Source organism: Pelodiscus sinensis, unplaced genomic scaffold (assembly GCF_049634645.1).
Source record: "Pelodiscus sinensis isolate JC-2024 unplaced genomic scaffold, ASM4963464v1 ctg38, whole genome shotgun sequence".
Classification (NCBI taxonomy): domain Eukaryota; kingdom Metazoa; phylum Chordata; order Testudines; family Trionychidae; genus Pelodiscus; species Pelodiscus sinensis.
This window is the reverse complement of record NW_027465857.1, coordinates 605,541-676,909: the sequence shown is the minus strand read 5'-3', so window position 1 is coordinate 676,909 and position 71,369 is coordinate 605,541. Positions and strand designations below refer to the sequence as shown.

Genomic DNA, 71,369 nt, shown 5'->3' with positions numbered 1-71,369 from the left:
CGCCCCCCACCGCCAAACCCCTTTCCACCGCCTCCTGGGCGGCGGCCTTGGACGCCAGGAAGAATACCACCTTCCTGAACATCCTAGAGGCCGCCACCACGGCCACGGGCCCCACCACGCATGCCAATGCCCGCACGTAGGTCTCCACGTGGGGCGAGGCCGCCACCAAGAGACAACGGACCCCGTGCCTCCTGGTCAGGGTGGGAAAGGGGCTGCGGCCGCCGGGGATGGTATTCCGGGAGGCGACTTGGGAGGTGGCAGGTGGGGGGGTGGCGGCTACCTGGGCGTACGCCCTGGGGCCCGGGACACCGTTGCCCCCAGAGCTGGTGGAAGGAACAGGGGAGCGGGAAGGAGGGGGGGCCGCGGCCAGCAGATGGGTCGCGGCCGGGGAGTGAGCCCTCCCCTCAGGAGGTTTTGCCTTCCGGGCAGGGCTTTTGCCCTTTTTGGTCCCCCGGCCCTTCCTACCCTTCAGGGGAAGTTCTTCAGAGGTGACTGGAGGTGCCACGGCAGAAGCGGTCGAGGCCCCGGGGTCCTCGTCCATTTTCGCCCCCTCTACCACAGTGACAGGGGGCCCGGCAGCCTCAGAGGGGTTGTTTTTAGGGAGGGGAGGGGAAGGTTTTGCAGGGGTGTCATCGGACAACCCCTTCATTGGGGTCATGGGTAGGGAGGAAAAGACCAAAAAAAAAAAAAAAAAAAAACAGTTAGGGGAGGACCAAAAACACCAGGGGAGGGAACAGGGAGGGGAGGAAGGAGATTTAACACTCCCCCCCCCCCACTAGGCTGGAAGTGGGGTGGAGGGTGATAATTCAGAAAAGGGAAGGGGGAAAAGGTGCAAGGAATACAGCTCCCAGCACAGGATGGAAAGATCGGCTCCTCCGGCTGCACTGGGGAGATGAGGGGTAAGTTATCATTGAAAGGACATGGGGACAAGTGAAGCTGTGTGTGTGGGAAGAGTAACTAAAAGGAGGGGAAGTTCAAGCACCTAACAAAGGAAAGGGGGGGGGGGCGCAGCACATTGGCACCCAAAAGGGTGGATGGGACAAGCAGTGGAGTGGGAAGGCAGGCAGTGAAAAGATGCCTGTTCAAGGGCAAGAAGAGGGAGGAGACACTGCTGAGGGAATGGAAAACAGCGTACCCACACGCACCTGAGCAGCAGGCCCACAGTACCTGCTGCAAGGTCCAGAAGAGCAGAGAAGGGCAAAGAGACAAGCAGTGGGGCTGAGAGTGGAAAGGCCCCTACAGCAACTAGGGCTTGGAGAGGGAGCAGCAGGAGAAGTGTGAGGGCCGAGGAACCATGGGGAGGTAAACTGCCCCCTGCCTTCAGCACCCCAAAGGAGCTGCACCAGCCCCCGCCCAGGAGCCCTGGTGGAAAGGGCCCCTAATCGCCCCTCCCCTGCACCAGGCAGGCTGCGGGGAGAAAGAAACCCCAGGGGTTGCTTTAAAGCAACCCCCTTACCGTCTCTTCTTCGGGGAGAGCAGCAGCAGCAGGAAAGGTGAAGGTCAAGCCTGCTGAGGTGGAGAAAAAGGGGGTCAAAATAGACCCCCAAGAAAATGTGAGGGGGGCTCCCCCACCTAAAGGCAGGGCAGCAGAGACCCCCCCTACACCCAGCACCCTCAGCAAATAGCTGAGATGAAGTGGGGAAAAGCAGCCTGTAAAAAGGCAGGTGGAAAAAGGGGCCTGGCCCAGAACGTAGAGGTGACTAGGGTCCAGTTGCCACAACAGCAGCAGTCTCCTCCACAGACACCCCCCCCCAAAAGGAAGAAGGGTGCAGGAGAAAGTGCAGCACCCTGAGAACAGAGTGCTGTAGATATATAGGGAGCTGGGTATGTGGTTTTATGTTCCTGAATAGACTGCCCGAGACTGTGGCCCATCTAGGGCAACACCTGAAGCCCATATGGCATCAGCCTGAAGGGAAAGCTAATTGAAACACCTGCTGCCAGTTAAGGCTGATGGGCCCACCATAAAAACCCTCCCTCAGGCAAGGTGGGGTGGGGTAGGAGAAAAGGGATGGATTAGAGGAGACTGAGCAACTCAGCAGACAGACCCAAGGCAGTCAGCAATCAAGGACTGTTCCAAGGCATTGGAGAGGAGGTCTCTAGGAAGGGTTGGGGAAGTGGCCCAGGGAGGGGCTACTGTTCAGTGGGGCAAGGGCCAAGCCTCACAGCTCACTTGAGATTATACCCCATAGGGCCCTGGGACAGAACTTGGAGCAAGTGGGTGGGAACAAGTTCCCAACCCTTCTCCCACCTGGTGGGCTGCCAGGATGAAACAGACCCTGTAGACTAGTCAGAGGGACTGATCTCCAAAAACCCTGAACTGGCTGATGATGAGAAGGGCTCTGGTCGTGGGGTACCCTTGCCTTACTTGGCAGTGATAGGGACACCGTGAGCCTCTGAGGCACACAAAGACCTGCCAGGAAGTGCAGGACCTGGGGGTTTAGCCCAAACTGGCCGCACTTGAATGCATGCATTTTAACATCCCTAGAAGGCAGCCCAATACTGTTGTGATGTGTGGTATGACAAAGTTCTAAGGCCTAGTCTATACTGGACCAGGCAGATTGGTTTAAGGTACACATCTCCAGCTACATAAAACATGTAGCTAGAGTTGGCTTACCTTAAGCTGAGCTTTGGCAACATCCACACAGCGGGAGGATGCTGCCACAGCTTTCTTTACTCCTCTCAGAATGAGGAGTACCAGACACTGCGGGGGGGCTGGACTCAACATTTGATTTATGGTTCTACATTAGACTTGGTAAATTGAACGCTAGAAGATTGAGCTCTGGAGGGTTGATCTTCTCACTAGTGTTGACATGCGCCAAGATAGATCAATAAGAATAACACTGCATGTGGCCACTGCCCAACTGCTGGGCCTCCAGCTTAAACAAAACGTCTGATAACTTGACATTTTTATTTTTTAAAAATAGTTTGATAATAAGTCACTGTTGCGGGGCAGTCCTTCCTTCCCCCTCCCCAGGGGGAAGGGACCTGTGTCCCAGGACTATCGGAGTCCACAGCCCACCCCGCGTGCCCAGTTCGATCTGTAGTCTGGCCCCTTCCCTCGGGACTGAATGGCCTGATTGCCAGAGACAATAAAAAAACTGCTTGCTGGCCCAGGGCTGGATGGCCTGAGGTTCAGAGTCACTATCCAAGTCAGTCACTGGCCCTTTAAGGCAGGTCCGGGTGGCCCACTGGCCAGAGTCAGTACACAAAGTCAAAGACAGGGTCAGTAACACACAGTCAATTACCAGCCCTTTAAGGCAGGGCTGGACAGATCAATGAGCCAAGTCACAGGTAGGGGCTACCCCCCGGTAGGGGGACCCAGGCCCACCCTACTCCACTGGGTCCCGGCCCAGGGCCCTGTGAGTGGCAGAATGGTCCACCACTCCCTCAGTGGGGAATCCAACTGAAATGCACCGAGGATCTCTGGGTGGGAAACGCTGCTCCTGCACCCCCCTGGGCCACCACCTCCTACCTGCTCCAATGGGCCTTCTTCCCATGTGGTCGCAGGGTCCTATGGCTCCTCAGGGGCTGCACCTCCCTGGTAGTCTGTGGTGGTTACGTCCCATGCAATGTTGGGGCCTCCGCTGTTCTCCCGGCGGGCGGGCGGGCGGCTGGCTGCTGCTGCTGCTGATCAGGAGCTCTAGCCAGAGGTCCTTCTCCTCCGGCAGCCAGCCCAGACTGAGCATCTCCCCAGGCTTTTATACCTGGGCTGCAGTCTGAGGATGCCTGGCAGGGCTGCGGGGGCAGGGCTCCTTCAGCCAGGGTTACCTGGCTAAACTCTGTTAATTCAGTGCGGGCCTGGAACCCCGTCACAGTCATGTAGAAAAGAATCAAACAGGAAGTTTATAAGGCTATGTCTACACTGGAAAGGTTTGGTGACAGAAGTGCTGTCAACATGCAAATGTGAAAACCAGTCAAACTGTTTTTTCTGCCTCCCATTGTTGACATTTCATGGCCACATTGCTAGCTCCCCTGTCAACAGATAGAGCAAAGCAATATGGGTAAGCATTCCACAGTGCAGTGTTGTAGGAAGGCAAAGCTGATCCCTGCGCTTCATGGGATTCCCTCCGAGTTCTCCCACAGCATTCTCAGCTGCTGGGAGCAGCATCATAGAATCATAGAATACTAGGACTGGAAGGGACCTCGAGAGTCATAGAGTCCAGTCCCCTGCCCTCGTGGCAGGACCAAATACTGTCTAGACCATCCCTGATAGACATTTATCTAACCTACTCTTAAATATCTCCAGAGATGGGGATTCCACAACCTCCCTGGGCAATCATGAGTAGTTCTGTGCATGGTCTCTTCTGGATGGCCAGTGAGGGACTGGAGGTGCACGGTGGCGGGGGGGGGCGCGTGGCTGAGGGTGGCATGCAGAGGGCTGACAGACAAAGCAGGGAAGCCTGCAGGCGGCATGTGGCAAAAGGTGGTGGTGGGGACACTGGTAGGGCAGCATTTTTTAGCAGCCTGGGCCTGCTGGATTTTGGCCGGGGGGGGGGGGGGGGGGCAGTTTTTGACAACAAAACGTGCCAGTGTAGACAAGGCCTAAGCATCTCTGCATTGCTACAAAATCTGAAAATATCCACTTCAGTTTCCCAAATCAAATTAAAGTTTTCTAAACAGACTCCTATTGGGCCATCTCAAAACGTGCAAGCCTTTTCTTCAGCATCTGCAGCCTTTACAGCTCATGCATTCCAACACAAATGCTGCTAACTCTCCCAACAGATATTTTAGAAGAGAAGTCTTATGGCCACCATATAATGAAATAGCTCAAAACATTGGGAAATTCAAGCTATGCACCCTCTGAGTTTTAAGGGGGGTGGTTTTGATTGGCTTTTCCTAAACATATATGGCAATATTTGTAAAACTTTTTCTTCATTTCATTTCTTGTTGCCTCGAAAAATGAAGCTCGTAATTATGATATAACTTGAATCGTACTCAATAAACTTTGCTGTCTTTCATTACATTTTACACTGGTAAGTGAAAACCAGTATACACAGCCCCAGGTAATACTTTAAAATAGCTAACTTTGTTAAAAATATCTGTTTTTCAAATTCCTTATACTAAAATGTAAGTGCATTATCTGTTGTATGTGAGTGTAGAATCTGGCCACATAAAATACACTGGAGGAAAGTTTTTAAAGCAAAGTTAGCTCTTAAGACACCCAGCATACACACTATGGCTGTGTCTAGACTGGCCAGTTTTTCCGGAAAATCAGCTGCTTTTCCGGAAAAACTTGCCAGCTGTCTACACTGCCCACTTGAATTTCCGCAAAAGCACTGACTTCCCACTGTAAGAAATCAGTGCTTCTTGCGGAAATACTATGCTGCTCCCGTTCAGGCAAAAATTCCCTTTTGCGCAAAGCTTTTGCACAAAAGGGCCAGTGTAGACAGCTCAGATTTGTTTTCCACAAAAAAGCCCCGATCGCAAAAATGGCGATCGGGGCTTTTTTTGCGGAAAAGCGCGTCTAGATTGGCATGGATGCTTTTCTGCAAAAAGTGCTTTTGCAGAAAAGCGTCCGTGCCAATCTAGACGCTCTGTTCCGAAAATGCTTTTAACAGAAAACTTTTCTGTCAAAAGCATTTCCGGAAAATCATGCCAATCTAGACGCAGCCTATCAGAAATTGAAATATTATTTATTTAGTTTAAAAAATGTTGTAGGTTCAATAATGACAAATATGAAGACAACTCCCAGTCACAGTTGCATGTGTTATATAGTTGCATGTGTAGAGTGGGAGGGGAGTATTTATAGGTGCACGTGCAGAGAATGAGACAGAAATAACACAAGATGGGGGGAGCAAGTGAACTGTGATACGGTTTAGCATATGTCTCCATGTTATTTTCAGATTTATTTTAATACAATTGCTGGGACTATGGGCTACTTTTTCACAAGTGCTGAGCACTACTTGATTTCAACTGTAGTGGCACCTCTGGAAAGAGACCTGTTATGTCTTGTAGAAGCAGTGTCTGAAATGGCAATGCTGAGGTTTCAGTAATATATGTACTTGAATTTAAACAGAAAAATGAGAATGATAATTGGGAGTTGTTTAAGAACATGTTATTAAATGTCCCAAAAAGCAGTGGTTGAGAGAGAAGACTACTGAAGGGTATGCATGTGCTCATTTTAAACAAAATGTGGTTTGGAAAGTAGATATGCATAAAGAAGCATGTGGTGGCTCACCACCCTAGGAACAGCCTAGAAAAGGCCAAGGGGAGGGGGGTGAACTCAACATGTGGAGTGGAGAAGTACAAGCATGTGACAGACAAAGCCATACAGGCAGTCCCCGGGTTACGTACAAGATAGGGACTGTAGGTTTGTTCTTAAGTTGAATTTGTATGTAAGTCGGAACTGGTACATATTGTAGGGGAAACTCTAGCCAAACATTTTTTTTAGTTTTGGATAGCATAGGGAAAGGTTAACTCCCCTCTAATGTTTGTTTTGCTGTCTGTTCCCCTGTTCAGAAGATTTCACATCTATTTCTGTCCCTGTGACAAACTCAGGACTAAAGGAGTAACTCATCAAATACCAAACAGCTCTGCACCATGCTTTGAGCTAATAGCTTTATTTCCACACACCACCCAGGGTTCTAGGAGGAGGGTCCTTTTTTTGCTAACACAATGAGGCCAGCACTTTGTTTGTTTTGGTGGAGTCTTTGTTTGCCCAGGGAGCCCAGCATGTATAGGGGGAGGAGGGGCGGAGAGGCTGCTTTTGTCTGCTGTTCGGCAGCCTGTTGCTCAGGGGAGGGGGCAGCCTGTTGCTGGCAGGGGGGGAGGGGGGAGGGGTGCAGGATGCGAGGCCGCGGAGGGGGGGCAGCGGGCGTGGGGAGGCACTTTTCCTCTGCCCGGCAGCTCTGCGGGACCCCAGTTGGAGCCGGCCCGAGGAGGAGGAGGATCCTAGGACCCAGGTGAGCGAGCCCCGGGAATGCTGCTGCGCATGTGCGGGAGTTGCCTCACCCCGTTCGTATCTAGGGATCCAACGTAAGTCGGATCCACGTAAGTCGGGGACTGCCTGTATATGGAAAGGTTGAATCTGATTGGTTTAGAAGTTTGTGTTATGTAACCTGTTATGTAACCTGTTATGTAACTGCCATGTGCTATGAAACAGCAAGGGGAGGGGCTCTTTGCTCGAGGGGCTCTGGCTGATTTTAGTACCAGGGGCTCTCCCTTTGTGCACATTGAATAAAGTCTTGTTGAATTGAATTGAAGTATGGAAGACCCTTGATTCTGCCCAGCTCCCGACTCTCTGGGAACCACAAAATCCCAACACTACATTAGTTCTTAAAAAATAGAATAAAAGGGAAATTTGATCATAATTAATATAAATCATAAGTTAGGAATTGTAAAAAATTGAGAAAGGAAGCAAAAGGACATAAGGTGAGCGCTATGAGTGCGTCTAGACAGCACCCTTCTGTCAGAATAAGCTACACAATTTGCACTACGCAAATTGCATAGCTTATTCTGAGTCTAGGTCGAAAAAGCTTATTTTGAAATTTGGTGCTTTGTAAACAGCACCAAATTTCAAAATAAAGCACTGTTCCAACAAATCCGTTAACCCTTGTGGAACGAGGGTTACAGGGATGCCAGAATAGCGCTCCTGCTACTTTGGGAAATAGCGGGTGCGTTTAAAGATACTTCCGGTATCCCAAAATAGCGACACGGTCTAGACGTACCCTATGGCCAACAGAGTTCAGCAAAATAAGTGTGGGTTTTTTTAATTAAAGTATACTTGGAACAAAAATAATCCTGCCACAAGTATTGTTAGAGAGAAATGGTAGAATTATCAATAGTAATGCAGGAAAAGCAGAATTGTTAAATAAATATTTGTTCTATATCTTGGAAAAGGGCAGATGATGTAATCATATTATAAGGTGGTTATGATGATCAAGAAACACTTTCCATTCCAATAGTAACTCAGGAGGATGTTAAAAAGCAATTGCCAGAGCCTCCCAGGCCAGAGAAAAGACGGTCGAGCTCACCCACACTGAAAGTGGCGCTGAAAAGGAGAGTCTCTCCAACATGCTCCTTACTGGCCTCTTTGTCGCACATTTGCACCGGTGACAAACTGGGCACTTCTGGCACCGTGACCACCTGTTCCGCAAAGTCTGCAGCACTGAAGCCCCGGCACGGGACATCACCGGCACTGGGAGCTGCAACACTGGTACCGGTGCCACTTACTATCCAGGCACTGGCAAAGCCATGAGAAAAGGGCAAGTCCTCCACCCCGTCTGCACTGCCACCCCTGGTTCCAACGAAAGTGCAGTCTAAATCCAACCACAGGCCTGCCACACCGGAGAGCCTGGAACCGACTTTCTCCCCGACGTTATCACTAGCATTGGCATGGCGCTTGCTGGCACCAATAGAGCATTCATCATTTGATCATCACACATGCTCACAACACGACTCCTCGCAGAGGGCTGCACCACGCCCCAGGCAAGCAAGGCATATTTCTCCTTCGCCACCTCCTTCATCTCGGGGCTCTGCCAGATCTCAGAGGTCTCTGGTGCCATTGGTGCAGAGTGTTTTTGAAAAGGACCATTGGGAGTGTCTTCTCTTCGAGACACTCCTTGCCAGACAGATTGTGCTGTGACAAGTACAGGCACAGCTGACCCTATGATCACCATCCTCCGTGGATGATGGAGTGGCGGTATCCACCTCAATACTACAGACACTGGTCACCCTGCTGCCAGAGGTCAGTTTCCAGGCATCATTCCAGTGCCCCACCTATGCCCTCTTCCAGACCACCACCTCCCTCACCCCAAGGACGCACCCCAGTGACAGTGGATCAGCGGGACACAGAGTAGGGTCAGATAAAGCAGTCATCCCAGGGGATGTTTCCCCTGTTGACGACCTTAAACAGTTTAAAGAATTGTTCAAAAGTGGCTGCACGTCAACAGGTGCAGCTCACGGAGGTCCAGGAAAAACAGCACCACCTCCTGAAGAAACTCCAACCTACTCAGAAAGCAAAAATCGTGCTCCCCCATAGATGAGGCAATTATGGAGGCAGCAGATGAGATCTGGCAAATGCCTGTCTGCCCCTCCCACTAACAAACATGTGGACAAAAAGTATTTCATCCCTCCCAAGGGGCTAGACTTTTTATTTACCCATCCACAACCCAATTCACTAGTGGTTGATGTTGCCCAACAGAGATCAAAGTTGCCTCAATACTGGAATACGTCCCAAGACAAATGTTTGGACCTCTTTGGAAGGTGTATTCATCTTCCACACTCCAACTACGCATAGTAAATTATACCACCCTCCTGGCTAATCATGATTTTGATAACTATTCCAGGTTAACCGACCTGATGGAGCACCTGCCAGACAACAACAAAAGACCGGTGCTCAAGTCAGTTGTCCAGGAGGCATGTTCCATGGCTCATACAGCCTTTATAAATGGCTTTGGACGTGGGAGATGCCATGGCAAGATCCACCACAACATCTATTGTTATGCAGAGAGCCTCCTGGCTTCATTCTGCAGGAGTCCCCAAAGAGCTCCAAGGGAAAGTAGAGGACTTTCCTTTTGACAGGGAAAAACTTTTTGCCACAAAAACAGATGAGGTCCTTCATACTAGTAAGGATTCTCAGACGACACTCCAAACTCTAGGGATGTATACTCCTCCCTACAGACGAAAGAGGTTCACGCCTTACCAATGCCAGAGTTAATCATCATACTGGAGAAATCAACACAGACCCTTTGACCAGTCTCATCCCAGACCTTGCACTGAGAGGAAGCGCCAGAACAACCACTCCTCTACTTCTCAGTCCACCAAGCAGCAGATCTGAAACATTGGTCGAGGGCCTGCACGACCTCTCCCACTTCCATCTTCAGGAACACACCACTGTATTTCACCATCTCTTGTGCCCATTCTACCATCACTGGGCTGCCATCACAACAGATTTCTGGGTCTTGGAAATAGTTGCATTCAACTACTCCATCCCATTCACTTCACTTGCACCCCCTCCCCCTCCACGCTTCCCCATCCCTCTTCAGGGACCCCCTCCCACGAGGAGCTTCTAAGGCGGGAGGTTCACCATAGGAGCAATAGAGAGAGTTCCCGATCAGTTCAGGGGCAAGGGGTTCTAACTCCAACTACTTCTTCACAGAGAAGCATATGGGAGGATGGCAACCCATCCTAGAGCTACGAAAGCTCAACAAACATCTACAAAAACAGTGGTTCAAGATGGTAACTCTAGTGTCCATAATTCCAGCACTAGACAAGGGAGACCGGTTTGCAGCCCTTGACCTACAAGATGCCTACTTCCGTGTCACTATCCACCTGTATGACAGGGCGAGCCCGTCCCCTCTTGGCAGCGCGGAGATACCGGACGGAGCATGGAGGATGGGGAGAGAGGAGCAAGAGGGCTAGGCGGGCAGAAGAAGGCCCAGGAGCCAGCAGCCCCAGGGGAAGCAGAACCACAGCGCCGGGGGAAGAAGACCCCAGGGCAGACGGCAGAGGAGGCAGCCCCAACCCCAGTGGACCCAGAGGAGCAGGCGGAGGAAGCCCAGAAGGACGACCCCGGGGAGAGGGTGTGGGAGACCGGGCTTGAGCCTATGCAGCTGCTGGAGGACCTCTTGGTGTCGGCGATACCACCACCCTTGCCCCAGGAACCCCTGCACCAGCCACGTTGGGTGAATGCCCGGACGGGGCCGACAGGTGACCGACATCGACACAGCATCTAACCTCGGTAGGAAGAAGCCCAGGACAGGGAAATCGCCTCGGACGAACCCCCCGAGAGGGGTGGTGAGTGTATCTGTTCGGCTCACCATTCGGGTATGACCCTGTAGTCGTACCCTTTAGGGTTCTGGGTTGGAACTTGGTTGTGAGGGAGGGCCCGAGTTCCCCTACCCCATTAATGACTGGACTGGGGGGCAGAAATAGGCGTAAGCCAACACCTGCTATAAATACTGATAGGGCTACGGCCCAGCCAACCTCGCGTAGGGGAGAGGTGACAGACACGAAGGCGCGTGCTAAGGGGAGGAGGTGCTGGATCGGAACTTTTTATTGAGCCAGCTGCCATAAGCTTAGATGGCTCCCCAGGTGTTGGGTTGGGTCCAGACGGGCTTAGCCCCAGGGGTCAGCAAACCCCCACCCGACGCAAAGGGAACCAAGATTAAACTCGGGACAGGTCCCTACTATCTAGTGGGAGGAAGACCCCATCCCACATAGACCACAGGGAGGGTGAGATGGTGACAGATGGTGGAGAATGTGGGTACTGAGTCCCATCCCCTGGTGATTCGGGGGATCCTGAGCTCATGAGGGAAGAGCGTAATAATAGGTCAGGCCCCGAAGGGAAGGATGGAGTCTGCCAAGCTGATAGAGTGGCTGGCAGAAAGCCAGCGCCAGCAATGCCAGCAGCAGACACAGATGATACAGCAGTTGGCTGCTCAGCAACAGGAGCAGCAAAGACAATTGCTCCGGGAATTGTCCGAACAACATCAGGCCCAACAGGAATGGTGGTTCCAACAGTGGGCCTCACGAGGTAGCATAGGGCCTAATGGGGCCTTGGGAGGAGAAAGGGAAGAAGGGGAGGTAGCACAGTTGCCGGTCAGGTTGGCCAAAATGGGCCTGGGGGACGACCTGGAGGCCTTCTTAATCACTTTCGAAAGGGTAGCAACGGCCGCACGTTGGCCGGATGAGCAAAGGGCTACCCTGCTGGACCCCTATCTGACAGGGCCAGCACAAGCAGCCTACTGGAGCCTTTCAGACAAAGAGGCTCTTAATTACCACAAAGTTAAGGAAGCTATCCTTGACCAAGAGAGCCAAGATTAAACTCGGGACGGGTCCCTATTATCTAGTGGGAGGGAGACCCTGTCCCACATAGACCACGGGGAGGGTGGGATGGTGACAGCCTGTCTCTCAGACGATTCCTCTGTTTTTCTGTAGCATCAGAACATTTTCAGTACTGAGTCCTACCTTTTGGCCTCTCTCCAACCCCCAGGCTGTGTCTAGACTGGCCACTTTTTCCGGAAAAACTTGCCAGCTGTCTACACTGGCTGCTTGAATTTCCGCAAAAGCACTGACGATCTCATGTAAGATTGTCAGTGCTTTTGCGGAAATACTATGCTGCTCCCGTTCGGGCAAAAGTCTTTTTCCGAAAAATTTTTGCGCAAAAGGGCCAGTGTAGAGAGCAGAGATTTGTTTTCCGCAAAAAAGCCCCGATGGCGAAAATGACGATCGGGGCTTTTTTGCGGAAAAGTGCGTCTAGATTGGCCACGGACGCTTTTCCGCAAAAAGTGCTTTTGTGGAAAAGCGTCCTGCCAATCTAGACGCGATTTTCCGAAAATGCTTTTAACGGAAAACTTTTCTGTTAAAAGTATTTCCGGAAAATCATGCCAGTGTAGACGTAGCCCCAGGGTATTTTCAAATACCCAGGAAGTCGTGGCTGAATACCTATGTCATCAGGGAGTGATAATCTTCCCCTATCTCGATGACTGCCCTTTAAAAGGTTCATCCTGAGCAGAGACTCTTCACATGATATCTACTACCAGAAACTTGTTTGGTTCCCCGGGTCTCATTGTCAATGACCAAAAGTACACTTTTCAGCCGACTCAGTCTTTAGAATTTTTATAGGCTCTCACCTCGATTTGCTTACTGCTCGGGTCTACCTGCCAACACACAGATTATAGACAATACAGGACTTGGTCACCATAATCACTGGAAGTCCTTCCGTGACAGTTATGACATGTTTACAACTGAGCCACATGGCCACTACGACATATGTAGTGCAGCATGCTCATCTACATCTCCGCTGCCTCCAGCACTGGCTAGTGTCGGTCTACGCTCCTTCGAAACATCACATTCATGAACAAGTCTCTCCCCCTCCGTGCATCATAACCTCCCTCAAATGGTGGACCATCCCAACCAATCTGATGAGGGTTCTGTTCCAGAGCAAGCAACCATTGGTGCAGATCACAACCAACGCCTTCATGATTGGGTGAGGAGCGCACCTCGATGGTCTTTTTACCCAGGGTCGATGGTCTGACCACGAAACATCTCTGCACATAAATCTCCTAGAGCTCCGCACTGTTGCCAATGCCTGCAAACACTTTCGATCATACATAGCCAATTCTACTGTCAGGATACTGACAGACAACATAACAACTATGTACTACATCAACCGCCAAGGTGGGGGCTCAATTCCATTCGTTATGCATCGAAGCAATCTGTCTTGAATTGGTGCATCGCCAACTATACAACCCTGACCGGTGTCGTACCTGCCCAGAATCAACAACACCGTGGCAGACACCTTAAGCAGGGTTTTCAACATAGACCACAAATGGGAAATAGATCAACAGATACTCAGGCCCGTATTTCAAGTTTGGGGGTCTCCCCAGATTGATCTTTTTGCCTCTTGTATCAACGCCATATGTCCGGAGTACTGTTCCAGAGTGGGTCTAGGGAATGGTTCTCTAGGAGATAGTTTCCTGATATCTTGGAAGGCTCACCTGTTTTACGCCCCCTCCCCAATCCCACTTCTCCCGAGAGTCATTGACAAGATCAAGATGGACCAGGCCCAAGTAATTCTCATAGCTCCCTCCTGGTCCAGACAGACCTGGTTTCCCTATCTCTCTCAGATGACTCTTCAACCCCCTGTCCCCTCCTCTGCCAACCAGACCTACTGACCCAGAACTGGGGGACCCTGCTACACCCCCATCTCCAAATGCTGCATCTCAAGCTTGGCTCCTCAATGGTTCCAGGACTCAGAAATGCCCTGCTCAGACAGAGTAAAACATGTTCTCTTGCACAGCAGACGCAGTACCACACGTGCTACCTGCCTCCACAAACGGACAAGATTTTCAGTGGTGCATGCAGAAATCTGCTGATGTACACACAGTTCCACTCCACATGATCCTGGACTACATCTGTCATGAATAGGAGCTGCTAAGGAGAGTCAGACTTACTTGAAGAGTGAGGAAAGGGTTAAGCAACTGGAGATGCACCTAGGGAGGGGGTTGGGGCAGTCAGCCAATAAAAATGTAGATAGGAATTTCAAACTGGGAAAGGGGGTTTTTTCTCTCTTTCTCTTCTTTGTTTGAGATCAGAGCAGTTTTTCCCAGGTATTGAGGGAGATGGGAGACGCTTTCTTTCTCCAAGAATGGACTTCTTGAAATGTGTAAGTAGGGAAAAGTTTAGATCAGTGTTTCTTAAACTTTTTAAGACCGAGGAACACCAAACAATATTTTTTTTATGGGGAACACCAAGGATTTTTTTGTTGAGAAGAGAAAAAAAAAAGGTGTGTGTGTGGCGGGGGGGAAGGGTCGGGGGGAAAGTTATTGAGGAAAAAACAAAAAAGGTCGCCTGCCCCTTTAAGGGTGGCCATTTTGAATTCTGTTCTCCGCAGCACACCTCTGACTACCTCACGGCACACCGGTGTGCCACGGAACACAGTTTAAGAAACACTGGTTTAGATAGTCCATCAGGGTTTATTGTTTTCCTTGTCTGGGGGTTTGGAAATCATGTCTGAGCTGGCTAATTGTTTTTCTCTTTTGTAACTAAGGATTACAGCCCAGGGACTTTCCCTGAGTCTATGTCACTTCATGGCTATTTACCACCTAGTCAATTTACTATGCTTGCAACAGTAGTTTTGTTTTGATAGTAAAAGAGTTTTCCTTTTGTTCTGATTAAGCGGTATTGGTTGATTGTTGTGTCCTTAGGATTACATGCCTAGTTACCCAGCCAGAGTCCATTGTTCTCTGCGGATTCCCTCTGTCTGTTTTCTCAACTCCAAGCAAAATGGAGGCTGGGGCACGGGAGAGAGCTTTACCTTAGGGAGGGGATTCCCAAGTGATCTCTTCCCTGGAAAAGGGTTTATTTTATATCTTTTTAAGTACACTTGGGTGGTGGCAGCAAATTTGTATTTATCTTTTTTTCTTGGATCCCAGGAGACTGAGACAGGATAAACTTGTCTCTGGGAGTGACAGATACAGGTTGTATAGAACTTATTCTGCTAGCTGGCCCCCCCATCTCTGCACTTGGAGTGTCAGGTTGGGGGATTGAGCCATGACAACATCCTTGATCTAAACCAATCAAACCTATCCTTTCCTTCCCTTCGAATCCACCTTGCTGTCATCACTGAATTTCATCCCCCGGATGATGGGCATTCCGTATTCGCACACCTCATCACTAGATGGTTTCTAAAGGGCCTCCAGAACCTAAGTTCACCTTGTAGCCTTCCACCACCATTATGAAGAACAGGGACTGAAAACAGGGGCTACGTCTAGACTGGCATGATTTTCCGCAAATGCTTTTAACAGAAAAGTTTTTTCGTTAAAAGCATTTGCTGAAAAGAGTGTCTAGATTGGCACGGACGCTTATCCGCAAAAGCACTTTTTGCGGAAAAGCATCCGTGCCAATCTAGACGCGGTTTTGCGCAAGAAAGCCCCGGTCGCCATTTTCGCCATTGGGGCTTTTTTGCGCAAAACAGTTTTGAGCTGTCTACACTGGCCCTCTTGTGCAAAAACATTTCTGGAAAAGGGCTTTTGCCCGAACGGGAACATCAAAGCATTTGCGCAAGAAGCACTGATTTCGGACAGTAGAACGTCAGTGCTTTTGCGAAAATTCAAGCGGCCAGTGTAGACAGCTGGCAAGTTTTTGCGCAAAAGCATTTGCTTTTGCGGAAAAACTTGCCAGTCTAGACGCAGTCAGGGAGTTCTGAGAGGGAGTTCTCCAGGTGATGGAGAAGCAAATAGAGGACCCTTGAGGGAAGTGGCTGTCTGTAGTGTGTTTGTGTTTGGGGCTTTCTTGCTGTGTGCTGAGCTTGTGTTTGTGGTGTTTTTTTTCCTCTTTCCATTCCCCCCGCCCCGCCCCCACGGAGTGTATGCCGTGGCTGGCAGTTGGGAGCTGTGAGCTTCTAATCAAGGTTTGAAATCTAGAAACCTCTGCTGATTGGTTGCGCCTTAATCAGGGGGAGGGGCTATCAGGCAGTCCAGGGCTTTATAAAGCAGTGAGTCAGCGACCAGGGACTGCAAACAGGGAGTTTTGAGAGGGAGTTGGGAAGGGGGCACGATACACTTGCCATTCTTTAAAATCTTTTAATAACATCTGAGGAATCGCTCAGAAGGAAGGCAGGTATGGATAGTGCTAGGTCTGCTGTTGTTACCTGCACAGCATGTGCCATGTTTGTCTTCCTCACAGAAGAAAGAAGGGATTTCATCTGCACTAAGTGCAAGCTGGTCACCATTTTGGAAGAAAATATTAGAGGACTTGAGGCCCAAGTATCAACCCTACGTTCCATCAGAGAGGATAAAGACTTCCTTGATAGAAGGCAGCATTTAATCCTGCAGGCACAGCAGGCTGAACTGCCAGTGAGGGCAGTACAGGACAAGGAAGAGAACTGGCAGCATGTAACATCTAGATCTAGAAGAAGAAGAAGGCCAACTCAGGTATCCCCCATTCATGTAGGGGTAAGTAACTGCTTTCAGGCTCTCTCCACAGGCACTGTGATGGAGAATGCTTTGACAGGGACCTCTCAGGGAAGAAATCAGAAGGGAACACCATCTACTGGGAAGCATGGGATGTGTAGTCCTAGGGATGCGGTTCCAAAACCACCACCCCGAAAAGAAGAAGACAGGTGGTGGTGGTCGGGGACTCCCTCCTAAGAGGGACTGAGTCATCCATCTGCCATCCAGACCTGGAATCATAGAATCATAGAACACTAGCACTGGAAGGGACCTCTGAGAGGTCATCGAGTCCAGTCCCCTGCCCCCATGGCAGGACCAAATACTGTCTAGACCATCCCTGATAGACATTTATCTAACCTACTCTTAAATATCTCCGCAGATGGAGATTCCACAACCTCCCTGGGCAATTTATTCCAGTGTTTGACCACCCTGACAGTTAGGAACTTTTTCCTAATGTCCAACCTAAACCTCCCTTGCTGCAGTTTAAGCCTATTGCTTCTTGTTCTATCCTCAGAGGCCAAGATGAACAAGTTTTCTCCCTCCTCCTTGTGACACCCTTTTAGATACCTGAAAACGGCTATCATGTCCCCCCTCAATCTTCTCTTTTCTAAACTAAACAAAACCAATTCTTTCAGCCTTCCTTCATAGGTCATGTTCGCTAGACCTTTAATCATTCTTGTTGCTCTTCTCTGGACCCTCTCCAATTTCTCCACATCTTTCTTGAAAGGCGGTGCCCAGAACTGGACACAATACTCCAACTGAGGCCTAATCAGCGCAGAGTAGAGTGGAAGAATGACCTCTCGTGTCTGGCTCACAACACACCTGTTAATGCATCCCAGAATCATGTTTGCTTTTTTTGCAACAGCATCACACTGCTGACTCATATTCAGCTTGTGGTCCACTATAACCCCTAGATCCCTTTCTGCCGTACTCCTTCCTAGACAGTCGCTTCCCATTCTGTATGTATGAAACTGATTGTTCCTTCCTAAGTGGAACACTTGGCATTTGTCTTTATTAAACTTCATCCTGTTTACCTCAGACCATTTCTCCAATTTGTCCAGATCATTTTGAATTATGACCCTATCCCCCAGAGCAGTCGCAACCCCTCCCAGCTTGGTATCATCTGCAAACTTAATAAGCGTACTTTCTATGCCAATATCTAAATCGTTGATGAAGATATTGAACAGAGCCAGTCCCAAAACAGACCCCTGCGGAACCCCACTTGTTATGCCTTTCCAGCATGATTGTGAACCATTAATAACTACTCTCTGAGTACGGTTATACAGCCAGTTATGCACCCACCTTATAGTAGCCCCATCTAAATTGTATTTACCTAGTTTATTGATAAGAATATCATGCGAGACAGTATCAAACTCCTTACTAAAGTCTAAGTATACCACATCCACTGCTTCTCCCTTATCCACAAGACTCGTTATCCTATCAAAGAAAGCTATCAGATTGGTTTGACATGATTTGTTCTTTACAAATCCATGCTGGCTGTTCCCTATCACCTTGCCACCTTCCACGTGTTTACAGAGGATTTCCTTAATTACTTGCTCCATTATCTTCCCTGGCACAGAAGTTAAACTAACTGGTCTGTAGTTTCCTGGGTTGTTCTCATTTCCCTTTTTATAAATGGGCACTAGATTTGCCCTTTTCCAGTCTTCTGGAATCTCTCCTGTCTCCCATGATTTTCCTGAATCTCAAGAAGTGTGCTGCTTACCAGGAGCTCAAATTCAGGATGTGACTGAGAGTCTTCCAAAACTGATCAAACCTTCGGATCGCTGCCCCTTCCTGCTTCTCCATGTGGGAACTAATGATATCGCCAAGAATGACCTTGAGCGGGTCACAGCAGATTATGTAGCGCTGAAAAGAAGGATCAAGGAGTTTGAAGCGCAAGTGGTGTTCTCGTCCATCCTCCCTTTTGAAGGAAAAGGTCCAGGTAGGGATTGTCGAATTGAGGAAATAAATGCGTGGTTGCACAGGTGGTGTCGGAGAGAGGGCTTTGGTTTCTTCGACCATGGGACTCTGTTCCAGGCACAAGGATTGTTAGGAAGAGATGGGATCCACCTAAGCAAGAGAGGAAAGAGCATCTTCATGGGCAGGCTTGCAAACCTAGTGAGGAGGGCTTTAAACTAGGTTCGCTGGGGGACGGTGACCAAAGCCCTGAGGTAAGTGAGGAAGTCGGACGCCGGGAAGAAACACAAGGAGGAACGAGCAACAAAAGAGGACCCCTGGTTCGAATGGAGAGGGTAGGGCTATCAACTGGCTATCTAAGGTGTTCGCACACAAATGCAAGAAGCCTGGGAAACAAACAGGAAGAATTTTCTGACTGGTAAGCCCTGGCCCAGTCAAAGAACTATGATTTGATTGGAATAACGGAGACTTGGTGGGATGACTCGCATGAGTGGAGCACTGTCATGGAAGGGTATAAACTATTCAGGAAGAACAGGCAGGGGAGAAAAGGAGGAGAAGTTGGATTGTATGTAAGAGAGCAGTATGATTGCTTGGAGCTCCAGTACTTAGAGGGGAAAAAAAGATGGTTGAGAGTCTATGGGTTAAATTTAGAGGTGGAAGCAACAGGGGTGATGCTGTGGTTGGTGTCTGCTATAGACCACTGGATCAGGTGGATGAGGTAGACGAGGCTTTCTTCAGACAACTGAGAGAAGCTGCCAGATCCCAGGCCCTGGTTCTCATGGGGGCCTTTTATCACCCTGACATCTGTTGGGAGACGAATACGGCAGTACACAGACAATCCAGGAAGTTTTTGGAGAATGTTGGGGATAACTTCTTGGTAAAAGTGCTGAAGAAACCGACCAGGGGCCATGCGCAGCTTGACCTGCTGCTCACAAACAGGGAGGAACTAGTAGGGGAAGTAGAGGTGGGTGACAACCTGGGAAGCAGCGATCATGAGATGGTAGATTTCAGGATCCTGACTGAAGGAAGGAGAGTAGCAAAATACACACACTGGACTTCAGAAAAGCAGACTTTGACTCCCTCAGAGACCTGATGGGCAGGATTCCCTGGGATGCTAACATGAAGGGGAAAGGAGTCCAGGAGAACTGACAGTATTTTAAAGAAGACTGATTGAAGGCACAGGAAGAAACCATCCTGATGCGCAGCAAGAAAAGCAAATATGGTAGGTGACTAGACTGGCTTACCGGGGAAATCCTTGGTGAGCTTAAACACAAAAAGGAAGCTTACAAGAAGGGGAAACTTGGACAGATGACTAGGGAGGAGTATAAATATATTGCTCGAGAATGCCGGGGAGTTATCAGGAAGGCGAAAGCGCAATTGGAATTGCAGCTCGCAAGGGATGTGAAGGGGAACATCTTGGGGTCTTTGAACCATCATTTCAAGGACTTCAATATCTGAGCTGTAGGTGAAAGGATTATTCTAGCAGTGGGTGGGTGAGATTTTGTGGCCTGCACTGTGCAGGGGGTCAGACTAGATGATCATAATGGTCCCTTCTGACCTTAAAGTCTGTGAGTCTATGCAGGGGCGGATATAGGGCAGGGCGAGCGGGGCGGCCACCCCGGGCTCCACGCTTCAAAAAGCTCCGCGCATGCACCGTGGCAAAGGGGGGCCCCGCAAGATTATGCTGCCCTGGGCCCCGCAAAACAGTTATATGCCCCTGAGTCTATGAGTAAGGAGAAAGGCTTCAGCAGGCATGTTAGCAATAAGAGTGATCAGAGAGGGTGTGGGGCCCTTACTGGATGAGGGAGGTAACCTAGTGACAGATGATGTGGGAAAAGCTGAAGTACTCAATGTTTCTTTGCCTCTGTCTTCACGGACAAGGTCGGCTCCCAGACTAATGCACTAGACAACGCAGTATGGGATATAAGAACATAACATAAGAACGGCCATACTGGGTCAGACCAAAGGTCCATCTAGCCCAGTATCCTGTCTGCCGACAGTGGCCAGCACCAGATGCCCCAGAGAGGGTGGACCAAAGACAATGATCAAGCAATTTGTCTCCTGCCATCCCTCTCCAGCCTCTGACAAACAGAGGCCAGGGACACCATTTTATCCCCTGGCTAATAGCCTTTTATGGACCTAACCTCCATGAAATTATCTAGCTTCTCTTTAAACTCTGTTATAGTCCTAGCCTTCACAGCCTCCACAGGTTGACTACATGCTGTGTGAAGAATGTTGTAAAGCAGGCTTTTTCTGTCCATGGCCTTCGCGTATAGCCCATCATGCCACACAAGGGCCCCCTCACAGAAAACCCAGACTATGAGATACTCAGAGGAGCATGGGAAGCACAATGCAGTTGTTTGTGAACGGAATTTGACCTTACAGGCATCCTGAGACTCACAGGCACCAGAAAACAGGGCATGACTAGATAACGCCTAGCTGCATTTACAGATAAGCCTCGTTTGACCATAGTTTGACCGGTCTTAGAGGCAAGAGAAAAAGAAAACATAAGGTGATAAAACACAACTGTCTCATACTAACCATGCCCCATCTAGTCCTGTCCACGAGGGGATCACGCATACATCACGAAAACTCCTATAGGGCAGTATTGTCATACTACCTCATCACTAGCCCATCAGGCCCTGCCAAATGCAGACCCTAGTATGGCATCAGACACCGAATTTTTGTATAAAAGACTCTCAACCCCTTTGTTTGATGGAGGTTCCGTGTATTGAGGGCACGTGTCTTTTTTTTGCCCGGCTAAAGGATTAATTGCCCTGAGGCTGCCTTCCCACCCGTCGAGTCAAAGATAGGGGTGTGCAAGTCCTGAGCATGCTCCGAGTTCTAGTGTGTCTTTGTGTTGTTATCGTTTCTGGATTTGTAAGTATTGCTTAAATGTATTAGTTATTGGTTTAATTAATAGTTAAATTGTGTTAATTTCGCTGTGTAATTCTGTAAAGCGTATCTAAGTTCTGTTAACCACACTGTGTAAATTGTATAATCTTGTGTTGTGTAGTAGTGTTGTATTTAGGCTAAGTATAAGTGTTAGAAATAGAAGCCCAGGAGTTGTTAAGTTGTAAAAGTAGATTTATGACTAACTCCACCAGCTGCCCTAAAATAACCATAGAGGGGCTGGCTTTGGACAGAGTTTTTATTATCATTATATTGGCTTTGTTTTTGTATTTTTCATTTGCATGCTGCGCTGCCTTAAGCAAATAAGACAGTGATTTGGTACAGTTGAATTGTAATAAAAGAAGTTTGTAATTAGTTAAGTACAGCTAAGTTTAGGGTTTTCTACCCTGTAAAAGCATTGGGCAATTGCTAGTTTAAAAAACCATTTGCTAATTGTTAGTTTTGATAAAAAAAATCATTCCACTTAATAAAAATAATTTGTTTCACCATCATCCAGTAGTTTTCACTGGGTAGTCGGCTTTAACCCTTGAGGCTCCCATCACATCACCGAACCAAAGTGCAACAAAGAAGAACTTTCTTTTATTAGTTTTAAACCTGCTACCCATTAACCTCATTTGGTGTCCTCTAGTTCTTCTATTATGGGAACTAACAAATAACTTTTCTTTATTCACCCTCTCCACACCACTCATGATTTTATAGACCTCTATCATATCCCCCCCTCAGTCTCCTCTTTTCTAAGCTGAAAAGTCCCAGTCGCTTTAACCTCTCCTCATATGGGACCCGTTCCAAACCCCTAATCATTTTAGTTGCCCTTTTCTGAACCCTTTCCAAGGCCAAAATATCTTTTTTGAGGTGAGGAGACCACATCTGTACACAGTATTCAAGATGTGGGCGTACCATAGTTTTATACAGGGGCAGTAAGTTATTCTGGGTCTTATTTTCTATCCCTTTCTTAATAATTCCTAGCATCCTATTTGCCTTTTTGACCGCCGCTGCACACTGCGTGGAAGTTTTCAGGGAACTATACACGATAACTCCAAGGTCTCTTTCCTGATTTGTCGTAGCCAAATTAGCCCCCATCATAGTTGGGGTTATTTTCCCCGATGTGCATTACTTTACACTTATCCACATTAAATTTCATTTGCCATTTCGTTGCCCAATCACTCAGTTTGGTGAGATCTTCTTGGAGTCCCTCAAAGTCTGCTTCTGTCTTGACTATCCTAAACAGTTTGGTATCATCTGCAAACTTTACTACCTCACTGCTTACCCCTTTCTCCAGATCATTTATGAATAAGTTGAAAAGGATTGGTCCCAGGACTGACCCTTGGGGGACACCACTAGTTACCCCTCTCCATTCTGAAAGTTTACCATTTATTCCTCCCCTTCGTTTCCTGTCTTTTAACCAGTTCTCAATCCATGAAAGGACCTTCCCTCTTATCCCATGGCCATGTAATTTACACAAGAGCCTTTGGTGAGGGACCTTGTCAAAGGCTTTCTGAAAATCTAAGTATACTATATCTACTGGATCCCCCTTGTCCGCATGTTTGTTAACCCCTTCAAAGAACTCTAATAGATTAGTAAGACATGATTTCCCTTTACAGAAACCATGTTGACTTTTGTCCAACAAATTATGTTCTTCTACGTGCCTCAATTTTATTCTTTACTATTGTTTCGACTAATTTGCCCGGTACTGAAGTTAGACTTACCGGTCTGTAATTGCCAGGATCGCCTCTACAGCCCTTTTTAAATATTGGTGTCACATTAGCTATCTTCCAGTCATTAGGTACAGAAGCCGATTTAAAGGATAGGTTACAAACCACAGATAATAGCTCAGCAATTTCCCATTTGAGTTCTTTTAGAACCCTTGGATGAATGCCATCCGGTCCCGGAGATTTGTTAACATTAAGTTTTTCTATTTGTTCCAAAACCTCCTCTGACGACACTTCAATCCGGGACAGTTCCTCAGATTCATCACCCACAAAGGACGGTGCAGATTCGGGAATCTCCCTAACATCCTCAGCCGTGAAGACTGAAGCAAAGAAATCATTTAGTTTCTCCGCAATGGCTTTATCGTCCTTGATTGCTCCTTTTATATCTCGATCATCTAGGGGACCCACAGGTTTTTTAGCAGGCTTCTTGCTTCTAATGTACTTAAACATTGTGTTACTTCTTTTTGAATTTTTGGCTAGCTGTTCCTCAATCTTTTTTTGCTTTTCTTATTACATTTTTACACTTGATTTGACAGTGTTTATGTTCCTTTCTATTTATCACACTAGGATTGGACTTCAATTCTTAAAAGATGCCTTTTTGTCCCTCACTGCTTCTTTTACATGGTGGTTAAGCCACGGTGACTCCTTTTTAGGTCTCTTGCTATGTTTTTTATTTTGGGGTATACATTTAAGTTGGGCCTCTATTATGGTGTCTTTAAAATGGGATGGAGGTGGACAGCCCTTGGTGGGGAAAGAACAAGTTAGGAGCTATTTAGAAAAGCTAAACATACACAAATCCATGGGTCCAGATTTAATGCATCCAAGGGTACTGAAGGAGTTGGCAAATGTCATTGCAGAGCCTTTGGCCATTATCTTTGGAAACTCGTGGAGAGCGGGAGAGATCCCGGATGATTGGAAAAAGGCAAATGTAGTGCCCATCTTTAAAAAAGGGAAGAAGGACAATTCAGGGAACTACAGACCAGTCAGCCTTACCTCAGTCCCCGGTAAAATCATGGAGGGTATCCTCAAGGAATCCATTTTGAAACACTTGGAAGAGGGGAAGTGATCAGGAATATTCAACATGGATTCACGAAGGGCAAGTCATGCCTGACCAATCTCATTAGCTTCTATGATGAGGTAACTGACTCTGTGGATATGGGAAAGTCAGTGGATGTGATATACCTTGACTTTAGCAAAGCTTTCGATACGGTTTCCCACAATATTCTTGCCACCAAGTTAAGGGATTGTGGATTGGATAAATGGACTGTAAGGTGGATAGAAAGCTGGCTAGACTGTCAGGCCCAAAGGGTAGTGATCAACAGCTTGATGTCAGGTTGGCGGTCTGTTTCTAGCGGAGAGCCCCAAGGATTAGTTCTAGGACCGGTTTTGTTCAACATCTTTATTAATGACCTGGTGTAGCGGCTTCCCGCTCGCCACCGCGCCACCTGCCGTCGAGTTGGGGAATTTGCACTGCTGGCAGGTGGCCGGATCCCCTTCAGGACACTGCCCTCTGGCAATGTCCACCACAGCCTGAGCTTTTCCCCCCTTCCGGGGGGGGGGGGGGGGGGACGACAGTTAGTTGTCGGTCGGCAGGCCTTTAGGAGGTGGTTCCTCCGCCCTGGTGCAATGGGTGGCTAGTCCGCCCTATGGCCCTGCCATGCCTTAAGATAGTCCGAGTCTGTGCGTCCATCTCCGGCCTTATTTCAGGTCGGGGTGTGAGACAATAGTTCGGGGGCCCGGCCTTGCTTCAGGCCCGGGCCATGGGGGAAGAAATTCTCCCATCTATTCAAGTCTCTTAACTCCGTTATGGGCGGGAAACAGTCCCAGTCCTGGCCCTTTAAAAGGTCCGGTCCGGATCCTGGCCGGGTACCAAAACCCCATACTGAAGCCCGGGCCCTCGATCCGGGCGGGGCAGGAGAACACAGCAAGCTGCGCCGGCCCTAACTCAGGGCAGGGCAGCAAATGGCGGCCAGGGCCTGACGCAAGGCGTGGCCACAAACAAACACACCACTTTGTAGCAGCTCCTAGGTCAAGAGCTGGGTAGGTAGTGCACCTGCAGCAGTGGCAAGGGGGAGACTGCCACCTGGTTAGTGGGTGGCAGGGGGGACGCAGGCCCACCCACTCCACTGCGCCCCGGCCCAGGGGCCCTGGATGCAGCAGTTCAGCTGCTATGGGCTCAGCAGGGGCTCCAGCCCGCAACTTGCTGGCCTAGGGCTGTTCTCCGCCCATGCTACCCCCTGGGCCACTTCTTGTCTCCCCCTTCGCTGGTACCTGTACCTCCAGCAGGTCTGTCAGGGAGTCGAGGCGCTGTCGTCCCAGCAGGGTCCGGCTGGCCCAATTCAGGGGTCAAGGGGTTGGAACCCCGCAGCCTCCCGCGGGCTCACCCAGCCCCGGCGTTCCAGTACCCATCAGGGTTCCAGCTGGTCCAGTGGCTCGGTCCAGTCCTCAGGGTCCCCGGGAGGTTTGGCTGGCTGCCTTAGCCAGGCCTCAGTAGCCCTGGCAGGGAAGCCTTAGCTGGCTTCCGAGAAGACCGCTAAGGGCGGTCTAGCCCGGGTCTTAGCCTCCCCAGACAGGAGCTCCGGACAGGCCACCCGCTCCTTCAGAGGCTGGGCCCTGACTGAGCTCCCCGGCAGCCTTCTTATAGTCCTAGCCCCGCCCTTTGACTTCCGGTCAGGTGACTGGGCAGGGCTAGGCTGTGCCCAAAATGGCTCCCAGAGGGGTATTATCTCCCTTCCGGTAGTGGGGGAGGTCTCTTCCCTTTGTCCCACTTTAGAGAAGGAGGAGAGGCAGCAGGGTGCAGGGGCTGCCCTCTTCCTTCTCCCCCACCCTGGTTCCTGCTCCTGCACCAGCCGGAGCCCTCCCCACCCACCCACCTGTCTGCCCGTCTGCTGAGGCCTGCTCCCCGGACGTCGCTCCAGCCGCCGCACTCCACCACCGCCACCACCACTGCTACCACCACCTGCTGCTGCTGTTGCCTGAGAAGAGATGGGGGGCCTGCCGGCTGCCCTCCCTCTCCCCTCCACCGCTCCAGAGGAGGAGGACCACCCCACCAGCACCCAGCACCGGGAGACCTTCCCCTGCTGCCTGCCCACTGCTGCTGCTGCACCTCGCTGAGGGGGAGAAGAGGAAACCACCGAGAACTGTGGAGGGGGTTTGTTTACAGACTGAGCTTTTCCCCATCTGCTCCAGGGGTGGTGGTGAACTGAACTGTTGAAAGGGGGGCTGGGGGAGAGGCTCAGAGCCCTCCCCCTAGTCCAGCTGCCCCCCCCCCTCCTCTGCTACAGCCTCAGCGGGGAGGAGAGGCTGCCAAACGCCCCCCACATCCTCAGTCGCCCCTCCCGAAACCAGTGCCCTCCCCTTTTCCCACCCTTTCCCTCGCGGACACCCTCCTCCCTTGCCTGTTGTCTGGTGGGGAGGAGTGGTTAACCCTCGTCCCCCCCCTTGTCATTTGTGTCTCCTTCCTCCCCCCTTCTACGATGGAGGAAGTCCCCGCCCCCGTCAATAGCACGGTCCCCTCTTTACCACCGGGCCCAACAAATGCTGCGGCTGACCTCCCGACCCCAGGCCCGAGCTCCGCCGCCGCCACGGCCGCTGCTCCCTCAGAGTCGGGAGCAACTATCACCTCGGCCGGAAAAAAGGGCGGGGGGAAGAAAAAGGGCAAAGGCCCGGCCCGGAAGGCCAAATCCACCACGGCCAAAGTTGCCCCGCCCCCCCGCAGCCCTATCATCTACCGCAGCCCCTCCTTCCCCTGCTGTTCCCTCCACCAGCTTTGGGGGTGATGTAACCAAGCCCCCCAGAGCGTACGCCTAGGTGGCCACTGCCGCCCCCTCACCTGCCTCATCATCCGCCCCGACTGCCACCTCCAGCTCCATCCCTGGTGGCCGGGGCCCCTTTCCCACCATGACCAGGAGGCACGGCGTTCGCTGCCTCCTGGTCACCGCCTCGCCCCACGTGGAAACCTACGTGCGGGCGTTGGCGAGGGTGGTGGGGGCCTCGGCCGTGGTGGCGGCCTCAAAGATGTATGGCAAGGCGGTGTTCTTCCTTGCCTCGGAAGCCGCCGCCCAGGAGGCTGTGGAGAGGGGCGTGGTGGTGGGGGGGCGTGCACGTGCCCCTCGAACCACTGGAGGACCTGGGCGTACGGGTGGTCCTCACCTCCGTCCCGCCCTTCCTCCCTAATGCGGCCCTGTTGCCCTCCCTCTCCACTCTGGGGAAACCCATTTCAACTATCAGCCCTCTCCCGTTGGGCTGCAAGGACCCCGACCTCCGCCACGTTTTATCCTTCCGCCGGCAGGTACAGCTTCAGCTGCTGCCGGCGTCGCGTGGCGGGGAGGCGCTCGAGGGGTCCTTCCTGGTGCCCTACCAGGGGGCCCACTATCGAATTCACTATTCCTCGGGGGAGACCCGGTGCTTCCTCTGCCGGGCGATGGGGCACATCCGGAGGGACTGTCCCTTGGCCCGGTCGGAGGAGGCATCTGGGCCCCCCGGGGCCCGTAAGGGCGCCGTCCCCACCACCGCCGGCCCCCCTGGTAGTCCAGGCTCCGTGGCCGCCCCTCCTCCAACTGACGGCCCTGCTCGGGAGCCAGAGGCGCCCCCTCTGGCGTGCCCGAGCGGGCAGGCGGGCCCCACCTTTATTCGATCAGTCACTGCGGGGCCCGAGGAGGAGAGGGTGGTGCGGTTGCCGCCGGGCGAGGAAGAGGGCCCTCCCCGGGTGGAGGTATCCCCTTCTTTCCCACCCTTGCCACAAGGCCGTCCCCGAACACCGAAAGCGCCCCCCGGCCTTGCCCTTGCTGACCAGCCCTCCACTTCCACCTCGGAGGGCTGGATGCTCGTCGGGGGCAAGCGCAAAGCCCGCCGGTTGCGGGCTCAATCTCCCCCCTCCGATGAGGAGGGCGGGAAGGCCCCCCTCCGAAAGATCCCGAGGGGGGCCGGCGCTGCCCAGAGCGCCCCCGACGAGCATCAGCGGGAGGCGCCGGCCGAGGAAGCCGTGGCGGCGAGGGGGGGCGACGATGCCCCCCCGCGGAGCTTCTCCACGAGGAGGCCTCGGGTGGAGCCCCCCCGGCCCCGGCTCCAACTGAGCCCCCCTCCGTCCCCGCTGAGGTAATTGTTGCCTCGGCGGCCGGAGGGGAAGGCTCAGGGGCCGAGGGGATGGAGCTTAGCTCCATCTTCGAGGAGATCGAGGCCCTGGGTCTGACCCCGCTCACCCAAGGGGAGGACGACCCTCCGCCAGCGGGCCTCGGTCTGGGCGGCGACTCTGTGGTGCCGCCCCCTCCTCTCCCCGATCCCGTGTCCCAGGTGGCTGACCCCGTCCTCACACTCGGGGCGCCCCTGATACTGCCCACTGGCCCGGCCGACTCGAGCGCCGGAACGGATGCCGCCGAGCCCTCCGGGGCGACGGCTGGCGCCGAGCGGCCGGGTCCCGGGGTTGGGGGTGCCCCCTCTCCAGCAATTGAGGCGGGGCAGTCATCCCCCTTTCCCGTTGGGGGCCCAGCAGAAAATGCCATCCAGGCCGACGCCGAGGCATTAACACCTGCCCCTCCACCTGAGCTCGGCATCGGCGCGGGCCCCCTTCCTGGTTCCGACCCCCAATTTCCCATTCGGGAGGCGCTGCAGCCCAGTGGGATTGCCACAGGGGACCCCTTCCCAGACCCCGTCCAGGATCCCGATTCCCTCCCATGTCCCGATCCTCCCCCTACTCCCGCTTCCGCCCTTTACGAACCCATCTCCAGCCCCGAAGCCTCCCCTGTTCCCGATCCCTCTCCTACCCCCATCTCTGTCCCATTCCCTGACCCCGACCCACTGTCCGGCCCTGAACCCACCCCTCCCCCCACCCCTGCTGTGGAAGAGACCCCTCCCCTGCCGTCCCCCCTTTCCTTTCCCATCCTGGTCCCCGTCGTGTTGCCCGATCCGTCCCCACCGCCCTCCCAAACATCCGCCAGTGCCACCCCCGTGAGGGCCATTTCGTTCCCGCTAGACGTGGGCAGCCCTCCGGGGGTCGTTTTTGTATCCCCAGTCCCCAACCCGTTAGGGGCTGCCTTGTTCCCTCCGCCGCCTCCTTCCCTGCCGGGGTCGGGGGCGGGCAGCGCGGTGCCAGCAGTAACGGCGCCGCGTTGGGGATCGGATCCCTGCTTGTCCGTCTCCGTGGCCCGTGAGCTTTATCCGGGGGCCCGGACGGAGGAGAATTCTGGCTCCCCCTCGGTGCTGAGGGGCGAGCTGCGCCAATTCCTCACGGATAACCGTGGGGCGAAAGGAAAGGTGCAGCTCGCCCTCCAGCGCTGGGGGGACTTCCACTCCATCCTCCAGGCTACTAGAGCCCTGTTGCAGGAGGGGAGAGGGACCAGTAGGCAGGACGACGTGGCCTACCCTCAGACCCGCAGGTTTCGGGACGCTCTCCTGACCTTCGGGTCGGGGAGCGGTCTGCTGCGGGGCCTGCGTGAGGCCGCCGATTCACCTGCCCGTGAGGATCCACCCCAGCCCTCGTTATGAATTATACCATCATCGCAACATTGAACGCCCGGGGCTGTAGGGCGGGTCTCCGCAGGAGCCGAGTGCTCTCCTTCCTTCGGGAGGGGGGGTACTCGGTGGCTTTCCTGCAGGAGACCCACACGACTCCAGCTGTCGAGGCTGGCTGGCGGCTGGAGTGGGGGGACGGGGTGTATTTTAGCCACCTCGGCGCTCGCTCGGCCGGGGTGGCCACCCTGTTCTCCCCTGCCCTACGGCCCAAGGTGCTGGGGACCGCCGAGGTTGTCCCGGGCCGCCTGCTGCACGTCCGGGCCCGCGTGAAGGGGCGGAGGTTGAACTTGGACAACGTCTATGCCCTGAACGCGGGCCCGGACCAGGTCACCTTTTATCGGCAGGCGGCCACCTTCCTCGGCACTCTGGATCCTCGCGAGTGCCTGGTCCTGGGCGGGGACTTCAACACCACCCTCAATGACCGGGACCGTGTAGGACTCGCGAACTACCAGGCCGCGGCAGACGTCCTCAGGGAGATCGTGGAACATCACTCCCTGGTGGACGTCTAGCGGGACCACCACCCGGACGACAGTACCACCTTTACTTACGTCCGGGTGGGGAAAGAGCGGTCGAGCCACTCCCGGTTGGATCGCATCTACCTTTCGCGATTCCATCTGGCGCGAGCCCACTCCTCCAGCGTCCGGCCGGCCCCGTTCACGGACCACCATCTGGTGGCCGTGAAAGTCTCTCTAACTTCGGAGAGGCTGGGGCCGGCCTACTGGCACTTTAATAATAGCTTGCTGGAGGACATGGGCTTCATGGCGTCCTTCCGGGAGTTCTGGCAGGCCTGGCGGGGGCAGCGGCCCGCCTTTCCCTCGGCGCGGCAATGGTGGGATGTGGGGAAGGTGCGTGCCCGGCTCTACTGCCGTGACTACTCTCGGGGCGCCAGCCGGCGGAGCGATGCGGCGATAGGGCAGTTGGAACGGGAGGTTTTGAAGCTTGGGAGGCGCCTGGCGTCCGCCCCCGAGGATCCACTCCCCCGTGAGGCGTACCGGGAGAAGCGGGAGGAGCTCCGGGCCCTGGAAGATCACAGGGCCCGGGGCGCCATTGTTCGATCTCGCATCCAGCTCCTCTGGGAGATGGATCGCGGCTCCCGCTTCTTCTATGCCCTGGAGAAAAGGAGGGGGGCTAAAAAGCACGTCACCTGCCTTTTGGCGAAGGACGGCGCCCCCCTCACGGATCCGGCGGAGATGCGTGGAAGGGCCAGGGCCTTCTACGCCAGTTTGTTCTCCCCGGATCCGACCGAAGCCGACGCCTGCAGGGCGCTCTGGACCGAGCTCCCGACGGTCAGCGCGGGCAACCGAGACCGGCTGGAGCTGCCTCTCACTCTGGCCGAGTTCTCGGAAGCCCTCCATCTCATGCCCAACAATAAAACGCCGGGCATGGACGGGCTGACCGTGGAGTTCTACCGCGTGTTCTGGGACGTCCTCGGCCCAGACCTCGTCACCGTCTGGGCCGAGTCCTTGGAGAGCGGGGTCCTCCCTCTGTCGTGCAGGCGAGCGGTGCTCGCCCTGCTGCCGAAGAAGGGGGACCTCCGCGACCTACGGAACTGGCGTCCCGTCTCGCTCCTCAGCACAGACTACAAGGTCGTAGCAAAAGCCATCTCGCTGCGACTGCGGTCCGTGCTGGCGGCCGTGATCCATCCCGACCAGACCTACACCGTCCCGGGCCGTAGTATATTTGACAAATTGTATCTGGTCCGGGATCTCTTAGAGCTTGGGCGTAGGGATGGCTTGTCGTTCGCCCTCCTGTCCCTGGACCAGGAGAAGGCGTTCGACAGGATGGACCACGGGTATCTCCTGGGCACCCTGCAGGCCTTCGGCTTCGGGCCCCGGTTTGTGGGTTTTCTCCGGGTGCTGTACGCCCTCGCGGAGTGTTTGGTCAGGCTCAACTGGACCCTGACTGAGCCGGTCAGCTTCGGGCGGGGGGTACGTCAGGGGTGTCCGCTGTCGGGCCAGCTGTACGCTCTGGCGATCGAGCGCTTCCTCGGTCTCCTCCATAGGAGGTTGACGGGGTTGGCGCTTCGGGAGCCGGAGCTGCGGCTGGTCCTGTCGGCGTACGCCGATGACGTGCTCCTCGTGGTCCAGGACCCGGGAGACCTGGCGCGGGTGGAGGCCTGCCAAGCCGTCTACTCGGCAGCCTCCTCCGCCCGGGTCAACTGGGTCAAGAACTCTGGCCTGGTGGTCGGGGACGGGTGGCGGGCCGGCTCCCTCCCACCCATGCTTCAGGTGGAGCGCGGGTCCGCTGCTCTAACTGGGCGTCTATTTATCTGCCACGCACCCTTCTCCGCCGGAAAACTGGCAAGGTTTGGAGGCCGGGGTGGGTGAGCAGCTGCGAAGATGGACGAGACTGCTCCGGTGTCTCTCCCTTCGCGGGAGAGCGCTGGTGCTAAATCAGCTGGTCCTGTCCATGCTCTGGCACCGGCTCAACACCCTGCGCCCGGCCCCGGAGGTCCTGGCCAAGCTCCAGAGGGCAGCTTTGGAGTTCTTTTGGACAGGACTGCACTGGGTCTCTGCAGGGGTCTTGTCCCTCCCCCTGGAGGAGGGGGGCCAGGGCCTGGTCTGCGTGCGCAGCCAGGTCCGAACCTTCCGCCTCCAGGCCCTGCAGAGACTCCTCTTTAGTGCAGGTAGTCCGGCATGGAGCATTTTGGGCCACGCCTTCCTCCGCCGCCTCCGAGGGCTCCGATACGACCGGCAGCTCTTTTTCATCCAGCCGAGGGGCCTTCCGCAAGACCTCTCAGAACTGCCGGAATTCTACCAGGACCTCCTCCAGACCTGGAAGCTGTTTCTGGCGACCAGGTCCGTTGTGGCCTCCGAGGGAGCAGGCCTCCTCGCGGAGCCCCTGCTCCACAATCCAGCCTTGCGCGTGCACGTGGCGGTCTCCCCCTCGGTGCGCCGGAGGCTGATCCTGGCAGAAACCACCATGGTCGGGGACCTCCTGGACTACGACAGGGGGGACTGGGTGGATCCCCGAGCACTCGCTCAACGCATGGGGCTCTCCACCCCTCGAACCCCCCTGCGCCTACTCCAGGAGGTGAAGGCGGCTTTGTCGCAGCCCGCTCGCGATCTCCTACAGAGAGCCCTGCGAGAGGGAACGCCCCGCCCCTCCCCTCCTGCAAAGCCTCCGTCCCTCTTTATTGGGCCCCTGTCCCGCGGGCCCCCCCGGCCTCCCCACCCTTGGACCCCCAGCCGGCTGCAAAATCTGCAGCCGGTCTGTTTCCGGACCGCGCCCATGGAACAGCTGTACACGCTCGTGCTCCACGCTTTGCATTTCCCCACCCTCGTATCTCGCCCGGATACAAAGTGGCGGGACTACCTCAGACCTATAGAGGGTGGGGAACCCCGATGGGCCAGCGTTTATTCGACCTTAATTCCGCGGCCCGTCGGGGACATCAGTTGGCGGCTCCTTCACGGGGCCGTGAGCACGGGCGTGTACTTGGCGCGGTTCACCCCTATCCCAGACACCTGCCCCTTTTGCGGCGTGAGGGAGAACCTGGCGCACGCCTACCTCGAATGCGCCAGGTTGCAGCCCCTATTCCAGCTCCTCCAGAACCTCTTATTGAGGTTCTGGCTGCACTTTTCCCCTCACCTTTTTATTTACGCACACCCAATCCGTGGCCCCACAAAGTCGCGAGACCTCCTCGTCCACCTCCTCCTGGCCTTAGCGAAAGCTGCCATCTTTAATAGCAGGAGGAAGATGCTAGACGAGGGGGTTCTCTGCGACTGTGGGGCCTATTTCCGCTCCTCCCTTGTGTCACGAATCCGGGCAGAGTTCCTCTGGGCGGCGTCCACTGGCTCCATCGACAGCTTTGAGGAGCAGTGGGCGCTGTCCGGGGTTCTCTGCTCGGTGTCCCCATCCGGCTCCCTTATTTTGAACCTCTAGCCCGCACTTCTTGATCCTTTAGTCATTATTTGTCCCAAGCAATCAGTTGAACATGGGTCCAGTGTCCCTCCCATAAGGTTGGGGAGGGGCTTTTAGAAGGTGGGCGGGCTTTGCCCGCCCACCATCCCATGATTTCAAATAGGTCCTCTCTGCAGCAGCTCCCTGGCCTGACCCTGTCACAAACCCCTATTCAAATTCTGTAGTCTGGTATAGGACGCTAACCTCGAAATCTGTAAACATGACAAACGGACAGTTAGCATAAGTGGAGGGACCTTGGGAAAGGCATGGTCACCCTGGCAGCCACATTCCAAGGGGCCTCACCAGATAAGACGCCGTCTGGTACCAAAATAACCTTGCTAACTTAGTAAGTGTGATTTATTTTTACTGTTTTGCTTTAATCCTAGATAATGGGCTCATGACCCAAGGATCACGCCAGCGTGAGGCGGCACCATCCTTCCATAGATGCATCATAATTTAAATAGATAAAAGTTGCCATTAAATTGTCTGTTTTGTTTATGTTGGCTTACTAGCTTGTTAGGGAAAAAAACACGTGTATTAGAGATAAGGTGTTTCACTGATGATGGGCGGAGATGCTGTGTAACCTCCTTAGCTTATTCGCTTACGTGCTCATTTCATCTTGCTGCTAGAACCTATCCAATGTCTTCCCCTCTGTCCATCAGCCCCCTGTATCATCTATTGTAATGTTTTGCTTAGGCAGTGTTAACCAGCCTAACCTCTGGTAGCACTCCACCAGCACTGTGTGTAATAAATCCTCTTGCCTGTTTTCACTGCATTCAGAGTGTCCAGACTTATTTCCAACAGTTGCCTAGGGAGGTGGTGGAATCTCCATCCCTACAGGTGTTTAAGTCTCGGCTTGACAAAGCCCTGGCCGGGTTGATTCAGTTGGGATTGGTCCTGCCTAGAGCAGGGGGCTGGACTTGATGACCTTCTGAGGTCTCTTCCAGCTCTATGATTCTATGAAGTCTGGAGTTGGATACATTGTCTCGACCTCCATTTGAATGCTTAGCGACCTGTTCATTGTTTCATGACCTCAAAAATATCCTCTTTTAGCAATAATGTCCGCTCGCAGGGTCGGCGACCTTGCAGCCCTCACAGCATCACCACTGTACACAGTTTTTACTAAGTACAGCATTATGTTATGCCTTTTTACCAAAGGTGTGTTCAGAGGAGTAATGGTAGTTCGGAATAGGAAGCCTAATCCGAACTACCTAGTCCGTGCCGCGTGTAGCCGCGGGCACGGAGTCCAACCTAGCGGACATTTAAAAATGGCGGCGCCCGGCAAGATGCAAATGAAGCCCGGGAAATTCAAATCCAGGGCTTCATTTGCAACTTCGGTTGCCTATATTAACCACCCTAGTTCGAACTAGGGTGGTAGTGTAGACATACCCTAAACCTCTTCCTGCTCAACCCAGGACACACTCCACCAGGGCAGTAGCTACATCCACGGCCTTCTTGCGAGAAGTTCTGCTCAGACATTTGCCATGCAGCCACATGATCATCAGACACACAACTTGCCCACATGCTCAGGGTTTAGCTGATCGCCATATTTGGGGTCGGGAAGGAATTTTCCTCCAGGGTAGATTGGCAGAGGCCCTGGAGGTTTTTTGCCTTCCTCTGTGGCATGGGGCACAGATCACAGCTGGAGGATTCTCTGCATCTTGGGGCCTTCAAAGTATTTGAAGGCTTCAAGATCTGAGACATAGGTGAGAGGATTATTCTAAGAGGGGTGGGTGAGATTCTGTGGCCTGCACTGTGCAGGGGGTCAGACTAGATGATCATAATGGTCCCTTCTGACCTTAAAGTCTATGAGATCATGCTTTTATGAAACATTACTCCATACTCCAGCATCTTTCCAACAATGCTACAGTAGCTACCGCAGCGCTTACCCTTTGTTAACGGTGGAGACTAAAGCCTGCCATCCTTGCTTCAACTGATCACTGCTATGAAGTCACCTACAATGGAGCACACACGGGGACATCACTTGAAGAAGAAAAGGAAGTTACTCACCTTGTGCAGTAACAACGGTTTTTCAAGATGTCCCCCCCCCCCATGGGTGCTCCACTACCCACCTTCTGCCCCTCTTCTTCAGGGGGTTTCTCTTGTTTTTCCTATTTTTCAGACACTTGGGTATCCATGAGGAACTGAGGAGAGGTTGGGCTGTACATGCGAAGCAAAGGGTGCAAACAGCATGAGGTGCCTAGAGCGTATGCCCAGCCCAACTGGCTACTGCTATGGAAAACTCCGATCTGCGGCACTGGGGCGACCCAACACCTACAGTGGAGTACCCACGGGGACACACAACTCAATGAACCACTGTTACTGCACAAGGTGAGTAATTTCCTTTTTTCCCCCCTAATAGCTGACCTAGACCTCCCCCCACTGCAACTTGAGACCATTGCTCCTGGTTCTGCCATCTCTCACTGTTGACAACAGCCTCTTTAGAACCCCCCTTCAGGTAGTTAAAGGCCACTATCAAATCCTCCCTCACTCTTCTTTTCTGTAGACTAAATAAGCCCCAAACCCTCAGCCTCTCCTCGTAGGTCATATGCTCCAGCCCCCTAATCATTTTGGTTGCCCTCCACTGGAATTTCTCCAATGCGTCCACATCCTTTTTGTAGTGGGGGGCCCAGAATTGGACACAATACTCCAGATGCGGCCTCACCAAAGCCAAATAAAGGGGAATAATCACTTCTCTAGATCTGCTGGCAATGCTCCTCCTATGGCACCCTAATATGCCATTAGCCTTCTTGGCTACAAGGGCACACTGTTGACTCATATCCAGCTTCTCATCCACTGTAACCCCCAGGTCCTTTTCTGCCAAACTGCTGCTTAGCAAGTCAGTTCCCAGCCTGTAACAATGCTTGGGATTCTTCCATCCCAAGTGCAGGACTCTGCACTTGTCCTTGTTGAACCTTGTCGAGGGGCAGCCCCCATTCCGGGGTGTGCCCCCCAGGTCTGGGGCATACTTTAGACCTCCTGGGCCTGGCCCCAAAGTAGAATGCCCCTCTCTTAGGGGAAATATGGCCCACCGGCCTAGTCCCAAAGTACAATGTCTCTCTTGTAGGGGAAATACGGTCCACCGGCCTAGTCTTTTATACATAAGTGCGTCGGCCTAGTCCCTTAAATGATCCCCCTCTCACCAGGGGTCTGGGAAGAGGGGGTGGGGGGCCCAGGCCCTCCCTCTCCACCGGGCCCCGACCCAGGGCCCTATCAGTGGCGGGTGGCTTCCACCACTGGCTCGGCGGGGAGTCCTTCGCGAAATGCGCCAAGCCCGCCGGGGCTTTTCCAGCTCCCTGCCCTGGGTCACTTCCTACCCCCTTCCCCCGGCCTGCAGCGGTCCCACCTGTAGGCATGGATCAGGCAGCAGTAGTGGCATTCCTCAACCCAGCATCTGGGGTAGCAGCGGCAGGGGCAGCGGCTGTGTCCAGGGAGGCAGTACGGCGGCTCCAGCATTGGGGTTGAGCCCGGCCTGGGCCTGGCAGTGGTGAGGTCAGCCAGTCCGGCGCCTCTCTCTTTCTCTCTGGATGCGGTGGCTTAGGCTCTGGAGGTTGTGCCCTAGCTCCTTCTCCTCCGGAGGTCAGCCCCCACTTAGTAGTTCTGCAGCCCTTTATACCTGGGCTGCACTGGGAGAATGCCCAGCAGGGCTGCGAGGGTGGGGCCCTCTCAGCCACCTGGGCCAGGTGAATTCCCTGGGCTTAAGTGCGGGGCGGTGCCGCCCCATCACAAACCTCATCAGATTTCTTCTGGCCCAATCCTTTACTTTGTCGAGGTCACTCTGGACCCTAACCCTACCCTCCAATGTATCTACCTCTCCCCCTAGCTTAGTGTCATCCGCAAACTTGCTGAGGGTGCAATCCATCCCCTCATCCAGGTCATTAATAAAGATGATGAAAAAAAATGGCCCTAGAACCAACCCTTGGGGCACTCCACTTGATACTGACCACCAACCAGACTTCGAGCCATTCATCACTACCTGTTAAGCCCAACAATCTAGCCAGCTTTCTATCCGTCTTACAGTCCATTTATCCAATCCATATTCCCTTAACTTGCTGGCAAGAATACCGTGGGAGACCCTATCAAAAGCTTTGCTAAAGTCAAGGTATATCACATCCACCACCTTCCCCTTGTCCAAAGACAGTTACCGTGTCATAGAAGGCAATCAGGTTGGTCAGGAATGACTTGCCCTGTTGAATCCATGTTGACTATTCCTGATCACTTTCCCCTATTCCAAGTGCTTCAAGATGGATTCCTTGAGGATCCCCTCCATGATTTTTCCGGTAACTGAGGTGAGGCTGACTGGTCTGTAGTTCTCTGGATCGTCCTTCTTCCCTTTTTTAAAGATGGGCACTACATCAGGCAACTCCATCAGCACTTTCAGATGCTTTAGATCCAGCCCCATGGAGTTGTGTATGTCCAACTTTTCTAAATTGTTCTTAACCTGTTTTTTTCCACCGAGGGCTGCTCACCTCCTTCCCATAGTGTTTTGTCTAGTGCAGTAGTCTGGGAGCTGACCTTGTCTGTGAAGACAGAGGCAAAAAAACGTTGAGTATGTAGCCAGCCGGACACGGCCCCCCCCCCCCCCCCCCTTGGTTCTGGCTCTCTCAATGCACTTTGTTAGGCCTCCTGTTATGTTAAAGCCGATTAAGGCCAGACTTTGCTTAGAAACCACACTGCTTAATTGTAGTCCTTCTTATTAATATGTCTAACAGAGGGTTGGACTTTTACCTGGTATGTTAATATGTCCCTTAACAATAGGTTTCTTGAAGATACATTTTTTGTACATATACAGATATGAAACCAACAGTTTAGGCAATAAACTTAATATTGTCCATATCCAGTCTTCTCCAAGTTTTGCATATTGTCCACTTGTAATGGGATTATTTTGCCTCTGAAATAATACTAATGCACAAGGAATGTTCTTGCACCAAAGAGTGTTTCTGCACCACAGGATGTTCTTGTACCGTTGGCTTCCGCCCACAATTACTACATAGTTAGAGTTCACCATCTGGAGGTTTACACTGGAGTCTGTTTTCTTAAGTGCCTTTACATGGTTCAGACACATTTCATTGTCCAGGTGTTTTTTCCAAATATGACACAGAGAAAGAGCTGCTGCAGAGAAAGAGCCATGCTGTCAGCTACCTGATGATGTGAGCTGGTTTAGGTTTGGGTCCCCTCTGTGTATTTTGGGTTGTTGCTTAGCACCTGTAAAGACATGTCCCTTTCCGGATCCAACATGGGCATTTACTAACTTTGAATTGAACTTGTTTTTCTTTCAAGTATTTTTAAACAAATCTTTGAACAACACAAGTTCTATAAATTCAAAATTTTGTTCCAATGTAGACATGAACACCCCCCTTTTGTTGGGTGGTAATCTTGATGATTGTTCCAATATCATGTTACCCTAGTGTAGCCAGACAGGAACCCCCCCCTGTAACATCCATTTTTGCTTGCCTGGAGCATACAGGGCACACAGAGCAGAAGGCCCAGGCTGCTGTGACCATGAATGGCTGTAAACAGAGATACGCCAATTGCTGACCAAGAGGCTGCCAAGGAGTGTCCTTGACTTAACCCATATTGATACGAACACACAGCCGTCCGCGGGGGGAGGAATCTCCCGCCCAGCAAAAAAATGTCTAGTATTCACAATTTAGTTATCTCTCTTGCAAGTGTAAATTAACTTGAAACTTGCTTGTAAGAACTGGCGCCACAAAACGGACCAGTACAATTTGGCATCTTAAGATAAGAAAGAGGATACGGGCACCCAAGGGTATAAAGATGGGTCCAGCAGCACATTTACTCTGAGCGTCAATCTACCATCTATCTGCTGGTTGGGTTAGGTGTTTGATCTCCCGAGGTTCCACGGGGACAGCCACCTCATATTCGTCTTCCCTAGGAATTGAGAGACCGGCCCTGGCCTGATACGCTGGAGTCAAGAGGCACAGAAGGGGGTAAACATTGTACCTGGATGTGGTCCTTTGTCTTAAGTGTACACATAGACTTAAAGATAGAAAATAGAAATAATGGTACAGAATGACTGCTTAATCTTTAAAGAGCTCTATTTTCTTTGTAACCATTTTTAAAATCTGTATTTGCTAACAGTTAAGAAAGAGAGCAATAGCCATTGTAACCATATGCTTTTATAAGTCTTTTTAATAAACCTGTAACTGTTTAAGTTTTTAACCTGACTCCTTCAGTTGCTGTAACAGAACCAAGCACAATTTAAAAGAACTTCAGCCGGTCATAAGGGACAGGTATAGGAAGAGCTTGGGCGTTTGGATTGTGCCACTCCCAGGTGACAGATCCGTTGGGGCATCTCTCAGTCTTTCCTTAAGTTTGCCCGCTGCGAAGGAATCTTGCATTCTAGCAGCTAAAATCTGAGGTGTAATAAGCTCTTCCTATAAAGGGGCGTCTGTTGGCCTGCTGGCTACACTCTGCGACGGGACCCCGGTCCTAGCAGTAAAGACACGGACGGTAAACCTTTTCTCGTAAACACAAACACACACACGCACACTGCCCTGACCGTCGGCTGACACCTAGCAAATATTTAATTTTGGTTGTTTGCTCAATGAACTCCTGAATTTTAACTTCGGTTCTGCCAAACAACTGGCCACATTGCTTGACGAATTCCAAATCAAAATTATATAGTTATAAAATAATAGTTACAATACAATTCATTGGCAAACACTGATATATAATAGACCTTTACCAAAAAAAAAAAAATCACTGCTGATGTTTATGAGGACACACCCAATGGTGTTAAAACCTTATTATATCCTCTGATTATACTATAACTAATGTGGTACCAGAAAATATTTATATTATTCTTTTGCTCATTTTTTGTTGCAACAAAACTCCACAAAACATAATTTGGTCATCTGCTCTAGGCGGGGCTAAAGGTTCGGCCCATTTGCAGGCCTTGGGGTCCCGGCCCCTTGCTCGTCCCTCCCAGAGGGCGGTTGGGCGTCCGTAGGGCTGGGTCGTAACCGCTGTCCTCACGGTTCCCCCTCCGGCAAGGGGATGGGGGGGTGTTTTGGGGTCAGGGGTGGGCGGGTGTGTGTGGGGAGTGGGGGACCCGGGCCCGCCCTCTCCTCTGGGTCCCAGCCCAAGGCCCTAAGTGGAGCTTGGCGCCTACAGGCCGCTCTCCACGGCAGACGGGATTTATTTCCCCACATATAGTATCTGAGGGTATGTCTACACTACAATGTTAATTCGAACTAACGGATCCAGACTAAAAAACTAGTTCGAATTAGCGTGTTGCTAATTCGAACTAGCATGTACACATTAAGTGGACCCTGAACCGGGCTTAAGGATGGCCGGAAGCAGTGCCGGCAGGGCATCAGAGAAGAACTTAGAGCGTGGAGATGCTGTCTCAGGCTAGCCGAGGGCTGTGCTTAAAGGGTCCCGACCCCCACCCCGGACAGACAGTTCTCAGGGGTGCCCCGCTTGCAAAGTAGTCCTGGCTTGGATTGCCCGGACTACCCACACTGGGCACATGACACCACTCGGCCATCAGCCCGGCTGCACTTGCTGCAGGCTGCCATCTAGGGAGAGGGAGCAGTTGGGGGGCTGCAGGAGAGCTTCCACCCCCAGAAGCCCGCAGAGCCAGCCCAGTCCTCCCCATTGGGGCCTCGTGCCCCATTCCTCCCTCACCTCCTTCCACTTACCCTTCCCTAGCCCCTCTTCTTGATGTACAAAATAAAGAAAACGTGTCTTCCAAAATGGAATCTGTCTTTATTGAACAAAACTGGGGGAGACTGGGAAAAGGAGGTGGGAGAGGGGAAGAGAGAGGCTGGGAGAGGGGAGGGCAACTAAAATGATCAGGGGTTGGGAACAGGTCCCATATGAAGAGAGGCTAAAGAGACTGGGACTTTTCAGCTTAGAAAAGAGGAGACGGAGGGGGGGGACAGGATAGAGGTCTCTAAAAGCATGAGTGGGGTGGAGAGGGTGCATACAGAAAAGTTCATTAGTTCCCATAAAGAAGGACTAGAGGACACCAAAGGAAAGGAATGGGTAGCAGGCTTCAAACTAGTAACAGAAAGTTGTTCTTCACAAAGCAAAGAGTCAACCTGTGGAACTCCTTGCTGCAGGAGGCTCTGAAGGCTAGAACTAGAACAGAGTTTAAAGGGAAGTGAGATCAAGTCATGGAGGCTGGGTCCATGGAGTGGTATTAGCCAGGGGGTAGGAGTGGTGTCCTTGCCCAAGGTTTGTGGAAGGCTGGAGAGGGATGGCACGAGACAAATGGCTTGGTCACTGTCTTCGGTCCACCCCCTCCAGGGTCCCTAGGGTTGGCCGCTGTCAACAGACAGGCTACTGGGCTAGATGGACCTTTGGTCTGACCCAGGACGGCCATTGTAAGCTCAGGGCTCAGGGTCGGGGGTCTCACTGGACCCCCTTGATTTTCATGCACACCTGCTCGTGGGTGGCCAGGCTGGCAGCTCTCCTGCCCTAGACGGCCGCTTTCCTGTGCCTAGTGCGGAGATCGTGGACGAGGTCCGTGATGTCCGCACTAGAGCAGGCGGGTGCCCGCCTCTTGCGGTCCCGGGTAAGCTCCCGGGAGCCGCCAGCCTGGTCCCGGGAAGAGGGGGTGGGCTGGGGGACATCGGGTGGGTGGCTCTGTGCCGTGCCAGGTGCAGGGTCTGCTGGCTGGGTGCTGGCAGGCTTGCACCTGGCACGGGCACCGTAGCCAGCCCGTGCCCCTTTAAGGGGTCCGGGGCTGGGAGGGGGGCAGAAGAGTTTCCCTGGTGTTGGCCAGAGTGGCCACCAGGGAAACCTGGGGAGGGCTAGCCTCCCACTAGTTCGAATTAAGGGGCTACACAGCCCTTAATTCGAACTAGCTAGTTCAAACTAGGCTTAATCCTCTTGGAATGAGGTTTACCTAGTTTGAACTAAGCGCTCCGTTAGTTCGAATTAAATTCGAACTAATGGAGCGCTAGTGTAGCGCCTATGAAAGTTAGTTTGAACTAACATCCGTTAGTTCGAACTGACTTTGTAGTGTAGACATACCCACAAGGCGTCCACCGCCCATTTTACCGCCAGTGCCTCCTTCTCGACGGTAGCATAGGCTCGTTCGCGAGCGTTACTGAGGAGCCGGAATCCACGAGGGCTTGGACCGTGCGTCCCTCTATCATCATTTCCCGTAGTACCCGGTTCCCTTCTCCAGGGTCGCCATACTCGGATTCAGGTCATTCTCCCTGATTCAACGTGCAGTGGAGCCCCTCCTGGCCGCACTGAAAACATGCCCCCCGGGGTCCCGGTCGGGCTTCCTTCGGGGCCGTCTCCAGCCGCTCCCCCCTTCTGCCTTCTCCGGGGGTGGGTGGGACCAGACCGGCACCAGCCGAGGGATACTGTCCCTTCCCCGTCGGACTCCCGGGGTTGGCTCCCACACGGCGGGTTTACCCTGGGGCCTGGGCCCCCCTACCTTCACGCCTGGCAGGGTCTCCCTCCTGCTTCCGCCTTCTTCTCACTCGGCCAGGAGGTGGGCCTCCATCAGGGTGACCACCTCGTTGAGGGTCGTGGGTTGGTTCCTCCGCACCCACCTTTGGCCCTCCTGTGGCAGGATGTTTACGAACTGCTCCATTACCACCATCTCCGTGACCTGCGCACCGGTCTTATGCTCGGGTTCCAACCAATGGTTAGCCCACTCCCGCAGTCGTTGTGCCACCGCCCGAGGTCGGTCGCCGGGCCCAAACACCTCTTGGTGAAACTTCTGTCGGCAGGTCTCGGGGGAATGGCTGAGCTGGTCTAATATGGCCTCTCGCACCTTGTGGTAATTCAACGCTTCGGAGATCGCCAGGCTGCAATACGCCAGCTGGGCTGGTCCACTCAGGTAGGGAGCCAACAAGGTGGCCCAGTGCTCCAGCGGCCATCGGGCTGCCGTCGCCACGCACTCAAACGTGGTGAGGAACGCTTCAGGGTCATCCTGGGGTCCCAGCTTGGTGAGGCGCAGGGGTAGGTTAGGTCCCTCCCCAGCTCCCTCGGGTCTGCCCGCGGTCGTTCCCCACCTTCGCTCCACCGTCTGCCGCCACTGATCTTGTTGCGTAGCTAGTTCCTGGATCAACTGTCTCTGATGCTCCTGAAATTGGGTAGTCAGCTGCTGGACCAACTGGGTTTGCTGCTCTTGTTGAGCCTGCTGCTGCTGCTGCTGAGTCTCCCCGAACCACTCTAAAAACTGTCGGGGCTCCATGGGTTCGTCCGCTTCGCTGGCGGCTCCCGTTCAGGCAATCGGTCGGTTGGCCTGGTCTCTTTCCTCTGTGGGTGACGACATTCAGGGCACCCACATTCTTCACCAGTGTGGCGGGTTTACGGGTGCAAGCACCGCTCCCTTACTTCCTCCCACGAGGGATAGAGGGGGCTCCACGGACCCTCCACCTTGGTCTGCCCAATATGAGGGCTGGGTGCGATCACCCCTCTACCCCAGCCGGCAGAGGGGGGTCAGCGGACCCGTCACGGCGTCACCCCCAGCAGGGCTAAAGGTTCGGCCCTTTTGCAGGCCTTGGGGTCCCAGCCCCTTGCTCGTCCCTCCCAGAGGGCGGTTGGGCGTCTGTAGGGCTGGGTCGTAACCGCTGTCCTCACGGTGCCCCCTCCGGCAAGGGGATGGGGGGGTGTTTTGGGGTTGGGGGTGGGCGGGTGTGTGTGGGGAGTGGGGGACCCGGGCCCGCCCTCTCCTCCGGGTCCCAGCCCAAGGCCCTAAGTGGAGCTTGGCGCCTACAGGCCGCTCTCCACGGCAGACGGGGCCGCTGCCCTCAACTCGTCTGCCCACGGGCGCCAGAAAGGCCCCGCCTCGGGCTCCTTCCACTCCCTGCCCGCTGGCTCCGGTGGCAGGGCATGCATTGGGTCACTCACCCCGCCGGAGGCGCCAGGTCCGTCCCAACGCGATCCGCCAACTGCTGGTGTTGTCCTTCTTCGTCGTAGGGGGCTTGGTACCCCTGGAAGCCAGGGTGGCTGCTTCCTCGCTCCCCCTGTCCTGGGCGTCTGGCCGCCACATTTAAAGTCCCCGGGGAGTGACGTCAGGGGGGTTAGCCCCGCCCCCCGCGCCTCCCCCTTCTTGTGCTCTCGGGCGTGCGCCGGGGCTCCGCCCCCCAGGGTGAGCCACGGTGTCCCGGCCGGATGCTGTTCTGCGGCTCGAGCCCGCCCCCGCTTTCCCTGGCGCGCGCTTGCCCGCTCTGCCCGGCGTCCCGGCTCCGGCTGTGCAGAGCCGGCCCTGCCGCTGCCGTCCGTGGCAGCCATTCCCCGCGCCGGGGGGGGGAGTTCCTTCCCCGCGGCTAGTGCGGACCCGGCTGGGTCCGTCACACGCTCTTTCGGGGAGCCCTGTATACCTCGCTCTACGAGGAATAAGGGCTCTGCCGAAAGAGGAGGCTTTTCCGCCATTTGGCCCCACCTAGATGGGGCCAAATGACAGAAAAACCTCTTCCAGATAAGCAATCAGAAAAAGCTACGCAAATTGCGGAGTGCAATTTGCATAGCTTTTTCCAATAAAAGAGTGTAGTCTAGACCTAGCCTCTATCTGTTTAAAGACCCTGTGATGGAGCCTTCTCTGATGAAAGATCCTCATTATCTGGGCACCTTTTAAAGGTGCCAAAGGTGCCGTTGTGTGCCAGAAAGTATGTCCAAAAATTGATCGGACAATCTGGGAAGCTATTAAATCTGACAATAGTGCCCCATACCAAAGAACATTCTTATTTGGATAAGAACTGTTAATGTCCCTAAAATAACAGCAGTTCCTTTGCTATTGTCTCTTTAATGCATAAAATGCTGGTCACATGGTTTCACTGCACAAGCCAGAATATTTGCTCTGCTTTGTATTATACTTTCATTCTTCTATTTTTCAGTAAAATTATTTAAAATATTAAATATTTACAATTTTAACTTTATTTGCTTAGGCTACATGAAAAGAGAATTTTGAGAAAAGTCAACTTTTTTATAAAATTAAAACTTAGAACAATAACTAGATTGTGGGTAACAAAGGCAGCTGCATTTTCCTAAGATATTTCTACTTTACAGTTTCAAATACTGCTTTAAGCATTTGAAATCACAACTAACTTGAAACTTATTTTTGGAATCATGATGCATAGCAACTGATTCAGACCAAAGTTTGTAATTGCAATTGGCCAATAAAAAATATGCAAATAACAAGGACATTGCCCTAATTTTTTTATATATATATTTTTGACTGCCTCCCTAGGTTTCGGAGGGGAGTAGTAAGCAAGAGTTTCCTTACAGTAGCACTAGATGTAGCCTGATGAATCAAAAGAATTAGATTTTAACTTTTTTTAAAGGTTAGTTTTAAACTTTAATATTGCTCTAGTAAAAGCAATTTGCTTTGCCCACTTCCTCTTTTCTCCAAAACACTCAAACACATTTCCCCTATGGGTGTAATTTATTTATCCAGTTAGTTTACCACAATCTGATGGCCGCTAGTCAAAGACCCAGTGACCATAAATTCATATATAATTATCCATTAAAGCACAGTGACTGTCAGCCTGTTTGGTATGGAATTTGAATTATAGTCTTTACAACTAAGGGGCTGAGTCTTTGGTATCTTCTGGTAAGTAAAGTTCCTTCCTTTGGAGAGTTTGTTTAACCAGTTTTATATAGTTTAATTTCCTGGATTGTTGTTACCCTGCTTTTGGTGGAAGAGTGGCTTATACTGCAGCACTTAAAAGTTTCACAAACAGCTAAGGCTTATTAGGGTAGAAGAAGAAATGAAAACTGCCTAAGTACAGAAAACAGTATTTGGCATTGTTCTCTATATTTTTTATGACTGTATTAAGCAGCATTTTAAACATTACATTCAGTGCTGGTACTCCAGGGGAAAAGTTGTTGAGCTCTGACTGGGGGTGCTGGTACTGCATCTGGAGGTGCTGGTATGGAGTACTATACTGAGCAGTACCATCACAAAAAAAGCACTGATTTTTTTACATTAAACATAAAATCCTGTGATCACTGCCTAGCTGATCACCTGGCTATGTTTATTCATACTTACTCTGCTAAATCTCCTGATCTCCATTCACCTCCAACTACCATTTCAAATATGCTTAATTAATAGGTTCTTAATTAATAGGTTACTATTGGAGAGCATCCCCCCTCTGTATGAACAAACACACAAAGAATACTCCAGATGGGACTCAAATTACTCCAAAGAAAAGTCCCAAATAGAAGGACAGGGGGTAGGTGTCCTTCTTTTCCCTCAAAAGCCAAGAGGTATTGACAAATCGAGAGGTATCAAACCTGCATCTGGGAAGGCCACAAGTGACGGGGTTGCCACTCTGGCTGGCTTGGGGCTGTGGCACAGGGGAACTGCAGGGACTAGAAAGGGGAAAACCCAACCTGTGGGTTCCCAGTCAACAGCTATTTGGCAGTGCTTAAAATAAATAGCTCCCCTGCTGCCACAAAGGGCAGGTTGTCGGATCCAGACACAACTACTTATCAATAAACAATTAATCCAATCCCCTTAACATGTGTACTGAAGGGTATGCATGGAGAGGCATGCTGTGGCTCACCACCCTAGCAACAGCCTGGGGGAGGCCAAGGGGAGGGGGGTGAGCTCGGCATGTGGACTGGAGAGGTGCGGGCATGTGACAAACAAAGCCATATATGGAAAGGTTGAATCTGATTGGTTTAGAAGTTTGTGTTATGTAACCTGTAACCATGTGCTATAAAACAGCAAGGGGAGGGGCTCCTTGCTCGAGGGGCTCTGGCTGATTTTAGTACCAGGGGCTCTCCCTTTGTGCACATTGAATAAAGTATTGAATTGAATTGAATTGAATTGAAGACCCTTGATTCTGCCCAGCACCTGAGTCTCTGGGAACCGCAAAATCCCAACAGTTTCTTGGCGCAGCGAGCAGGGTGAGAAATATCCTTCAGGATCAAGACCTACAATCAAGTAAGAGGGTGATTTTGTTCATTTTTCATTTGGTTGTGTGTCCCTGACCTGACTGGTGACTCTCACACCTTTTGTAGTAAGCGAATCTGGGTGTTGGGGAATTTAAGGGGTTTGTTGCAGTTTTGTAACATTTTGGTTGCAGTCTTAAGACACTGTACTTGGTGTGGGGGTGGGTTAAGCTGTAAGTTCCTCTGACTAAGTGTTGTTGAAGTGGGAAATCAAAGAGGCCATAAGGACCAACAGTTAGTGTAGGGGCAGGTATAGCCATAAGTACCTCTAGTTAATGTGTTGGCTGGCCCAGATCTCCTAATTGGAAATTGTTATTAGTTTGTAAACAGAATTGTATTTAAAGATTTTGAGATTGGAGGATATTTAGGTTTAAAAAAAAGGGTAAGATGAAGGGATTTAGTGATCCACAATATGAAGAGTGTTTAATTAGTGCTTTTATCACTATTGTAGCAGTAAGTTTCTTAGTTTTCTTGTTGAGATATCTTGGCTGTACGACTGAAAGAAAGAAGGATGACCACCCCCCATTACAGGTGGGCAACACTGATTTTGTGCATAAACCACAATATTTATCAGAGGAAGACGATGTCCTCAGTGTAGATGTGAGGTTGCTGGGTATAAGATCTGCCCTGTCTCAGTATGACAAGGCATTGAAACAAGGATATCCAACACATGCTGATTACCCAACTAAACATCCATATTATGTTGCCTGTTGGTGTATGGGGTTAAAAGACAGTAAAGAGAAGGACAAAATGGCTGGTATGTGTTTAATTGTTGATTATGAACAGCTGGTTAGAAAGTGTGATACGCTAGAAGGAAGGGTGGGAGAGTCAGAAGCAGAGGTAGAAAAACTGCAAACAGAAGCAAAAAACTATAAAGAAACAGCCTTGCAGGAAGAGAGATCTTGTCCCTCAGCACCTTTGGACCCTACATGTGGAATGAGGGGATATCAGTCTGGTTTTATGGCTCCAGTGAGAGTGCACACTGTCCCTAATCCTAATCAAGGGGAAGGGGACCCTGCTACTGTGAGTCGCCTAGAGCACACTCCTATGAGTCCATCTGACTTGCGGAGCATGTTAAAAGAAATGCCATCTTTGCAGCCTAATAACCCGAACCTACCCTTCTGGGAAAAGGTGCAGGAGTGGATGGTCGTGGGAGGCCTGCATGCTTTGGATGTTTTCACCATGGTAAAAGCAAAATGTCCTGTGCACCCTGACAGTCAATTTGGGTTTGCATTTACTGTTAAAGGGAAGCAATACACTTTTACTCGCCTAAGCCAGGGGTTTCATAACTCACCTACTTTGTTTCATAGAGCATTAGCTGATGTGCTGGCAAAGCTGCCAGACATGGCTTCTTGTGTTGTACAGTATGTTGATGATCTTATCTCCTCACCAGATCGCCAAACGCACATGAAAGACTTAGAAGTGACCCTGCAGCACTTGGCAGACAGTGGGGTAAAATGTAATGCTAGAAAGGCTCAGATTGCAAAGGAGGAAGTATCATATCTGGGGTACCTAATATCCAAAGGGTACAAGCGTTTAACTGTTGACCGCACTGAGGCTATTAATGCCTGCCCACAACCAACTACGGTCAGGGGAGTTAGGAAAATGTTGGGGCTATTCAATTTCTGCCAAACTCAAATCCCCAATTATTCAAGGATTGTCCAGCCTCTTAATAATCTCCTGAAGGGTGCTGGTGGACCACATGAGGCAATTGAATGGACACTTGACTGTGAACAGGCATTTACCACATTGAAACAAAGGCTAAGTACTGCCCCAGGGTTGGGACTTCCTAATCCATTAATGCCTTTTACATTGTACACGCATGTCAGTGAGGGACATATGGCAGCAGTGTTAACGCAAAAACATGGGGACAAACAGCGCCCAGTAGCATACTACTCTTCTAAACGAGATGCTGTCACTCGAGCAATGCCACCATGCCTCCAGGCAGTGGAAGGAGCTTCTATGGCCCTAAATCAGGCCACACCACTTATTGGTTCACAGGATGTAAATATTGTTGTACCTCACACTGTCCTTGCTATTTTATCAGGGAAGAAATCCTCAGCAGTCCATGTGGCAAGATGGACTCGATGGGAAACGAGCTTGCTAATGCCTTCGGTACATCTGCAAAGAGCATCATCGTTAAACCCTGCTACCCTCATGCCTACCCCAGATGAGGGACACCCACATCATTGTTGCCTTGAGGAAGAGCCCGTGGACCTTCCATTAGTAAAAGAAACTGAAATACCTGGTGCCCCTTGCCTATACGTGGATGGTTCTTCCTTCTATGTGGATGGCAAGCGACACACAGGATGGGCCGTGTGTACTCAAGATGGACAGCTGGTGGCACACGGCAGCTTGCCTGGGGCATCTGCACAAGTAGCAGAACTGCAGGCATTAGTTGCAGCATGTGAAGCTGCGAAAGGTCATGCTGTAAACATATATACTGATTCTAGATATGCGTTTGGGGTTGTACATGATTATATTAACTTGTGGGTAAATCGGGGATTCCTGACGAGTACAGGATCCCCAATACAAAATGGGGGAATAGTGGAGAAACTTCATGCAGCCAGGCAGAAACCTACTGAATTAGCAGTGATAAAAGTGAGGGCCCACACAAAAGGGACAGACCCTCATAGTAAGGGGAACCGAAGGGCAGACGAACTAGCTAAACGAGCAGCAGTGGAAGGTAAAGAGATGCAATTGATTGCTGCAACACAGCCTCTCATAAAAACCCCAAACTTTTTTGAATTACAGGACATCCAACACGCTGCACCAAGGGCAGAAAAGTGGTTATGGATGGATAATGGGGGAAAACTGTGTGATGATAACACTTGGAGAGGCCCAGGAAACACATTAGTGTTACCAAATGTGCTGATGGGAACTATGATACAAATATATCACATGTTGGGACATGATGGGGCACAGAGGGTGATCCACCGGATGTCGGACACCTGGTGGCATCCTCAGCTTAATGCAAATGTGCAGGATTATGTGAGGAGGTGTGTAACGTGCTCAATGTAATTCTGCTCCTACAGTGAAAGTGAGAATGCGACATCAGCCAAGACCAACACGGCCCTTCACACAGTTACAAGTAGATTTCATTGGACCCCTGCCAAGGTGCAGAGGGAAAGAATATGTTCTGGTGATCGTGGATCACTTTACTAAGTGGGTAGAAGCTTTCCCAGTGGCCAAGGCCACTGCGTCTGATGTAGCTAAAATATTGATGACCGAAATAATTCCCCGATGGGGATTTCCATGCTTCACTGATAGTGACCAAGGTACCCACTTTACAGGGAAGGGGATGAAAACAGTATGCATATCACTGGGGATCAAACAGAAATTCCACTGTCCCTACAATCCCCAGAGTTCGGGATTAGTAGAAAGAGCTAACCGAACCATTAAAAACAAACTAACCAAACAGATGTTTTCTGCTACAGGGAAAGACTGGGTCACCAATTTACCAGTGGTTCTCATGTCTATGAGATCCAGTCCTACTAATCCACATTCCTTATCTCCTTTTGAAATGCTGACAGGGCGGGCGATGAGGACGCCAGGAAATCTGTGCATTGGAGCGGGGGAGTTGTATGTCATGGGTGACCAGCTTGCTGAATATTGCAAATTGTTATCTCAGTGTCTCTCACAGGACCCCCCCAAACTGAACCAGACCCAAAGGCCAGCGAAGACGACACATGTGAGGTGCAGCCCGGTGATCAGGTACTGGTGAAAGCCTATAGAAAACAAACCTTTGAACCAGCCTGGACTGGACCTCACATGGTTTTCCTGGTAACTCCTTCAGCGGCCCGGGTCACTGGAATTCCAGTTTGGGTGCACCTGTCACGAGTAAAAGTATACAAGGGTGACACTCAACGTAGGGCACAATAATCTCTGTTTACCCTATGGACTCCTTGAGGGCCATTCTCAGTATTGTTAAGTGTTTTATTGATGTAGTCACCTGGGGAGGAGCCACTGGATCAGTTGTAAATGCCATTACTCAAGCTATCAAATCTCATAAGAGGGACTGGGTTGAAAATTTGTTAGTAGCAGGGATGACAGTTTATTGTGGTGAGAATAGGGCTCATGTCTAATTAATTAGATATCACCTTAACTCAGCAACATAGTTGGTTAGTTCCTCACTGTTGTACTCAGCCATCTATTAAAAACTACTAAAATGTCTGAGCAAGCATTGGTCTGGAATGGTGTTATCATACTGGCATGGTGTCAACATGAAAGTTGCAGCCCTGATAGGAGACTTGCTCGTGTCACAGGTGCCCTGTTGGGTGAGAGCCGCAGTTCTCAAAGACCAAATGTCTTCACCTTGCATGATGGCAGGGGAGTGGTCTCTATTGATAACGGGCATTTTGGAATGATCATTCCATCTTTGGAGAGGTGTTAATTCCTGTGGGTTGGTCTCCTGGATTGGAGGCTCAGCCCTTCCACCCACTCCCATTCTCATGTCATAGACACCTGTGTAGCTGAGTATGTAATAATGGCTGGAGATAACTATATAGCTTTCCCATGGGACCAATGTTCCATCCTGGGAGGATGGGTTTTGCATATAAGAAACATGGAGTCAGGACAAGCCCTATCTCAAATGTTGGGACCTGACTTAATGGTGCATGTAATGTTTCATTTACTGGATGATATAACAGTGAAGAAAGACTCCACTACCTGGTGTGGATTTGGGTATTTAGCTTTGGAAAGTAAGCCTGGCTTGAACATCTCGTTCTTCCTATTGTGGAAGATATTATGAAAGAAGTGGTAAGGCAATTACAGTGATTCCGTGGATAGAAGGGTTTGCTATTGTGGGAACAGAGATTCCCTGGGGATGGATTTCAGTTGTGTTTTCGCAATGGATATGGGGACTTACTTACTTTTAGTGTAGATACCATTATGTATTAAAGGTTGAATGTATTGTTTAATTCTGTTACCAAAACTGCAATTAATTAAGTGTTGATAAGGTCAATTATAGCTCCTAATAAATACAGGGAAGTGGTATTAGTGGGGTCTAAGAATTGTTCTTAGCCCCAAAACCAAATGGGGGAGCTGAAGGGTATGCATGGAGAGGCATGCTGTGGCTCACCGCCCTAGCAACAGCCTGGGGGAGGCCAAGGGGAGGGGGGTGAGCTCGGCATGTGGACTGGAGAGGTGCGGGCATGTGACAAACAAAGCCATATATGGAAAGGTTGAATCTGATTGGTTTAGAAGTTTGTGTTATGTAACCTGTAACCATGTGCTATAAAACAGCAAGGGGAGGGGCTCCTTGCTCGAGGGACTCTGGCTGATTTTAGTACCAGGGGCTCTCCCTTTGTGCACATTGAATAAAGTATTGAATTGAATTGAATCAAATCGAATTGAATCGAATTGAATTGAAGACCCTTGATTCTGCCCAGCACCTGAGTCTCTGGGAACTGCAAAATCCCAACAGTACAAAGGAATTCCCTACTTGCGAGATTCTAGTGACTAGTCAGTAATACCCAAGGAGGATGCCCTCGAAGTGCAATGAGGAGTCCTTCCACAATTGCAATATTACTATTGCAGTATTCCCAGGGAGCTAGTGGGTAGGAGACAAGTAGTCACTCACAAGGCACGCCAAATTAGTCTGATGGTCAAGAGCATGGGGTGCACCTTAGTGTCTATACCAACTGTTTCCTCCTGGAGGACATATTCCCTTGATAGCAGAATTAATCAGTAAAGAAAAGTAAAAGTAATGTACTACAAAGAAACAGGAAAAAACAGCCGAAGGGGGGGAAAAGGAAGTCCCTGGTGAGATATACAGTGTTTCTGACTGGCATCAAATCCTGACTGAAAAATCAGTTGAATTACAATTTGGATTATTACATAGAGTTTCCTGTTCCAGGAGGGAGGTTATTCCTGTGCACCACTCAGGGCCCACCCAGGAACACCAAATCTGTTGCCCGATCTAAGATTACGTGTTCTAATGACCACCTTTAGGGTTGACAGGTTCTTTGTCCCAGAATCAGGCCCAGTATACAATTATACTGTGATTGGGAATCCTGATATGCACAGTTGCAACACTCACACTATAGAAACCCTTGTATATTTACAATATTTATAGTTTATTAATACGGTTAGCACAGTCACAAACACCCCAATTTCATAAGACAGGGAATGTCCATCCATATTTCCTTACCAAATACTTACCTCATTCCTTCTAGAACAATCTTAGGTGTTAGCCCATCATCTTTCTCATTACCTTCGCCTTCCCCAGCACCAGGGGCCATCACTCTGGTCCTTCCAAGGACGACATCTTCTCCTCCCTCTCGCCCCTCGGCTGGGGTCCCACTTTTATACTAAGTGATGCTGATGCTGACACGTTTGATGCATATTCAGTAGGGGATGTGTCTAATATTGAAGTGTCCTTTTCCTATAGGTCAATGTATCATTGCTCTCAACTTATTATCATATACGTCAACTCGTTGCCATGGGCCTTTGTGGTCATGCTGTGTCCAGATTACTCAGCTCAGCCTGAAACAGTTATTTGGGACTTTTTACATAATGTGGCAGGGTAACCCCACTCCTGGGTCCCAGTACCCTGCTCAGTCCTTCCTCAGGCAGTCTCAGCCACAAAGGCATTGGGACCAGTGCCTTGGGGTCAGCCTGGGCTGCAAAAACAGTCTTCTCCAGCTCTCAGCTGGGCTCTCAGTCTGCCAGGAGAAGGAGGGCCTAAAACCCCCGTTTGGGGCTCCTCACCCCCACTTTGCTATCTCTGGAAATGTTGCTGTTACCTTTCTTAGCCACGTCACGTCACGTCACGTCACGTCACGTCACGTCACGTCACGTCAATCTCTCTCTCCCCCTCCCTTGAAGGAGGGCTTCCTTTTAAAAGGCTCTAGGGCAGCCTCAGGTGAGATCAGCTGGCCCTGATTGATTTACAGCAGCCCTATCTCCTTTGCTCCTGATGGACCAGGGCTGTTGCTGCCTTTCTATCTGTTGTAGTCCTCCAGCCTGACCCTGTCACAATAATGATGCACCTGCCGAGTCTGAGGGTATTTTCCTTATCACCATCCTATTTGGGTGAAAGGTCCCAGACACAAGTTCCTCTTTAGGCTATTTGCGCAAGACACTTTTTGCAGAATTTCTCTTCCACAAAAACTTCTTGTGCAAAAGTGCATCCACACCTCAAAAGCGCATCGCAAAAGCCATGCGCTTTTGCACAAGACAGCGTCCACACTATTGGATGCTCTCTCACATATAAAGCCCCCCAGAAATGGTTCTAGCCGGGCTTTAGGTCACCAGTTGCTCTCGAGTGCTGTTGCCAGAGCCCTCCAAAGACGCACGCTTAAAGGGACCCCCCTGGACAGCCACTTCTCTGTTTCTGCTGCCTGCTTGCTAGCCTCTTTGGGAAAGCTAAGCTTCAGCAGTGCCTGCTGTGTGTGCCCTGTGCTTTTTGGGGAAGCCACAGCTCTTTCCTCCTCTCCCTTGTGTGCTACAGAGCTTGAGCTGCCCCTGGGCATGCGACGGACCCCCATGGCCATGCTGCACTCCCTGCAGTTCCTGCTTCCAACAGCATTCCTGTTCCAGCTGGAGGTGGACCCCGAGATCCTGTAGCCAGCTGGGGGTCCAGGCATTGGAAAATCAGGGGGGCCTGCGGAACAGGGGCCCCCAAAAAAGGGCCAGAGGGCTTGCAGTGGGGGGGGACAACAGGGCGTACCCTCTCGCAGGGACCGCTGCAGGAAATCAAGAGCGGGCCGCGACAAAGCCGCCTTCACCTCCTGGAGCATGCGCAGGGGGGTTTGGGGGGTGGAGAGCCCCATGCGCTGAGCGAGCGCCCGGGGGTCCACCCAGTCCCCCCTGTCGTAGTCGTAGTGGTTTCTGCCAGGATCAGCCTCCGGTGCACCGAGGGAGACTCCGCCACCTGCACGCACAAGGCTGGATTGTGGAGCAGGGGCTCCGCGAGGAGGTCTGCTCCCTCGGAGGCCACAACGGACCTGGTCGCCGAGAACAGCTTCCAGGTCTGGAGGAGGTCCTGGTAGAATTCCGGCAGCTCTGAGAGGTCTCGCGGAAGACCCCTCGGGTGGATAAAAAAGAGCTGCCGGTCGTATCAGAGCCCTCGGAGGCGGCGGAGGAAGGCGTGTGCCAAAAGGCTCTATGCCGGACTACCTGCATTATACAGTAGTCTCTGCTGGGCCTGGAGGTGGAAGGTCCAGACCTGGCTGCACATACAGACCAGGCCCTGGCCCCCCTCCTCCAGGGGAAGACACCCAGGGTATGTCTACACTACAAAGTTAATTGGAACTAACGGACGTTAGTTCGAATTAACTTTGATAGGCGCTACACTAGCGCTCCGCTAGTTCGAACTTAATTCGAACTTAATTCGAACTAGCGGAGCGCTTAGTTCAAACTAGGTAAACCTCATTCTACGAGGACTAACGCCTAGTTCGAATTAACTAGTTCGAATTAAGGGCTGTGTAGCCCCTTAATTCGAACTAGTGGGAGGCTAGCCCTCCCCAGCTTTCCCTGGTGGCCACTCTGGCCAACACCAGGGAAACTCTACTGCCCCCCTCCCGGCCCCGGACCCCTTAAAGGGGCACGGGCTGGCTACGGTGCCCGTGCCAGGTGCAAGCCTGCCAGCACCCAGCCAGCAGACCCTGCACCTGGCACAGATCGAGCCAGCCACCCGATGCCCCCCAGCCCTCCGCCTCTTCCCGGGACCAGGCTGGCGGCTCCCGGGAGCTTGCCTGGGACTGCAAGAGGCGGGCACCCGCCTGGTCTAGTGCGGACATCATGGACCGCGTCCCCGACCTCCGCACTAGGCACAGGAAAGCGGCCGTCTAGGGCAGGAGAGCTGCCAGCCTGGCCACCCACGAGCAGGTGTGCATGAAAATCAAGGGGGTCCACTGAGACCCCCGACCCTGAGCCCTGAGCTTACAATGGCCGTCCTGGGTCAGACCAAAGGTCCATCTAGCCAAGTAGTCTGTCTGCCGACAGCGGCCAACCCTAGGGACCCTGGAGGGGATGGACCGAAGACAGTGACCAAGCCATTTGTCTCATGCCATCCCTCTCCAGCCTTCCACAAACTTTGGGCAGGGACACCACTCCTACCCCCTGGCTAATACCACCTACCTGAGTGGACCAGCCCAGCTGGCGTATTGCAGCCTGGCGATCTCCGAAGCGTTGAATTACCACAAGGTGCGAGAGGCCATATTAGACCAGCTCAGCCATTCCCCCGAGACCTGCCGACAGAAGTTTCACCAAGAGGTGTTTGGGCCCGGCGACCGACCTTGGGCGGTGGCACAACGACTGCGGGAGTGGGCTAACCGTTGGTTGGAACCCGAGCATAAGAGCGGTGCGCAGGTCACGGAGATGGTGGTAATGGAGCAGTTCGTACACATCCTGCCACAGGAGGGCCAAAGGTGGGTGCGGAGGAACCAACCCACGACCCTCAACGAGGTGGTCACCCTGATGGAGGCCCACCTCCTGGCCGAGTGAGAAGAAGGCGGAAGCAGGAGGGAGACCCTGCCAGGCGTGAAGGTAGGGGGGCCCAGGCCCCAGGGTAAACCCGCCGTGTGGGAGCCAACCCCGGGAGTCCGACGGGGAAGGGACAGTATCCCTCGGCTGGTGCCGGTCTGGTCCCACCCACCCCCGGAGAAGGCAGAAGGGGGGAGCGGCTGGAGACGGCCCCGAAGGAAGCCCGACCGGGACCCCGGGGGGCATGTTTTCAGTGCGGCCAGGAGGGGCTCCACTGCACGTTGAATCAGGGAGAATGACCTGAATCCGAGTATGGCGACCCCGGAGAAGGGAACCGGGTACTACGGGAAATGATGATAGAGGGACGCACGGTCCAAGCCCTCGTGGATTCCGGCTCCTCAGTAACGCTCGTGCGGGCTGACCTCATCCCCCCCCGGGCGACCCGAAGGCCAGCCGGTATGGATGAGATGCGTCCACGGGGAGGTGGAAGCATACCCTACCGTCCAGGCCCATATAACGGGTGGCGGGCAGGACCGCATTTGGAGGGTAGGCAAGGCCAGGACCCTGCCCTACCCCATGCTTATAGGACGGGACTGGCCGGGATTCAGACCATTGCTAAGGAGTCGGGCGCAGCTAGGCACGGAGGAGGCCGAAGCGGGAGGCCCCCCCAGAGTGCCCCAGGGAGAGGGGACCTGTATGGATCTGGAGGCAGACCCGGACTTCACGACAGAGCAGAGGATGGACCCCACTCTGCAGAATGCCTGGGACCAGGTGACTACGCCAGAGGAACTGGAGCCGGACGTAACCAGGCCGACCCAAGGGCCACAATTCCAGGTATGGAATGACTGCCTGTACTGGGTCACCACTGAGCGGGGCAGGGAAGTCCGGAAGCAGCTGGTGATCCCCACCCGCTTCCGTCGGGAGGTGCTGGAATTGAGGCACGCTAACCCCTGGTCGGGACACCTGGGGCGCGAGAAAACGCTTGAATGAATCCTGAAAAGGTTCTATTGGCCGGGGGTCTTTCGGGCCGTGCGGGACTTTTGTGAGTCGTGCCCCGAGTGCCAAAGGACCACCCCGCCCCGGGTGCCGAGAGCCCCGTTAGTGCCCCTCCCGATAGTCGCAGTTCCTTTCGAGCGGGTGGCCATGGACCTGGTCGGACCCCTGGAACCGTCGGGGAGGGGGCACCGATACATCATGGTGGTGGTGGATTATGCCACCCGCTACCCCGAGGCCGTCCCTTTAAGGAACACTAAGGCCCTGACCCTAGCGCGAGAGCTCCTGAGGATCTTCTCACGGGTCGGCCTGCCACAGGCCATCCTGACCGACCAAGGCCCGAATGTAACATCCCGGGTCATCAAAGAACTCTGCAAAATGTTAAAAATCAAACGGTTGCAGACATCGGTCTACCACCCTCAAACCGACGGACTGGTCGAACGATTTAACCAGACCCTGAAGGGGATGTTACGTCGGTTTGTGCAGGATGACCCCCGAGGGTGGGACATGATGCTGCCCAGGCTTTTATTCGCAGTAAGGGAAGTCCCTCAGTCGTCTACTGGCTTCTCCCCTTTTGAGCTGTTGTACGGCTGGCGACCGCGAGGGATCCTAGACCTCCTCAGGGAAGGGTGGGAATACCAACCCACGGCCGGATGGGGGACGGTCCAATACATCACACAGCTGCGGGAGAAACTAAGCCGTTTGGGGGAATACGCACGCCTGAACCTCAAGGAGAGCCAAGGGCGCCAGGCGAGACATTACAACGCCAACGCCCGCCAGCGAGAGTTCCAGCCGGGCGACCGGGTGATGCTGCTCCTGCCTACGAAAGAGTTCAAACTTTTGGCCCAGTGGCAAGGGCCCTTTGAGGTGGTCCGGAAGGTAGGGGAAGTGGACTACGAGGTAAAGATGTCAGGCCACCGACAAGGGACCCAGCTCTTCCACATCAACTTGCTGAAGAAATGGGTACCCCGAGAAGCCCTGTTGAGAGCACCGCCTTCCGAGGGAGAGGACCTAGGGCCATGGAGCGGGGACGAGGCGAAACCCCCGGAGATTACGCTAGACCCCCGAGCTGACCCCACAGCAGCAAGGACAACTGTGCGGCGTCCTCCAGCGACACCAGGGGACCCTCACGACCCAACCTGGGCGGACGACGCTAGGGGTACATCGGATCATCACGGAGGAAGGCTGGATCGTGCGGGAACCCCTGCGCCCCCTCCCCCGGAAAATGTGGGACACCGTAAGGCGGGAGATCCAGTTGATGCAACAGTGGGGGGTGATAGAACGAGTGGCGCAGCCCAATCGTTCTGGTCCCCAAGGCTGATGGCGTGACGCGATTTTGCATCGACTTCCGGCGGGTGAACTCGATATCCTGCTTCGACGTGTACCCGATGCCGAGAGTAGACGAACTCCTGGAGCGGCTCAGGCAGGCCACCTACATAACGACTCTGGACCTGTCGAAGGGGTACTGGCAGATACCCCTCGACCCTGAAGCCTGAGAGAAGACGGCCTTTTCGACCCCCTTTGGCCTATTCCACTTCCGAACAATGCCTTTCAGGCTGCATGGGGCAGCGGCGACGTTCCAGCGGCTGATGGATCGGGTATTGGCCCCACATCACGAATACGACATCGTCATCTATAGCCCAACATGGGGGGACCATCTGAGACAGGTAGAGGCAGTGCTCGCGGCTTTGGGTGAGGCCGGACTCACAGCGAACCCAAAGAAATGCCATTTCACCCAAAGGGAAGTCTCGTACTTGGGGTACTCGGTGGGGCGGGGGCGGTTGAGACCCATTTACAGCAAAGTACAAGCTTTAAGGGACTATCTGACCCCAACAACGAAAAGACAGGTCCGCCAGTTCTTGGGACTCGCGGGGTACTATAGGAGATTCGTCCCACGGTTCGCCACACTGGTAACGCCGTTGATGGAACTAGTGAGGAACACTGAACCCCCCCAGGCGGAGCGAGACTTCCAAGTGTTGAAGGAAAGGCTGGCATCGGCTCCCGTGCTAACACAACCAAATTTCGATAAGCCCTTTACCCTTTATACAGATGCCTCGGAGGTGGGACTCGGCGCTGTACTAGCGCAGGAAGAGCCAGACGGGGACCATCCCATCCTATACCTCAGCAGAAAGCTGTTGCCCCGCGAACGAGCCTATGCTACCGTCGAGAAGGAGGCACTGGCGGTAAAATGGGCGGTGGACGCCTTGTGGGTATGTCTACACTACAAAGTCAGTTCGAACTAACGGATGTTAGTTCAAACTAACTTTCATAGGCGCTACACTAGCGCTCCATTAGTTCGAATTTAATTCGAACTAACGGAGCGCTTAGTTCAAACTAGGTAAACCTCATTCCAAGAGGATTAAGCCTAGTTCGAACTAGCTAGGTCGAATTAAGGGCTGTGTAGCCCCTTAATTCGAACTAGTGGGAGGCTAGCCCTCCCCAGGTTTCCCTGGTGGCCACTCTGGCCAACACCAGGGAAACTCTTCTGCCCCCCTCCCAGCCCCGGACCCCTTAAAGGGGCACGGGCTGGCTACGGTGCCCGTGCCAGGTGCAAGCCTGCCAGCACCCAGCCAGCAGACCCTGCACCTGGCACGGCACAGAGCCACCCACCCGATGTCCCCCAGCCCACCCCCTCTTCCCGGGACCAGGCTGGCGGCTCCCGGGAGCTTACCCGGGACCGCAAGAGGCGGGCACCCGCCTGCTCTAGTGCGGACATCACGGACCTCGTCCACGATCTCCGCACTAGGCACAGGAAAGCGGCCGTCTAGGGCAGGAGAGCTGCCAGCCTGGCCACCCACGAGCAGGTGTGCATGAAAATCAAGGGGGTCCAGTGAGACCCCCGACCCTGAGCCCTGAGCTTACAATGGCCGTCCTGGGTCAGACCAAAGGTCCATCTAGCCCAGTAGCCTGTCTGTTGACAGCGGCCAACCCTAGGGACCCTGGAGGGGGTGGACCGAAGACAGTGACCAAGCCATTTGTCTCGTGCCATCCCTCTCCAGCCTTCCACAAACCTTGGGCAAGGACACCACTCCTACCCCTTGGCTAATACCACTCCATGGACCCAGCCTCCATGACTTGATCTCACTTCCCTTTAAACTCTGTTCTAGTTCTAGCCTTCAGAGCCTCCTGCAGCAAGGAGTTCCACAGGTTGACTCTTTGCTTTGTGAAGAACAACTTTCTGTTACTAGTTTGAAGCCTGCTACCCATTCCTTTCCTTTGGTGTCCTCTAGTCCTTCTTTATGGGAACTAATGAACTTTTCTGTATGCACCCTCTCCACCCCACTCATGCTTTTAGAGACCTCTATCCTATCCCCCCTCCATCTCCTCTTTTCTAAGCTGAAAAGTCCCAGTCTCTTTAGCCTCTCTTCATATGGGACCTGTTCCAAACCCCTCATCATTGTAGTTGCCCTCCCCTCTCCCAGCCTCTCTCTTCCCCTCTCCCACCTCCTTTTCCCAGTCTCCCCCAGTTTTGTTCAATAAAGAGAGATTCTATTTTTGAACACAATTGTCCTTTATTTTGTACATCAGGAAGGGGGGCTAGGGAGGGGTAAGTGGAAGGAGGTGAGGGAGGAATGGGGTACGCGCCCCCGATGGGGAGGACTGGACTGGCTCTGTGGGCTTCTGGGGGTGGAAGCTCTCCTGCAGCCCCCCAATTGCCCCCTCTCCCCAGATGGCAGCCTGCGGCAAGTGCAGCCGTTCTGATGGCCGAGTGCTGTGATGTGCCCAGTGTGGGTACTCCGGGCAATCCAAGCCAGGACTGCTTTGCAAGCGGGGCACCCCTGAGAACTGTCTGTCTGAGACAGCAGCTCCATGCTCTAAGTCCTCATCTGATGCCCTGCCGGCACTGCTTCCGGCCATCCTTAACCCCGGTTCAGGGTCCACTCAGTGTGGACAAGCTAGTTCGAATTAGCAAAATGCTAATTCGAACTAGTTTTTTAGTCTGGATCCGTTAGTTCAAATTAGCTTAGTTCGAATTAGCGCTGTAGTGTAGACATACCCCCCAATACCCCTGCAGAGACCCAGTGCAGTCCTGGCCAGAAGAACTCCAGGGCTATCCTGTAGGGCCGGGCTCAGTGTTGAGCTGGTGGCAGAGCATGGACAGCACTAGTTGATTCAACACCAGCGCCCTCCCATGCAGGGAGACACACTGGAGCAGTCCCGTCCATCTCTACAGCCACTCACCCACCCTGGCCTCCTTGCCAGTTCTTCGGCGGAGAAGGATGCGTGCCGGGTAAAAAGATGCCCAGATAGAGCAGCGGACCCGCGCTCCACCTGATTGCTTCAAGTGCGGGTGGGAGGGAGCCAGCCCGCCACCCGTCCCTGACCACCAGGCCAGAGCTCTTGACCCAGTTGACCCAGGTGGAGGAGGCCACTGAGTAGACCGCTTGGCAGGCCTCCACCCGCGCCAGGTCGCCCGGGTCCTGGACCACGAGGAGCACATCATCGGTGTATGCTGAAAGGACCAGCCGCAGCCCCGGCTCTCGGAGCACCAACCCCGTCAACCTCTGACGGAAGAGACAGAGGAAGGGCTCGATCGCCAGGGCGTACAGCTGGCCCGACAGCGGACACCCCTGACGTACCCCCCGCCCGAAGATGACCGGCTCGGTGAGGATCCAGTTGAGCTTGACCAAACACTCAGCGAGAGCGTACAGCACCCGGAGAAAACCCACAAAATGGCGCACGAAGCCGAAGGCCTGCAGAGTGCCCAGGAGATACCCATGGTCCATCCTGTCGAACGCCTTCTCCTGGTCCAGGGACAGGAGGATGAACGACAGACCGTCCCTACACCCGAGCTGTAGGAGATCCCAGGCCAAGTGCAGATTATCGAAGATGCTACGGCAGGGTGGATCACGTCCGCCATCACGGACCTCAGCGGCAATGATATAGCTTTTGCTACAACCTTATAGTCCGTGCTGAGGAGCGAGACAGGATGCCAGTTCCGAAGGGCGTGGAGGTCCCCTCTCTTTGGCAGCAAGGCGAGCATGGCTCACCTGCATGACAGAGGGAGGACCCCGCTCTCCAAGGACTCGGCCCAGACGGTGACGAGGTCTGGGCCGAGGACATCCCAGAACACGCAGTAGAACTCCACAGTCAGCCCGTCCATACCCGGGGTTTTGTTGCTGGGCATGAGACGGAGGGCTTCCGAGAACTCGGCCAGAGTGAGAGGCGGCTCTAGTCGGTCTCGATTGCCCGCGCTGACGGTTGGGAGCTCAGTCCAGAGCACCCTGCAGGCGTCGGCTTCAGTAGGATCTGGGGAGAACAAACTGGTGTAGAAGGCCCTGGCCCTTCCACGCAACTCCTCTGGATCTGTGAGAGGGGTGCCGTCCTCTACCAAAAGGCAGGTGGTGTCTCTTTTAACCCCACTCTTTTTCTCCAGGGCGTAGAAGAAGCAGGAGCCGCGATCCATCTCCCGAAGGAGATGGATGTGGGATTGAACAAAGGCACCCCCAGCTCAGTGGTCCTTGAGGGCCCAGAGTTCCTCCCACTTCTCCCAGTATGCCTCGTGGAGGGGTGGATCCTCGGGGTCAGATACCAGGCACCTCTCGAGCTTCGAAACCTCCCGTTCCAGCTGCTCTATTGCCGCATCCCTCCACTGGTTGGCGCCCTGGGAGTAGTCACGGCAGAAGAGCCGGGGGTGCACCTTCCCCATGTTCCACCATCGCCACGTCGAGGGAAAGGCGGGCCGCCCCCCCACCCGCCTGGCCAGCCAGAACTCCCGGAAGGACGCCACGAAGCCCACGTCCTCCAGCAGGCTATTGTTAAACTGCCAATAGGCCCCAAATGGTGGTCTGTGAACAGGACCATCCGGATGCTGGAGAAGTGGGCTTGTGCTAGATGGAAGCAAGATAGATAAATGCGGTCCAACTTGGAGAGGCTCGACCGATCGTCCCCCACCCAGAGGAATGTGAATGTGGTGTCATCCAGGTGGTTGTCGCGCCAGATGTCCTTTTTCTTCCCCGGCCCTTTTTACTGGCCAAAGTGGAGGCTGCTCCCAAATCTGGGGGAGCGTCGGTCATGGCAGGGGCGGAGCCCGGGCTGGGGATCAGGAGGTCAACCGCAGTGATTTTCAGATTCGGTGTCAATGGGGGGACCATGGGGTCAATGGGGGCGGGGGCAAGTGTCTCTTCCATTATGAGTGGAGGGGTTGGAGGAGGCACAAGTGACAGGGAGGGGGACAAGGATCAACCACTCCTCCCCACCAAGCAGCAGGCAGGAGAGGAGGGCGTCAATGGAGGGGAGGGGGACGGAGGGATTGGGGGGGTTGACCACTCCTCCCCACAGGAATAGGGTTCAGGAGGAGGGTACTAAGTCGGGGAGAGGAAATAGGGAGCAGGGGCAGCAACCACTCCTCCCTGCTGAATTGAATGCAGAGGAGGAGGGTGCTAGAGAGAGGGGCAGGGGCACATGGGGGGTGGGGCGCAACTGGGAAGGTGGGGAAGTAACTACTCCTCCCTGAAGAACAGACAGCAAAGGAGGAGGGTGCTAGAGGTAAGGGTACAGACGTGAGGGAATGGGGGGAGGTCGCAATTGGGGAGGAGGGGGATGGGGAAAGCAACCACTCCCTCCCACTAGACTGTTGGCAGGGAGGGAGGGCACCAGCAGAGACAAGGCATGGATGGGAAACTGAGGAAAAGGGGGAAACTAGCAACCGCTCCTCCCTGCAAGGCTGGAGCATAGCAGGAGGGTGCCGGAGGGGGGGCATGATTGGGGGGGAAGGGGAAGCAGCCCCCTTCCCCCGCTGGACTGTTTGCAGGGAGGGAGGGCGCTAACAGAGGCAGGACACAGATGGGGAACCCAGGGAGTCAGGAGCCAGCAACCACTCCTCCCTGCAAGGCTGGAGACACAGGAGGAGGGCGCTGGTGGGATATGGCAGGGGACACAGTAGCAGGTGCAGGGCAGGGGTTGGCTCCTCGGGCTGCACTGTGGTACAGGGGGAACTATGAACTCATCAAGGGAGTGCAGTGTACGGGGGGGGCTAACTAAAAGGGGAGGGAAGGGACACAAGCGCTTGGGGAGGGGGCCAGGGCACACAGGGCAGTAGCAAAGGGCTAGTGGGAGGCTGGGGGAGGAGAGAAATACAGAGTGAGTAAAGGGTGGGCAAGGCAAAGCAGCAGCTGGGGGTCAGCGCACACACTACAGCAGGGAGCTGGGGTAGGGGCGGGGAAGGCAACAAAAACTCTGGGGCTGGGCGGGGCAGGAAAGCAAACTCAGGGAGGGAGGGAGAAACAAACTGGGCTAGCAGGGTGGGGCAGGCAGCAGGGAAGGAGGCAAACTGCTGTGGTGGGGGGCAGGGCGGGGTGAACAGAGGTGAAGAAGGCCCCCCAGCCAAATGCAGCTGAGGGAGGGGGGCCGAGTCCAAGGGGGTGGGGGGCACACCCATGAGTGCTTTTGGGGGCTCAGTCCTCACCTGCTGCTGCAGTGGAACAGTCCCAGGTGGAAAAAAAGGGGGCAGTAGCTAGCCCCACCGAGGGAGAGGAGCAAGTCTGGTTGGTGTGAAGGGGTTGGTGGAGGGGGTGTTGGGGGTGGTGGCAGCAGGAAGGGGGGGCAGCTGGACTGGGAGGAGGGCTCTGCGCCTCTCCCCTGGGCCCCCTCACAACAACTCAATTTACCACCACCCCAAGAGCACAGGTGTTAAAGCTCAGTCCCAACAAACCCCCTCCACAAGTCCTGGTGGTGGGCCTCTTTCTCCTCGTCCTCAACAGGGAGCTGGTGTTGCAGCAGGCAGGTGGGTGGCAGCCAGCCAGGGAAGGCCTCTGGGTGGTGAGTGCTGGTGGTGGGGTCCTCTTCACCTCTCCCTCCAGGTTGGGTGGGGGGGCAGGCTGGCAGGCCCCCCCCCCCCCCACAAACAGCAGCAAGCAGCAGTCCAGGGAGGGAGAGGCCCAGCAACAACAGGCAGGCAGGCAACCACAGGAGATCACTAGCCAGGGAGGGCTCCCAGTGGCAGCAGCAGCCAGGCAGGCAGAGCAGGGGAGAGAGGGAGGGAAGAGTGCTCCGGAGCACAGGAGAGGAGCAGCAGCCACACCCTGCTTCTCCTTCTCTGGAGCCGGGCGCTGAGGACCACCCACTGACCCGGAGGAACCCCTGCGGGAGGCCAAACTGGCTACAGGGATGCAGTATCCTGTTTTCACAATTTCCAACACCCACTTGTCTGTGGTAATGGCTGACCAGGCTGGATAAAAGTCGGCTAGTCTGTTGCCAAATGCTGTGGATGATGTGGCTTGCTACCTTGGAAATTTCGGGGTTGTCAGACCCTTGACCAGGTCTTCAAAACTGTTGTCTGGATGTTGATGGTTGTTGAGTGGAGGTCTGATCTGAGGGCCGTCTACGTCTGTTTTGCCTTGGTTGGTGTCTGTTGTCATATTGTCACTGTTGTTGGTTGAATGATCTATGTCTGTATCTTTGGTGGAATGATCTGTTTTGTTTTCTTCTTGTAACAGGTACCTGAATGCCTAAAGTCTTGAGCGTGGCCCTTGCGTCCTTCAGGGTATGCAAGGAACTGTTTGTGGACTCTGCAAAGGGCTTCGTACCCTCAAATGGGAGGTCCTTTGCAGTGGACTGGACATCTCTCGGAAAGCCCAAAAGTTGAAGCCAGGAAGCTCGTCTCATTACCACAGCTGAAGCCTGGGATCTGGCTGCTGTGTCTGTTGAGTCAAGCGTGGCCTGTAGGGCTATACGGGATAGTAATGTGCCCTCCTTGATGTTCGCTGTAAACTGTTCTCTTTTATTGTCTGGGAGGGAGTCAATAAAAGATGTTAGTTGATCAAAAATATGGTGTGTGTATTTTGCTAATAATGCGGCACACTTAGCAATTCTGATTTGCAGGCTTGCTGACGTATATGCCTTTGTCCGCATTGCATTCCAGCCTCTTCCAATCCCTGGAATTATATGTGTAGCTTGTTGCTTCCCTCTTTGATTCATGACTTCTACTACAATGGAGTTTGGTGCAGGGTGGGAAAACAGAAATTCTGCTCCCTTGGGAGCGACATAGTATTTTCTGTCCACTCTTCTGAGTCACAGGGGCATTGTGCCTAACAGGGTCGTGGATTCGCTTCAAGACAGAGTTGATTAGGGATAGATCGTTGCTTTTATTAATCTCACTACAAAGACAAACTTAATACTGCCAAACGATTACACAGCTACTACAAAATACAAATCTCACCACATCACTACCATTACAGGCTTAATACTGGCAAATACACAACTACTGCAAACTAATCCAAATAATTAGCATAGGCAAAGCAATACATATAAATGAGCAACAGGCACTTGGAAATGCTTACGCCCCTTCAGGTCTATTACACCCCTTGCTCTATTCTTCAATGCTGGCCTTCTAATTCCTTTAATTTAGTTCCATTAATTAGCAATCCAGTTAGTCTCTGGTCCAAGTATCTGGTTATGTCTAAGGAAGTGAACACAGAGCTGGACAGATCCTTTAAACTACTTAGGATCAATCGATTAGCTTGGCTTGTGTCTAGGCCTTCACAGGCATTGGATATTACTATGTTTACCAGCCTGGATACTATACAATTTTTTTTGCTCTTTGCCATAAGTGTTGCTGACAGTTTCCAGGACCAGACCAGCCTGTGATGGTATCTGCTAAGCCCCGTTGCCAAATTAGGTGTTTACCAATTTGATTAGCCAGTCTGGTAGTGTTAGTGCATTGCTGGTCTATACCTTTTAGGGCAATGCGGATTTCGACCTTATAAGTGTGGAACACCACTGAGGTGAGGACTGGTAACACTGGTCCTTTCATTACCAGCCCTGGTTCTGGGACAGGGATCTGCCTGGGGCATGATGTACATTCAGGAGGTTTTATTTTGTCCTTAAGGACCTGGTTAATAATACCCAAATGAGGGCAAGTTAGCAATGGCCATTGTTTAACAAATGACAGCCATGCCTCAGGGGTTACCTTGTCTGGGCTTTAAGTGGTAAGCCCCAGTGGGAGTCAGTAGGTCCCACTCCGACGGGTACCTTGTCAGTATAATTGGTACATGATCTGATATTAGTGTTTGGTTTTCTTCACGCTGTCCCATACAAACTTTAACTCAGAGGACTGTGTATTCTTTGTCCTCATAGTGTTCATGTAGTTACAATAAACAAAATAATTATGTGAATGAGGGGAGGCCCAAGGCCGTGCATTCCCCATCGCTATTAGTGTGTATCTGTTCTATGTATGTGACTTGAAGGCTGGTTTCATTGACTGGAATCACTGTTTTTCTTATGGGACCAAGCATGGTTCACAGATGTTTAATTGTTAATAGGACCCATGCAATTCCATAATTCTTGAGGCCTTTTAAGGCATCAGGCACCAATGAGTAGCAGGGCAAGTAGCTATTATTGCAATGGTGAGGTTACTAGTTTTCATTGTTGTGGGCATCTTTACTTAACTATGCTGATGTCCCACTTGCCCGTGTTGTTTTACTTACAGATTTCTTATTATCTCTGGCCATTAAAGCAAAACCAATCCGGTGGGGAGGGGGCTGGTACCCCACTCCCAGTCCTTCTGTTCACGTGGCACACTTCTTGCTTCCTTCCACTTCCTTTTGTTCACCTGTGGAGATATTGTTAACATTCTCCTAGCTTAACAATTACTACACTATTATCCTTTTACTACATTTTAAAGTTGTCAATTGATTGCCAATTGATTGGGCCCAATTATTAATTGTTTTGTTTAAATTCATGCTTTTGCTTTACTTAAAATATCTTTTCATTAAAACAATATCCTACACACAACAATATTTGCAATACGAATTACAATTAAGACACACAAGACAAACTTGGACAGAACACAAACTTATTATGTCATGACACAGAACCATGTTTTGTTGTTGTTTTTCTTCAGCTGGCACCCGCGCTTTCTGATGATCTGAAAGACAAGAAAACATTTCTACCCCCATCAGGGTGGCACATTATACCTTAAAATACTTTCCTTTTACAGATGTTTTTTGTTAATTTTGATCAGCCTGTTGTTACCTAATGGTATGCTTTTATTTTGTAAATCAGCTTCAGAGGGTTTGAGTGAATTACTTTATTGTTCAATTATTAAGTTAAAGGTGGCATGCCTCAGTTTTCCTCTTGTACTGCAGACCAGGTGTTTAACGTGTGAAGGTTCAAATGAATCACTGCTACAGAAACTCTTTCCTTAGAACAAGGCATTTGCTAGTTACTATTCCAGCAAGTAAAAAAAGTTTTTCAGTTCCTGAAAAAGGATCATATACAGTGTTACTTATTAAGACTATATTAATAATAATATTGACATTAATTTTTGTCAAATAGGTGTGTCATGATTATGAGGGTTAGCCAGCAGCCTGGGGATTAAGGGGTTAACTACACCTAGCCAGGTGGAGTGGCCAATAGGAATGTAGGTAGGACTTTCAAACTGGGACAAAGGAATTTGGGTTTTTTCCTCCTTTGTCTCTCTGGGTGAGTCCTCTGCAGCTACAGAGGGACAAGCATGTCTCTCTCTCTCCAAGAAACAATTCTTCACTTTCTGTAAGTAGGGTAAAGTTTAGGTAGTTTCGTTAGGTTTTATTGTTTTAAGGGTTGGGTATGGGATCTGAGATCTGGCACTGCTTAAGAGATGTTTGGCTTTTCTTTTTAACTAAGTTCTAGCTCATGGCGTAATTCCTCCATGAGTATATTTTGTTACCTTTCCATCTGATCCTTATGCTTGCAACAGGAATATTGTTGTAATAATAAAAGTCTTCTCGTTTCTTTTTATTAACCTGGCAGTGGTTACTTGTGTGTCCTGATTTTTATAATAGGGGTGAGATTTCCCAAATGATCTTTCCCCTAATCTCGTTATCAATATTTGGGTGGTGGCAGCTGAAGTTTTATTCCCAAGATCTAGGTTTTTAAGATTTTGGGGGAAGTTTTATACCAAAGCCTGGTAGATAAGGCTTTGGGGTATACTTGCTGGCCCCCACTTCTGCATTTATCATGCCAGAGTGGGGAAGGAGCCATGACAAGGTGCTTATAAATATCTTGTTTGTGTTTGGACAATTTACTTCAGGGGACAGGTGTTTTATATTCCTTTGAAATAGGCAGCCTGTATTCACATATAACGTTGGATCTGAAAGCAAGCCAAAAGTGTTATCAACTCAGCCTTGAACAGAGACAGTAAAGTTCCAAAGCTTGAATTCCTAAAATAATAATTTGCTTCTAGAGAGTTAAATTTAACCTTAAGAATTGAATGCCCAACACAAGCACTACCCAATTTGTGCCTTGTCTGTTTGCAATTTTAAGTAAGAGGGCATTATCCAAAACAAAATAAAACTAGTTCACTTGAAACCTACAAAATAGTTACAATATATACAGCTCGTTTTTTTTATGCAGTTAACCAATGAAGTTTCAGTAGAATCCCCTTTGCAGATTTAACAAAAGTGTTTGTAGCCAAATGTTTAAATTTGATTGTTTCTTTGCCTAGATGGTTTGCACAGTGCTTAAGGAAGAGGCTGCAAAGAAACGAGGCGTCATTTTTAAAGCAGGTTTCCCTTCACATATTACAACCATCGCTTAATTCCTTCCACACTCCCACGGAGTCCACTTCTCACCTTCACATACTGTGGCGGGGTAGCCCCGCCCCTCCCTAGAACCCCGGCGTCTCCGCGGGGACGGGGAAGTGGGGCCGGCACCTCGCCAGGGCGAAAAAACGCGCGGAGCCCCGGGCGGGGAGCAGGGGCGTCCCAGCGAGGTCGCAACGCGGGGGAGCACACCGGCGGGGGCGGAAGGACGGCCAGGGTGGCGTCAGCCGTGACGTCACCAGCGCGACGCCCAGGGGCGTCGCCGGGTGATGACGCTGGGGGAAGCGTCATCCTCCCGCGTCCGGCGGGAAATTTAAAATGGAACTCCGGGCCAGAGGAGGGGACGGATCCCCGAAGAGTGGTAGCATCACAGCCAGGACCTCACGGACCCGACTACTGGAGACCCTGGGTGAGTCTTAACCCGGGGGCCCCAGGCTAGCGGCAGCTCACTGCCGGGGAAGAAGTGACCCAGGGCGGGGGCGTGGACCCCGAGAGCGGGGGAGTTTAGGGGTTTTCAACCCCCTCCGCTAGGCAGGAATGCATGTCCTGACCTTAGGGCCCTGGGTCGGGGTCCGGAGGGAGGGTGGGCCCGGACCCCCTTCCCCAGCGAGCAGGGGGGCAACCGGGCGCATCTTGAAAATTGTAAAAGCGCATAATTCAATAAACTAAAAGGCACCCAATACGCCAAAAGGAGGTGTTACTTGGGGGTTGGGGGACGCGGACGCGGGTGGTCCCGTACACATACCCTCAATCATTTGCTTCGTCCTTCCAAAGAAAACGTTTCTCATTCCTAGTAACTTTCCAATGTCTGTTCTACTTTCCTTATTCCTTCCACTATGCCCATAGGGCTCCAAACCTTTTGCCTTCCCCTTTCACATGCTTTTTCCTTCTTATGATCCGTCCTGATTCCTGCTAAATGACTTTTCCCAATGACACAGGTTTGTCCAGTATTAATTTAGTAAGGAGGGTGGGTTTTCCAATTAGCCCCCACACATCCTGATTCTTTTCAGTAGGTAAATCCGAATATGTATTATTGCAGTTAGCTATTACTAATTTTAAACTTCTTAGTATAGGGGTTTCATAACATCTATGATGCAGCAGAGTCTGCGGTGTTTTGTTGTTTACAGCGAAATTAAGAGATTGTAAACGTTGTCAATTTACTTCAAAGTCTGTAGGGTTTTTGC

General features: G+C 52.3%; 1 long non-coding RNA gene across 1 annotated transcript in view; it reads left to right on the top strand.

The window, feature by feature from the left end:
• Positions 1-70,510: 70,510 nt before the first annotated feature.
• Positions 70,511-71,369, top strand: part of LOC142823920 (uncharacterized) — a 9,495-nt gene continuing 8,636 nt past the window's right edge. Inside the window, exon 1 of the long non-coding RNA XR_012898980.1 lies at positions 70,511-70,594. This is a non-coding gene — a long non-coding RNA (uncharacterized LOC142823920). The remainder of the gene's footprint in view (positions 70,595-71,369) is intronic.